We start from the raw sequence: 72,089 nt of genomic DNA, 5'->3' as shown, positions 1-72,089 counted from the left end.
TGACTTTCCTTGTGTGTGCTACGAGGTTCCGCGTTCGACGGCGCGGCGTAGACGGAGACCCAGATGACAGCGGCATCATCAATTACCCAGCCATGCTCTTTGAGAGTGACGACCAGAACGAAGGGGTTTCAGCCCAACCGGACCCAACCGGACCCAACCGGACCCGCCGCCGCCGGCGCGGGGAAACGGGCTTTATCCTCCCCAATTGCCGTGGCGGTTCCAGGAGAGGCCTTCCGAGCACATCCCAGGACAAGGGACCACTTTCCCGGCCGGTGACCCGCGGGAACTGTCAGCGAACCAGAGCGCGCCTTACCTTGAGGAGCGAATGTCAGTTGATGGATGGAGAGCGGAGGCCGGTGACCCGCGGGAACTGTCAGCGGGCCAGAGCGCGCCTTACCACAGCCGACGCTATGCGCTACCTCGAAGACAACCTTCTTTCCCTCGGACTCAACACGTGAGGGGGGCGAGACCATAAGTGCGGTGGTATGTTTGTGCGCCCAAGTGAAAGCCCTAGCCCCCCCTCCTTCCCCTCCGGCGTGGGCGTCCTCACCCTAGGGAGTGTGGAGAAGAGGATATAAAAATCGACAAGCAGTACGGAAGAAGGACGCTCAGGACGACATCTTTCGCCAAGAGGGCCTTCAGCGCCGAAGCCCGAAGGCGTGCAGCTTCTGCCAGCAACCGCTCGAGCCCAACTCTGGAGCCACTCCATCGCCCCCACGAAGTCGTCGGCACGTAAGCTCGGACGCCCCAGCCTCTGAATCTTAATCATGTATAACTATTGAATATATCTGTTTGTTTAAACTGAGCCATACGGTGTCTCTTTGCCTCTCCGTCCCGTGTGGACGTGCGCATTATGGGGGTCAGTGTACGTGCGCCGTGGGGAGCCACAAAGAGAAGCAGGCGAGACACGCCCTAAGCAAGCCTACAGCAGGGCTCCAGATACCGAGTCAAAAAACTAGATAGTCCTGCCCAGCCTGAGGAGCGTGGGGAGGGAGCAGTGGATGATGAGGTGGTGGTAGTTTGTGTGGCCGGCGAGGCATGCCCTGTTGTGCGGTACAAGTTAAATGGTTGTTGCATGGAATTGTTGATAGATACGGGGTCAAAGGTGACATTGCTTAAGGAGAGCAGTTTTAACACGCTTCGAAGGAAGGGGGACCGCGAGGTGTTGGAAGCGTCTGGTGGTATGGCAACCAAATTTGTAGGCATAACGGGGGATCCTCTTGGCATAAGTGGACTCTACCGGTTACACTTCTCTCTCGGCGGAATTGCATTGAGCACCCCTGCTACGTATGCCCGGACACGGTGTCTCTGCCAAACGGAGTGTCAGGTATTTAGGGCCGGATTTTTTGAGAAAAGGGAAGGTAGTAGTCTCATTCTCTGAGGAAGAGGTTAATGCGGGCGGATCAAAAGTTCCGTTTTTGAACAGGAGAGGGGCTGAGATTCGATTTACCGATATTGACACCCGTCAAACAGTGGGATCATTGGAGAAGGTATATTCGCGGGTTGCCGTCAGGCTGGTCGATGAGGCGGTCGTCCTTCCTTGGTCGGAGCACATTTTGTACGCGTTTGTGCCTTCAGATGTAGAGAGCGGCGCCGTGGGAGTGCTTGAGCCGGTCGACTCTCTCAGCAATGGCCTGAAGGCAGCCGCGTGCCTCGTGACAGTTAATGACGCCCACAGAGTGCCCCTACGGGTGGTTAACTGTAGCCAGCAGCCACTGAACCTTTCCAAGAACAAAACATTGGCTTTCTTCACCTCTGCGATAGAGAAACGTGAGCCCACCGATACGGTACTCGCAACTGTAGAGCATGCTAGTCCTTCGGCTGCTCCAAAGGTGTCGTTCGATCTTTCTCACGTAAAATCCAGGGAGAGGGAGGCTCTGGCTGGTTTGCTGAACGACTACTCGGAGGTATTCGCCGCGTCCAACCTGGATTTGGGCTGCTGTGGCGTTATAAAGCACAGGATAAAAACCGGCACTTCATCGCCCGTTTACCAGCGTGCGTACAGGATTCCTTACTCCCAACGTGAGGAGATGGAGCGGCAGGTGCAGGACTTGATTGATCGCGGCATTGTCGAACACTCAAAGTCACCCTGGGGAGCACCAGCACTATTGGTGGAAAAGCCAGATGGCTCGTATCGATTGGTAGTGGACTACCGCAAACTAAATGCCGTAACTCGCATCGATCCATACCCCACTTCTGACACCAGTGTGATGACCCCCATAATGCGCAGGTCCACATGGGACGAAGAGGCAAAGAGACATCCCGTTGCTTTTGCTAGCCGACAGCTGAGCCCCACAGAGCAAAAGTACGGAGCTACGGAAAGGGAGTGCCTCGCCGTTGTCTGGGCAGTAAAGCACTTCAGATGCTACCTTTACGGCCGCAAATTCAAGCTAGTCACAGACTGCCATCCTCTGAAATGGGTGATGAGTGTCAGGGACCCTAGCTCGCGACTCGCTAGATGGAATCTACACCTGCAGGAATACTGCTTTGAAGTTGAGCACAAGTCAGGAAAGACGCATCTGAATGCTGATGCACTCAGCCGCACAGCTGCCGTGGCAGCTATAGATGAGTTTGTCCCCGTAGTCGACCCCGCCGAATTACGCACAGAGCAGTGCAAAGATCCTGACCTGAAGCGAATAATCGAAAGCTTAGAGGGCGCACCGTCTCACCCCGAACAGCTAGGTTATTTCATTGGCAAAGACGGCACCCTGTGTCGGCGCACGAGGCCAACCAGGAAAGGGAGACCAGAGAAAACCGCTTGGGAGAGAGTCGTCATACCTCGGTCGTGGACAGAAAAGGTTCTTCGCGCGTTTCACGATGCGCCATGCGCCGGTCATTTTGGCGTAGCGAAGACACGCAGGCGTGTGGAGCGTTTGTACTTTTGGAGTGGCATGCGACAGGATGTTAGAGACTACTGTGCGAAGTGTCATTCCTGTCTCGAAAGAAAAACACCCATGGGACGAAGACCAGCTCCAATTCAGCCGTTCCCTGAGGTTTCGGCTCCCTTCGAACGGACAGGTATGGACATAATGGGCCCATTGCCCACGACCACTTCCGGAAACAAGTACATTTTAGTATTTGTGGATCACCTTTCAAAATACGCGGAAGCGGTAGCACTCAGAGATCAGAAGGCAGACACGGTTGCAAGAGCATTTGTCGAACAGAGCGTGCTCCGACATGGACCCCCGAGGCAACTCTTGACAGATCGGGGAACGAACTTCGTGTCACAGCTAATGAGGAGAGTTTGCGAGCTGCTTAAGATCGCTAAGAAGCAGACAACACCGTACCATCCGGCTTGCAACGGCGCGGTGGAGCGACTGAACCAAACCGTGGCCGGGTTTCTGTCGCATTTTGTTTCGCGCGACCAGCGGGACTGGGACTTGTGGCTCCCGTATGCAATGTTTGCCTACAATTCCGCAGCACACGAGAGCACGGGCGAATCGCCATTCTTTCTTCTCTACGGCCGAGACCCGGACCAGCCTAGTGAAGTGCCAGAGGGCCCCCGTCGTGTCCCATACGCTTCACTGGACGACTATAAGGTGGAGCTAGAATCGCGCTTGCAAGTGGCGAGGGACATCGCAAAGGAGGCCTTAAAGAAAGCGGCGAAGCGCAGGAAGGAGGTGCACGATCGCAGTGCTAGAGACGCGCCGTTTAATGTGGGGGACAGCGTGTACATTGAAAACTGCCAAAGGCAGATTGGGCTAGCTCGTAAGTTCCAGACGAAGTGGAGAGGACCGTGCGAGGTTGTCGAGAAGCTTTCTCCGGTAAACTTCAGAGTCCGAGACGTGAACCGGCGCTTGATAAGGATACACGCAAATCGCCTCAAGTCGGCACCGGTTCAGTATTCACGAAATGAGGAAAGGGAAAGCGCGGATTTTGATGGGGACAGAAGTGAAGCGGAGCGCGCAGATAGTTCGCAAGAAACGCCCTCTCCTGCATTTGTTCGGCAGGCGCCAGAGGGGACGGCCGGAATGACACCGGATTTACTTCATGCATTGCTAGAAGAAGAAGCGCGCGAGGTTGCCGCGCAGATAACGCCAGGAGAGGCTCCTGCCACGAGCCCTCGCGAGTCCCAAAGCAGACAAAGGGTCACAGACTTACTTAGTATGACTCATGAAGGCCGATATCCGCTGCGAAATCGGAAAGCTAAGTCGGACTAATGGCGTGAACAGAGCGGAGTTGTGAACTGGTTAGAATTGTGTATTGCCACAGCTCATAACATTGCTATGTGCTTATGTGTTAAGTTATCGGAGTTGGTAGTTAAACCTTTCTGTCATTAAGTAACACCTTCACAGGAGAGCATGCGGAGCGCATGCAGAACCTGCCCTACTTCCTTTCGTTATCTATATTTTTGTCTGTGCCGTGATCGTGCTAGAAGTGGGAGCTCCTTTGTAACTGTGGTAAATTTATCTGCATGGACTCAAATGTTCGGAGAACATTCTTCTGGAGGGTGAGCGAGTGTGACGTTCCTTGTGGAGTGTGACTTTCCTCGTGTGTGCTACGAGGTTCCGCGTTCGACGGCGCGGCGTAGACGGAGACCCAGATGACAGCGGCATCATCAATTACCCAGCCATGCTCTTTGAGAGTGACGACCAGAACGAAGGGGTTTAAGCCCAACCGGACCCAACCGGACCCGCCGCCGCCGGCGCGGGGAAACGGGCTTTATCCTCCCCAATTGCCGTGGCGGTTCCAGGAGAGGCCTTCCGAGCACATCCCAGGACAAGGGACCACTTTCCCGGCCGGTGACCCGCGGGAACTGTCAGCGATCCAGAGCGCGCCTTACCTTGAGGAGCCAATGTCAGTTGATGGATGGAGAGCGGAGGCCGGTGACCCGCGGGAACTGTCAGCGGGCCAGAGCGCGCCTTACCACAGCCGACGCTATGCGTTACCTCGAAGACAACCTTCTTTCCCTCGGACTCAACACGTGAGGGGGGCGAGACCATAAGTGCGGTGGTATGTTTGTGCGCCCAAGTGAAAGCCCTAGCCCCCCCTCCTTCCCCTCCGGCGTGGGCGTCCTCACCCTAGGGAGTGTGGAGAAGAGGATATAAAAATCGACAAGCAGTACGGAAGAAGGACGCTCAGGACGGCATCGTTCGCCAAGAGGGCCTTCAGCGCCGAAGCCCGAAGGCGTGCAGCTTCTGCCAGCAACCGCTCGAGCCCAACTCCGGAGCCACTCCATCGCCCCCTATGAAGTCGTCGACACGTAGGCTCGGACGCCCCAGCCTCTGAATCTTAATCATGTATAATTATTGAATATATCTGTTTGTTTAAACTGAGCCATACGGTGTCTCTTTGCCTCTCCGTCCCGTGTGGACCTGCGCAATATGGGGGTCATCACAATATATTAAGGAAGCCGTCACCGAAATCAAGGTGCATAGGGGAATGTTTCTTTTTTTTAATAGCTAGTGCAAATCAATTAGTTTTTTTTAAAGAATATGACTTATAAAGCAGCAGAAAAAACAACCATGCCGCCGGTGGGATCCGAACCCACGACCTCCGAATATCGCGTCCGGTGCTCTTACCAACTCAGCTACGGCGACGGCTGTCCAATCTGCTGCTTTCGTGGGTATTTATGTTTTGCGTGTAAGCGAACCTTGAGAGTATTCACCAGCGCCACCCTCGTCCATAGCGGTGGACGTAGCACGTCCTGTAATACCGCAAGTGTGACGTAGAACGTCATATAACGGCGAGGGCGGAAACTGTGCAAGAGCCCTCTTATGCTACCTATGGCATCAAGACTGCCAGAACCGAGACCCCCGTTAAGCTATTAGCAGACAAGGCAAATGAAGTGAGGGGCTCGTTTGACAAACATATTAAGGAAGCCAACAGTCACCGAAATCAAGGTGCATAGGGGCGTTTCTTTTTTTTTAATAGCTAGTGCCAATCAATTAGTTTTTTAAAGAAAATGACTTATAAAGCAGCAGAAAAAACAACCATGCCTCGGTTCTGGCAGCCTTGATGCCATAGGTAGCATAAGAGGGCTCTCGCACAGTTTCCGCCCTCGCCGTTATATGACGTTCTACGTCACACTTGCGGTATTACAGGACGTGCTACGTCCACCGCTATGGACGAGGGTGGCGCTGGTGAACACTCTCAAGGTTCGCTTACAGGCAAAACATAAATACCCACGAAAGCAGCAGATTAGACAGTCGTCGCCGTAGCTCAGTTGGTAAGAGCACCGGACGCGATATTCGGATGTCGTGTTTTCGGATCCCGCCTGCGGCATGGTTGTTTTTCCTGCTGCTTTATAAGTCATTTTCTTTAAAAAAACTAATTGATTGGTACTAGCTATTAAAAAAAAGAAACATTCCCCTAGGCACCTTGATTTCGGTGACTGTTGGCTTCCTTAATATGTTTGTCAAACGAGCCCCTCACTTCATTTGCCTTGTCTGCTAATAGCTTAACAGGAGTCTCGGTTTTGGCAGTCTTGATGTCATAGGTGGCATAAGAGGGCTCTCGCACAGTTTCCGCCCTCACCGTTATATGACCTTCTACGTCACAATTGCGGTATTACAGGACGTGCTACGTCCACCGCTATGAACGAGGTTGGCGCTGGTGAACACTCTCAAGGTGCGCTTACACGCAATACATAAATACCCACGAAAGCAGCAGATTGGACAGCCGTCGCCGTAGCTCAGTTGGTAAGAGCACCGGACGCGATATTCGGAGGTCGTGGGTTCGGATCCCACCGGCGGCATGGTTATTTATCTGCTGCTTTATAAGTCATTTTCTTTAAAAAAACTAATTGAATGGAACTAGCTATTAAAAAAAAAGAAACATTCCCCTATGCACCTTGATTTCGGTGACTGTTGGCTACCTTAATATGTTTGTCAAACGAGCCCCTCACTTCATGTGCCTTGTCTGCTAATAGCTTAACGGGGGTCTCGGATCTCGCAGTCTTGATGCCATAGGTAGCATAAGAGGGCTCTCGCACAGTTTCCGCCCTCGCCGTTATATGACGTTCTACGTCACACTTGCGGTATTACAGGACGTTCTACATCCACCGCTATAGACGAGGGTGGCGCTGGTGAACACTCTCAAGGTTCGCTTAAGCGCAAAACATAAATACCCACGAAAGCAGCAGATTGGACAGCCGTCGCCGTAGCTGAGTTGGTAAGAGCACCGGACGCGATATTTGGAGGTCGTGGGTTCGGATCCCACCGGCGGCATGTTTCTTTCTTCTGCTGCTTCATTAGTCATTTTCTTAAAAAATATAAAAAACTAATTGATTGGCACTGGCTATTTAAAAAAAAGAAACATTCTCCTATGCACCTTAATTTCGGTGACTGTTGGCTTCCTTAATATGTTTTGTCAAACAAGCCCTTCACTTCTTTGCCTTGTCTGCTAATAGCTTAACGGGGGTCTCGTATCCGGCAGTCTTGATGCCATAGGTAGCATAAGAGGGCTCTCGCACAGTTTCCGCCCTCACCGTTGTTCTACGTCACACTTGCGGTATTACAAGACGTGCTACGTCCACCGCTATGGACGAGGGTGGCGCTGGTGAACACTCTCAAGGTTCGCTTACACGCAAAACATAAATACCCACGAAAGCAGCAGATTGGACAGCCGTCGCCATACCTCAGTTGGTAAGAGCACCGGACGCGATATTCGGAGGTCGTGGGTTCGGATCCCAACGGCGGCATGGTTGTTTTTTCTGCTGCTTTATAAGTCATTTTCTTTAAAAAAACTAATTTAATGGAACTAGCTATTAAAAAAAAAGAAACATTCCCCTATGCACCTTGATTTCGGTGACTGTTGGCTTCCTTAATATGTTTCTCAAACCAGCCCCTCACCTCATTTGCCTTGTCTGCTAATAGCTTAACGGGGGTCTCGGTTCTGTCAGTCTTGATGCCATAGGTAGCATAAGAGGGCTCTCGCACAGTTTCCGCCCTCACCGTTGTTCTACGTCACACTTGCGGTATTACAAGACGTGCTACGTCCACCACTATGGACGAGGGTGGCGCTGGTGAACACTCTCAAGGTTCGCTTACACGCAAAACATAAATACCCACGAAAGCACCAGATTGGACAGCCGTCGCCGTAGCTCAGTTGGTAAGAGCACCGGACGCGATATTCGGAGGTCGTGTGTTCGGATCCCACCTGCGGCATGGTTGTTTTTTCTGCTGCTTTAAAGTCATTTTCTTTAACAAAACTAATTGATTGGCACTAGCTATTAAAAAAAAGAAATATTCCCCTACGCACCTTGATTTCGGTGACTGTTGGCTTCCTTAATATGTTTGTCAAACGAGCCCCTCACTTTTTTTGCCTTGTCTGCTAAAAGCTTAACGGGGTTCTCGGTTCTGGCAGCCTTGATGCCATAGGTAGCATAAGAGGGCTCTCGCACAGTTTCCGCCCTCGCCGTTATATGACGTTCTACGTCACACTTGCGGTATTACAAGACGTGCTACGTCCACCACTATGGACGAGGGTGGCGCTGGTGAACACTCTCAAGGTTCGCTTACACGCAAAACATAAATACCCACGAAAGCACCAGATTGGACAGCCGTCGCCGTAGCTCAGTTGGTAAGAGCACCGGACGCGATATTCGGAGGTCGTGTGTTCGGATCCCACCTGCGGCATGGTTGTTTTTTCTGCTGCTTTAAAGTCATTTTCTTTAACAAAACTAATTGATTGGCACTAGCTATTAAAAAAAAGAAATATTCCCCTACGCACCTTGATTTCGGTGACTGTTGGCTTCCTTAATATGTTTGTCAAACGAGCCCCTCACTTTTTTTGCCTTGTCTGCTAAAAGCTTAACGGGGTTCTCGGTTCTGGCAGCCTTGATGCCATAGGTAGCATAAGAGGGCTCTCGCACAGTTTCCGCCCTCGCCGTTATATGACGTTCTACGTCACACTTGCGGTATTACAGGACAGCTACGTCCACCGCTATGGACGAGGGTGGCGCTGGTGAACACTCTCAAGGTTCGCTTACAAGGAAAACATAAATACCCACGTAAGCAGCAGATTGGACAGCCGTCGCCGTAGCTCAGTTGGTAAGAGCACCGGACGCGATATTCGGAGGTCATGGGTTCGGATCCCACAGGCGGCATGGTTGTTTTTTCTGCTGCTTTATAAGTCATTTCTTTAACAAAACTAATTGATTGGCACTAGCTATTAAAAAAAAGAAACATGCCCCTATGCACCTTGATTTCGGTGACTGTTGGCTTCCTTAATATGTTTGTCAAACGAGCCCCTCACTTCATTTGCCTTGTCTGCTAATAGCTAATAACACAGGTTTGTAGGAGGCCAACGTTTGCACCACTCTGGGCTGCCTTCAATAAAGCATCAGCTGATTCATTGAAATGAAGGCCCCTGTGTCCAGGAAACCAAACAAACCGAGTTCATTGGACTGGAGGAGGGATCGTAAACCTGAGTATGCGAAATGATAGTGATTCGGCAGACGCGGATAGGGAAGTGCATAAGAATAACGAGTCCCTAATTATTACTACCGTGGAAAAAATGTTAGGTATCTTGCGCACAGCAAGAACCACCGCTAGAAACTTAGCCAAATAAATGGGGGTAAAATCTGGAAGACGGAGAGTAAAAGACAAGGTTATCCAAAATGTTAGTATTCGGAAGTGGTTGTGCTTTTACTTCTTTTTTGTTCATTGTTGTTTCTTTTGGCATTGTGAACAGACCACACAGCGAAGGTATGTGAAGGTATATCCACCGTGAAAATGACAACTATAAATATACCGTAGTCAATGCATTATTTGCGATCAGTAATGCAACGTGTAAGGAGTAAAAATCCTTTTATAACTAGCGATGCTCACTACGTTTAGGGCATTCAACATATGATATCCTTTGCAGCTATCTGCGAGTTTACACAAAAGGCAGGGCATGAAAGTAATTTGTTATGTTTTGCATGTTCCGAGGTGCATAAGAGGTAGAACCGCTTCAGAGCGTTTGCAACATCGACAACCCGAGTTCAATTTACAGAGCTGAATACGCAGTTTTGGCATGTAGCACTGCCAAAATCTCACCTTATTTTCCCTGTCTCCCACCCATAAACTGGAGCCGCTGGCTGCACTCGGCGGAGCTGGACATCCAGCGACATCTGGGTGAACATGCTGCCTATCTTCTGGGGCCCTAATATGAGTCCACAATAATTTTTTTTTTAAAGAAGGACGGGGTCGCTGACTGAAACGATAGCAAAGGTCGCTTCCAGCCACGCCACAGCGCTGGATTCTTCAAAGACGTTCAAAAATATCGAGGGTTCATCGAAAGAGCGTGCCTTTGCACTTACCTCGCAAAACTGTGAATATACAGGGTGTTTTACTTCAGACTTTACATAATTTTTAAAAATAGGGGTTTCGAGGGTTGAAGACCGCTTCTTTCGGCATAGAATTGTCAGTGGTGTATTAAATCAGAATACACCTAATATGTACTAATTAGCAGGTCGATTAACTAATGTTGAACTATTCACTTTTTAACTATTACCCTTAGGCTCCTTAATTACTGAGAGGAATGTTTTTAGAATTTTGAAAACGCGGTTACCCTCGGTGCTGTGATCCAGTAAATTTCGCCTACATCGTGCCAATATAAATGCGCTTTTGAGAAGCCTGCAGACCCGCCGCGGTGGCTCGGTGGTTAGGGCGCTCGGCTACTGACCCGGAGTTCCCGGGTTCGAACCCGACCGCGGCGGCTGCGTTTTCATGGAGGCAGAACGCTAAGGCGCCCGTGTGCTGTGCGATGTCAGTGCACATTAAGGATCCCTAGGTGGCCGAAATTATTCTCGAGCAGGGAGGACTGGGAGGTCATGCTCATGTCTGCAGACCCGACATGAGTCGGGCTGCCGACGTCATGTCCCGGCATGACCTACTTGATGCAGTGCGGGACCGCGCAGTGGCCCAGGGACCCAGCTGCGCCTAAACTCACTTGTACAATAAAGTTTTTCTGTCCGTCTGTCCGGAGCCCTCCACTACGGCACCCCTTTATTCCTTTCTTCTTTCACTCCCTCCTTTATCCCTTCCCTTACGGCGCGCTTCAGGTGTAAAACGATATATGCTACAGATATGGCGCTATTTCCTTTCCCCCCCCAAAAAAATTAATATTATTATTAGAAGCCCACAGGCAAAGCAAGCTTTCCAGTGCTCGTAACTCGTCGAATTAGTCAAAATTTGTTGGGCCACAGCGCAGAGAGTAACCGCGTTTTTGAAATTGTAAAAACATGCCTCTCAGTAATTAAGGAGCATAACAGTAATAGTTAAAAAGTTAACTGTACAGTATTAGTCAATAAGCCCGCTAGTTAGCATGTCGTGTACTTATATTCGGATGTACAACACCGCTGGAAACGCAATGCAGAAAAAAGCGCTATTCTAACAAAAAAACCGTAGTATTAAAAATTGTGTGAAGTCTTCGGTGAAACACACTATATACTTTCAAGGAAGCTTGCGTGCATGCTTCCTTCAAAGCCACGCCAAAAATCGAGTCGACGTTATGTTCCAGTTGTTCTAAAAAGAGCAGATTTATGGGCAGTCATCGCAGTTTGCTGTTGGCCTCGCAAATCTAGTGGCTCATACCTTCTACCGACGAAATGGCCCAAAATATTGCGGCAGCCAATTACATAAAAAATTGTAGGGCGCTTGAGCTTTAAAAGTGGGACGCCACAGCGTGTTGTAGAGTTGCCAAGGGGTCCACGGAACGCCATCGCCCGTTCGGCGCGATGCCTTGCCCGTTGGAAAATTTAAGGAAAGGAAATGGCGCCCCTCTCACATATCTCGGTGGGCAATAACCGCGCCGTAAGGGAAGGAAAATGAAATGAAAATTTATTTTAAGGAAAGGAAATAACGCATATATATAACTCGCATATCTCGGTTGATACCCGAACCGTGGCGTAAGGAATGGAATATTTACCACGCGCGGTGCCGACAATTACGACTACTACTACTATACTACTACTACGCCAACGGCTTTTCGACCGAACGAGCTTTACACGCTGTCGCGTAAAAAGAAAATCTTAGAAAAGTACACAAAGTAAAAGTAATTCTGTGAGAGAACGTTGCGAATATGCGCTCAAGCTTTGTCTTCATCGTCTTTAAGCTCATACATACTTTATGAAAGAAGCATTTATACCTTTCTTTTCTTATTCACTGATGGATTATGCTATTCCTAGCGCACTTATCAATACTGCGAGAGAAAAGGCGCTGATAGGTGGCTTGCGGAGATTGTCTTACTGTTAAGCGCAAGACGTAGCACCCAACTCCAGTCAGCTTTAATCAAATATACACAACGTCTACGTCATGTCAATGGCTGACAGTAGGCCACACAGTAGCCACTCTCAAGTATCTGCCAATAAAATGCATAAAAAAGAGCAGCTACGCGCTTAGAGGGAAGAGGCGGTCACAACAATTACAACCTCGCCTGTGCAACAGATAACTGCTTTTCCTTGGACTATCTTTTATTCCCTCCCATCTCGCCTGCACGAAAGGGCTTGTCCGAGGCGTTGGTTCTTGCTTAACTCCAGCACAGACCCTTGAACGTCAACGTCTCTCCTCTGCAGGTGTTGCTGTTAAGCATCTTTACAGCCGGGATGTTAACGACGTGCGGATGCCAAGCGAGTCTGTAATAGCCACTTATCCGGGTGCTTTCTGCCCGTCAGAAATCAAGGCACGGTCTTTAACCTTTCAGGCGCGCCCGTTAACGTCTAGTCATCTGCAGTACAACAGCTGTTGATGCTATGGCCATAGTGCAGGAGCTTACAAGTCCAGCTTCCGGTGTTTAAACTGTGGGGACGCTTGTGCAAAGAAACCTGCAAAGACCAGAGCGAGAAGTGCTGTTTTTACTGTGGGGTCAACGACGCACACCGCTCATATTGCCGCTCCTTCATCCTTGAGATAACTGAGCGGAAATGCTGCTCATGCCGAAAGGCATTAGCAGACGTTACATAGATGGCCTACGGTTAGCAGGTATCACAACTTGTCAGGAAGTCACGTTAGATTCGACGGTCTCTCAGGCGATTGCGGCTGCACTGAAAGCTTTATGTCTAAGATTGTTGAGCGGATAGTGTCTATACTAAACAAAGCGCCCATTTTGTCTTCTTTTTTGAGTGTAGTCTTGGCGCTAAGATATGTGTATAATATTGACACAGGTGATAGAAGAGGAGGACGAAGGAAACTCAGGCGATAGAAGGAGAGGACGAAGAAAATCTTCTTCCTGCTCGTGCTCGCTCTACCGGCTGTGTAGCTCCTCGGTCCCCGAGTGCTTTTGGTGTACTATTCGTTACAAATCTGGTGGAGGCAGTGCTGGGTACGCTTCCAGACCCCCGCAGCCCACCTGTGATCACGGATCTCACCCCGGTCCACCAGCGCCACGGCCGCCGCCTGCGAGGAGAGTCCCCAGAGTTCGGACCCCTTCCGGCAGCCACCAGGACGACACAGCCTCGGACGTCGGAGGAGCCAGCTGCCATGTCAACTGAGAGTAGGCTCCCAGCTCACATCCTGTGCCAGCAGCCACGAACACCCCCGTCTTTTCATGGGGACGTGTTCGAGGACGCCGAGGACTGGCTCGAGACATTCGAGCGTGTCGGGTGGAGCGATGAGCGGAAGCTCCACAACGTGTATTTCGCTCTCGAAGAGTCGGCGCGGACATGGTTCGAAAACCATGAGGCTTCGTTTCCATCCTGGGAGGCCTTCTGCCGCAACCTGCTCGCCACTTTTCCAAACGCCGACCGCCGGGAGCGAGCTGAAGCTGCGCTACACTCGCGCAACCAGCGCCCGAACGAGAGTGTCCGCATGTTCTTTGAGGACATGACCCGCCTTTTCAAGCGCGCGGACCCCTCTATGTCGGAAGACAAGAAGCTTCGCCATTTAATGCGTGGTGTCAAGCAGGAGCTATTCGCGGGACTCGTGCGCAGCCCACCGCGCACTGTGGCCGAGTTTCTCAGCGAGGCGGCCACCATGGAGAAGACTCTACAGCAACGAGCCCGCCAATACAATCGTGACGTCAACGCCTTCGGGCCAGACACCTGTTCTATGCATCTCGGAAGCGCCCCGGACGACTTACACGAACTCATTCGTTCCGTCGTCCGGGAGGAACTCCAAGCCCTTCGGACGCCTTCTAACATGCCATCCTTCGCGTCGCTGACTGACGTCGTCCGCGACGAGGTGCGCCTCGCAGCCCAACAACAAGCATCTGAGGTACCCCTCCAGCTTGACGCAAGACCCACGTACGCGTCTGTACTCCGTCAAGCTCCGACGTCGGGCTACACCATCAATGCCGCGGCTCCATCAGTGCGGCCACCGGGTCCCGCTCGTGACCCCGCTCTGCCAGCCTACGAGCGGACGCGTAAGAGTCAAGAGTGGCGGGCCCCAGACCGTCGGCCCCTCTGTTATCATTGTGGCGAGGCGGGTCACCTCTATAGGGCGTGCCCGTACCGCCGCGTGGGCCTGCGGGGTTTCGCCCCGGACGACCCCTGCCCTCGCAATGGCGAAAGGCCACTTGAGATAGCCTCTCACCTATTGGAGCGGCAGAATCTCATCACATCCGGTCGCCGCGGGTCTCGATCACCGTCCCCATTGCGCTACCGTTCTCCAAGTCTCCGCGGAGCGCAAAGCTATTCCGGACGCCGTTTGCCCAGCCCACGCCGGGAAAACTAATGCCGGCGGCCTCCGGAGGCAAGGCCGCTGCTGTAGGGAAATTTGAAGATCCTCCGCCACCATAACGCCGATACGCCATTTCGCTGGGGCCAGGTAGCGACAGCATCCGACACGCTACCTCCGATTTGTACGTAACAATTGATGGAGTCGACGTCTCCTCCTTACTTGACACCGGTGCCGATTACTCCGTAATGAGCGGTGCCCTCGCCCAAGAATTAAAGTTTTGACGCGATGGTCTGGGCCGAGCATTCGTACTGCTGGGAGTCACCTGATTACCCCTGCTGGCAAGTGTACTGCAAGGGTCGGCATCCGTGGTTTTCAGTACGTCTGTGAATTCGTGGTACTGTCCGAGTGTTCGGGGGACTTGATCCTGGGCCTCGACTTTCTGCAGACGAACGGCGCTGTCATTGATCTGAACGAAGCCCATATCACGTTCTCGACGAAACAGGCCGTGGCGCATACCGACAGAGATCCGGGAATCAACGCTCTGCGTATAGTCGACGATGACGTGATGGTGCCACCATGGTCTAGCGTCCTGGTTCTCGTGAGACATGACTTGTTCCACGATTACGAGGGTATCGCGGATAGCCACCTCCCGCTGCTGCTCGCGAAGGGAATAGCCGTCGCTCGAGGCCTCGTCCAGTTGCATAACGGTTGTACTAGTGTCCTACTCACGAACTTCGCCAACGAGGTTCAGCACCTCGCCAGGGACACGGCTGTTGCCTTACTTCACGAAGTTACTGTGTTGCCTGATTTATGCGCCGTCGGGGCCAGCCCTCAAGACGAGGCCGCACAATGCCACGCCCTGCAGACCGTGAAAATCAACCCGGACTTGGCACCTGAGCAGAAGAATCTTCTGTCTGCTCTTCTAGCAGATTTTGCAGATTGCTTCGCCACCAGCTCCAGGGTCGGTCATACACCTGTCGCCAAGCATCGCATCATCACAAATGAGGCCACGCCGCCTGTATGCCAGCGCCCATACCGTGTTTCTCCTAAGGAACGCGAAGCCATTAAAACGCAAGTCGATGAAATGCTTGCAGACGATGTTATTCAGCCGTCAACAAGCCCATGGGCGTCGCCCGTGGTCCTCGTCAAAAAGATAGACGGCACCTTGAGATTCTGTGTTGATTACCGGAAACTAAACAACGTGACCAAAAAGGACGTTTATCCGCTTCCCAGGATTGACGATGCCCTCGACCGATTACGTGACGCCAGGTTCTTCTCCTCATTAGATCTCAAAAGCGGATACTGGCAGATAGAGGTGGACCAGAGAGACCGAGAGAAGACGGCTTTCGTGACTCCAGACGGTTTATACGAGTTCAAGGTGCTCCCGTTTGGTCTTTGCTCGGCGCCGGCCACGTTCCAGCGTATGATGGACACCGTTTTATCCGGTCCGAAGTGGCAGTCTTGCTTGGTGTACTTGGACGACGTCGTCATTTTCTCGCCTACCTTCGATCAACACTTGGACCGGCTGCGCATTGTGCTTCGAACCCTGAAATGCGCGTAACTAACGATCAAGCCCGAGAAATGTCATTTTGGTTTCAAGGAGCTTCGCTTCCTTGGCCATGTTGTCAGCGCACAAGGCGTCCTCCCGGACCCCGACAAGACTGCTGCCGTCTCCAGTTTTCCGCGCCCAACCGACAAGAAGGCACTTCGACGTTTTCTGGGCCTCTGTTCTTACTACCGACGCTTTGTGCCCGATTTCTCCAGAATAGCTGACCCGTTGACAACACTGACTAGAGACGAAATACCCTTTCTGTGGGGAAGCGACCAAGAAGAAGCTTTTCAGAAGCTCCGCAACCGTCTACACAGCCCCCCGATACTCGCCCATTTCGATGAAGACGCCGCCACCGACATGCACACCGATGCCAGCAATGTTGGCCTTGGGGCGTACTTATCCAGTGGCAGGACGGTGTGGAACGCGTTATCGCTTACGCGAGCCGAACACTTTCGCGATCGGAGGCGAACTATTCGACGACAGAGAAAGAATGCCTTGCGGTGATCTGGGCCATCAGCAAGTTTCGTCCATACCTGTACGGACGACCCTTCCGTGTTGTCAGCGACCATCACTCGTTATGCTGGCTGGCAAGCCTTAAAGATCCGTCCGGCCGGTTGGCTATTTGGAGCCTCTGTTTGCAAGAGTACGACGTGACTGTCGTTTACAAGTCGGGCCGGCAGCACCAAGATGCGGATTGCTTGTCACGCGCGCCCGTGGACCACGCTCCGCAAGAAATCACCGAAGATCTTCCTTTCATTTGTGCTCTTAGCCCATCCCATGTGGCTCAGCTTCAACGAACGGACCCGGAGCTAGCGCCGCTCATCGAGCACCTGGAAGGTCACAGTGGTCGGGTTCCGGGTGTTTTTCGTCGTGGCCTGCAATCCTTCACCGTGCGAAATGGCGTTCTCTACAAGCGCAACTTTGGAAAGTCCACCGAAACATTTTTACTCGTGGTGCCCACACAGTTACGACCTGACATCTTGAGCGCTTGTCACGACGAGCCGTCCGCCAGCACCTGGGAGTCAGTCGCACGCTGTCAAGGATTCGGGAGAAGTACTATTGGCCCAAATTACTTCCATCAGTGCAGACCTACGTGCGAACCTGCCGCGACGGCCAACGCCGGAAGTCTCCACCCATGAAACCAGCCTGATTTCTTCAGCCAATAGCGCCACCGAAGATCCCTTTTCAACAAGTTGGAATGGATCTCTTTGGCCCCTTCCCGAAGTCATCCACTGGAAAACGGTGGGTCCCTGTTGCGACGGACTACTTGACACGTTATGCTGAGACCACGTCGCTTGCGAGCGGAACTGCTGCCGAAGTAGCCGAGTTTTTTGTCCACAGCATCGTCCTGCGTCATGGCGCCCCTGCGGTCATTATTACTGACCGTGGGGCAGCTTTCACAGCCCGCCTAACCCAGGCTGTGCTGAAACTGACGCACACCAGCCATAGACGTGCGACGGCGTACCACCCGCAGACCAATGGCTTGGTGGAACGGCTCAACAGAACTCTGGCCGACATGCTTTCTATGTACGTGGATATAGAGCATAAAACCTGGGACCAAATTCTGCCATACGCTACATTCGCTTACAATACGGCACTGCAGGAGACAACGCGGCTCACTCCCTTCCAGCTTGTCTTCGGCCGTCGAGTTACTACTACGCTAGATGCTATGCTGCCTGTTGACCCCCACTGCGAGAGTGACCCTGACCTCGACATCGCCACTTTTGTGCAGCGTGCGGAAGAAGCGCGGCAACTGGCAAGGCAGCGCATACACCGTCAACAGCAACTAGACGCTGGCCGCTACAACCAGGGACGGCGCTTCGTTGCCTACGAGCCAGGCGACTATGTGTGGATTTGGACGCCCGTTCGTCACCGCGGGCTGTCTGAAAAATTTCTCCGTCGATACTTCGGCCCATACCGTGTCCTCCGCCGCATTAGCGACGTCACCTACGAAGTTCAACCCGCCACCCAAGCCAGCTCATCCCACAGACGCAAGCTTACCGACGTTGTGCACGTCGTTCGTATGAAGCCGTACCACGACCGACCACCCGATTGAACTTGAGGCTGACCGCTGTGCCCTGTTCTATGTTGTGATCCTCGTGCCTCACCCTAGCACGCTCGCTTTCTGCTCGTCACTCTAGCGCACGATGGCCGCATCGGGGCGATGCTGCAGGGGAGGGAGCAATGACACAGGTGATAGAAGAGGAGGACGAAGGGAACTCAGGCGATAGAAGCAGAGGACGAAGAAAATCTTCCTGCTCGTGCTCGCTCTACCGGCTGTGTAGCTCCTTGGTCCCCGAGTGCTTTTGGTGTACTATTCGTTACAATATATCGTAATGGTTAACTGACGTTCTGGCAGCTCAGCATACACATGCGTGTCATGCATGCTAGCATGGCCCCTTTCACGATACCTTTGTTTCTCCCAACTTACCCAGCCTTCCAAATCTGAAAGTACTCAGCCCCAGGAACGAACTATTGTCTCTTCCACTGTACTTTGTTCGCGAACTTCCAGGGATGTTGGAATTGCCTATGAATTAGAGATAGTAGAGGATGCGCGGGCTCTCAAACGTAATGGACCTGAATAAGTGAACATATCTGAAAGTACGCCAAAGTAGAAGCCTGGGCAAGTTGGTAGGTACTCATTCTGAAACAGCGCAAACAAGACCAGGACGACAGAAACGTACAACGCCGCGCTCGTGTTGTACGTGAGGACTGTTAATCCCGCCATGAATATTGTTTTAGAAAGGAGGAGGCAACAGAGTCTTTCGATTCGTCGGTTTTCTCGTGATACCCGATGACTGCTTTCCGGTCTTGACATGGTCACGCTCAATTTTTGATGACGGGGACAAAGAGCGACGTTTCTGAGTTGGACATAACATTTCTATGTCAAAGCGGCAAGCGTTGCAGGCAGTTTGTCATTGACATTCGTCAATAATGGCGTTATTGTAAGTGGGGTTGAAGGTTCGGCTGAGTCAACAGTGGCGTAGGAGGAAGGACATGTTGGCCGAGTTTGGCTGCTCAAAACAGATGTCGCAACCTGTGCTGATATCACGCGGGACAGGGCATTGCTGAAAGTGCTGATCGTATACGATCGAGGACACCAGCAAAACCCTTCTCCAGAGCAGCAACAGCTGACTTTGTCAATCCCACTTCTACATCATTACCAGCTGCGCAACAATTATTGCATATGAGGGACTTTTTTTATCCAGCAAGGCGTACGCATCTGCTCGCGATCACTTGCCCCGCCGAATAATTTCCAGGTCAGCCTCCTCATCCGCACGCTTCGGACATATGGAATCATCAGCTGGGTTAGTACAGCGTCAACCGCAACAGCCGGAAGAATCAGAAGTGCAGGTATCTTATGCAAGATTGTCTCCGCAAATGTCAGCGTGTTGCCGACTTACATGATTTGGTGCTGTGGTAAAACCGCTGGCAGTTCCCACACTAGAATGGCCGTGGTTGCAGTGAGTCTACGCTATAGACAGGGCGAAATCTTTAGTTCAAAAGGACAAAATGACCCTGATAAAGTCGCAATAACTGATTTTGTGGGCACCCGAGAACCAACAGCCTTCCCTTTACAGCGGAAGACGGACAGAATGCCAACACCGGCATTTTGAAAATCCTGAAAAACTTTTGGGGTGAAGCTCAAGGATAAACCCTTAGTGCAGGCAAGCTGTTAAGGAATAAATGGTCTCACCGGCAGTGAGGTGAAACACGCGTACTGGAGCAAGACCACCTCACAATCTAAACCCGAAGACCTGCACACTATACCCCTCCTGCCAAGCGGTCTTCCTTCTCAAATTTCCAGATGGCGGCTGGTCACAGGCTTCAGTTGCTCCTGAATGATACGAGAGTTTTTGAGTTTAATGGCTTCATCTCCAATAAGGACTAGCACCACAGGGATCGCCTTGACACCATTAATACTGAAAGACTCCAAAGGGAAGCTTTGAGACGGCACACTGGCGAACCAGGATGCTGGAGCTTCCCTTGCGGAGGTCGAAGCTATGGTCAAAAGCCTAGCAATTCAATAGCCCTAATTTCCACAGGACAAAAAACCTGGTTTAATATCTCACCCGTGGAACGGCCTCACCTGGGACCGATTACAGTCGAGACGACAGTGCAGCAAAGCTCTAGGAGACACCGGACACAGGTCGACAGGTCACGGCTAACAGGCTCCTGTTGACACACACAAGTACCAGAACCTTGTAAGTTGCAGCCGCAACTCTGATGGTGGCTGTGCTAAAGCTAGTTCATCAGCACCTGGTCTTTGTCCACTGAAGGACAAAGGCATCGTCTACGAATATCATTTCGCCCTCTCGTAGACCATTCATGTAATCCGGGCAAATTCGACTCATTTCCCCACTTGCTGCTGCTTTCCGTCACGCCTTCCTTCTCTTTGAGTCCAAATGTTACCATGAGGGCCCCGTGGGGTATGAATTTTCTATTGTTAGATATCCCGAACAAAATTAGATTCCTCCCCCTGATCTCAGCTAGGACATTAACTCTTGCCATTATTCTGTGATCCTCGCTTCTAATTCACGTGACTATTAAGTTTTCTTTAACCTCCTGCCTCAAATTGTCGCTATTTCACGATACTCGCAGCTCTAAGTATCTCGCTGTAGCAAGTTTTTAATACACAAATTGGTATTTTACAAACACAAACTGCGACCCATTCGCCAGGGTGCTTTTCAGTAGAATATTCTGCCGAACTATGACATTGTCACAGATGTTAAAGGACGCTTTAGCAGCTCAAAAAATGTTTATATGTTCGTTTGCCATCTAACTTTGATGATTCCTTTCTTACCCCCTTACCCCACCCCCGGACAGCACATGTCACAGTAGAAGCTGCGTTCACGGGAAGCCTGTGGAGACTGAAGTGTAGCGCAGAGTCACCGCACTTCCATAGAAGTGAATGCCGGTGCCACTACTATCGGCGGTAAATCCTTCTTGCTCCCAGAAAGCCGAACAGACGCCACGGCTTCCGTTGGTGGCACGACGGTGATGGTCGTCGGAGGAAGAAAGGAGAGACTGCCGCGAGGCGGCGCCACGAAAGGAGTCAGCGTGAGGCCCCCTAGCGGGCCCTCCGTCGATGGAACGGGCCTGCGGCACGAGGTCAAAACCGGCAACTCGCGGACCTCGTCCGCCAAGGGCAACGGAGGAACCGGAACAGAGGGCCTGCGCTCCTCGACCAACACCGAGACGGGAGGCCCGTAGACGTTGCGGTCCGGGTGCAGCCGCGTGGGGAAGCCGGCGCCCCCAGGGAGGTGAAAACCGGCAGGAACCAGAGGGCCTTGCGGTGGCCAAACACCTCGGCGATGTTGTCCCTGAAGCCAATGTTGAACAAGTCTCTGCGCAAAGAGCCCCGATGGCGTCCTCAGATGGTGTACGTTGTCGCCTTTCTTTTGTGTGAACGTTCAAGGCGCGTGGAGTCCCCGCTAATCAGTACTAATTGCAGTGTCTCTGGCATAACTTTTTTTCACGCGGAAGCCGTTTTTGCGCTGTTGCTCTAGTACCTCGCGACCTCTCCTCTCAGTGAGTCAAGCACACAGGATGCTCAGAATTCGACCCCACTACCAGAGCATCTCCGCATCCCTCCCTCGGTGTATTCTGATTTCACATCTTTCGCAAGGTTCAAGCCAATGTCCTCACCACTCCGACCCGTGTTTACCTCTACCACTTACCTCCCGATCCCTCTTGCCTAAGATACCTTCCTGTATGCTAACCTAGAGCACCATTTTTTTCTTTGTCCTGTCGCCATCCAAGCCCCCATTAACCCCCCCACTCCCCCTTTCTGTTGCTGTGTCTGACTGATGTCTTTTCTAGCACAGGATCACCAGGCCCTGGTCAGTCAAGCCGTTCATCTGCTCTGCGCTTAATTTGCTGCCTAAATAAAGTATATTCCTTCTACTGTACTACCCAGGTTCAATAAAAAACTAATAATATCGACTTAGTCTGCACGTAATCTTTTTGTCAGCAACGCCATCTCAAAACGTGTAATATGTACAAGCTGGGCTGACGACAGCTTGTTCGATACCTGTCATCCTTGAACAGATGGGCCGCAGGTCTTCGAGGGTAGTGACGTTGTTGCACACCATGGTGAAGTGCAGGTAGAGGAAGGAGCCAAGCACCAGAACCAGCATCACGCCGAACGCGTAGAGGAAGGTGCAGTTGAGCGTGACGTAAGTGGAGGCGTTGCTGGACCAGACGCCAGCCACGTGATGCGTGGCGCTAGCCAGTCCGAACACGCACAGGGCCACCACGTAGAAGATGGTGAGCAGAAAGAACTTGTAGGTGCTGAATTAGACGCAGTTGTTGAACCAAGGGCAGTGGTGGTCCATTTTTGGAACGCATTTGCGAACATGCTCCAGGTGAACTTTACGTCGCGCGCTTGTCCGCACAAAGTATAATGGCACCTGAGCACGTCCACACGCGTCCGATACTTATATCCGTTAATACTGCTTTACAAAAAACTCTTCGATCCTATTTGGCTCAGGGCTGCCTAGCTTGTTTTTATATTCGGTCACAGCAAAGCTACCAAGGCGGAGCACCATAACTGCGTTTCTGCGCGAGAGGTTCTGACGCGGACAGGCCGCCTAGCACGTTGCTTTCTGCACTTTGCTTGAATCAGGGACTGAACTATTTCTAAGTGGGTGGAGCAAGCCTTCCAGTTTGTATTGTAATTTGCTTCATTATTTATTCAAAGTCTTGTTTCCGTAATAAATTTTCTATTGTTTATAATTTCCTTACTTTTCATTGGTCAAAGCTGTACTCGTCAATACATAAAAAACCAATAGAAATAGGCAGCTTTATAAAGTTGTACAAACGAGGAGCGATGGGGTGCTTTAAAAAAGCTTGTGCGGTCGTCTCAATTCTGCTAATCTTGCTCATGAACAGTGGTCAGACAATCTTCTGTTGTGACGACAGGATTTTTTAGGTTACTGAAACGAAATGCTTTACGAATAGCTACGAAGCCAACTAGCTGAGCCCCACTGCGGCCCCACTGTGCTCTATATAAATAACGTCCTAGAATTTAATTGAGCCGTTTGCCAGAAATCTGACCTGAGTGCAGGCAATTGGATACTGTTGGGAGGGGGGGGGGGGGGGGCTTACCACTCTGGAGGAATGTTGGGAGGGCGACCACCCCCTTGACCACCGCCCCCCTCCCCCCTGTTACGGTGTCCTTGGCTTACATATATTATTAGTCGAAGGTTCTAGATCGGAAGGGGGTATGCTTCTCCTCGGATAGTCCAGGGCTGTAATGGGCTTGACTGAGCAGCGCGCTAGGGTAATCAGCCATTACTGGCCCTCACGACTAGCGCTGCCGCATGCTCTGAGAAATGGAAACGTTCAATCTGCGTCGCTCTCAGTGGGCAAATCAAAAGCGGTGTGAAGAAAGGGAAGGAGGGACGGCAAAAACGAAGTAGGAAAGAGGCGCCGCAGTGGGGGTCTGCCCGATTAAATTTAACCCCTTGCGTACTGCGCATTTGCTTCATTACTTTCACTCTCTTTTCTCACTCATTTCATCCTATCACAAAGAAAGGTTTCTCGACTTTTCTTTATAACGTTTTCCTTCCTGCAATGTAGCAAAAAGAAGGAAATGAAAATTAGTTTTTGGGGAAAGGAAATGGCGCAGTATCTCTCACATGTCGGGTGACACCTGAACCGTGCCGTAAGGAAAGGGATGAAGGTCGAAATGAAAGACGAAGAATAAGGTGCCGTAGTGGAGGGCTCCGGAATAATTTCGACCACGCGGGGATCTTTAACGTGCACTGATATCGCACAGCACACAGGCGCCCTAGCGTTTCCCCTCCATCGAAACGCAGCCGCCGCGGTGGGGTTCGAGCCCGCGAACTCCGGATCAGTAGCCGAGGGCCCTAACCACTGAGCCACCGCGGCGGACTAAAAAAAAGGCATAAATTGAAAACTGACAATTGGTTTTCGGGGAAAGTGAATGGCACACTATGTGTCACACATATCGGCGGACGCCTGAACCGCACCGTATGGGAAGGGCTAAAGGAGGGAGTGAAAAAAGAAATCAAGAAAGAGGTGTCGTAGGGGAGCGCTCCTGAATAATTGCGACCCCCTGGGGATCTTTAGTGCTTCGGGAAGACTAAGTAATTTTGAAAAGTAGGCTTTTTCAAAAGCAGACTCCTATAAGAGTGCGTATTTTTATGACGAAACCAGTGTGCCGGCACCCGACAAAATAGCACGCAGGGTACACTGTCGGCATTTTGACCCGATTGGCTAATTCTAGTCACATAACGGCAGACAGCTAAAGAAACGACACTCCTGGAATTCTTCTTCCAACTGTTTGCCGGCAGAATATACCCTACGAAAAAAACTGCTGGTAATCAAACCTAACCCAAAGAATCACAGAGTGCACGTTAAAGAACACCAAGTGGTCGAAATTTCCGCAGCCCTTCACTGCGGCGCCCTCATAGTCTGAGTCGCTTTTGGACGTTAAACAACCATAAACTAAACTAACTAGCTACCTAAAGGGGCACACTCCCCGGGGGGACTAATATTGATTTGTCGTTTTTTTTTTCTCTTTTATAAAAACAAAAACCCTCACAAACGAGGGGGATAGAGGGGTGCACGTCAAGTGACTACAGCGAACCAATAATAGGACACCAGAAAATTTTAAATTTGTTTTTGACGAAGTGCAGTGCCGCAGTAATCATCTCACATATATGGTGGACACCCGAACCGCGCCGGAAGGGGACATGAAAATCAATTTCGACCACCTGGGGATCTTTAACGTGCACTGACATCGCACAGCACACGGGCGCCTTAGCGTTTTGCCTCCATAAAATCGCAGCCCCGTGGTGGGGTTCGAACCCGGGAACTCCGGATCAGTGGTTAGCGCGCTCGGCTACTGATCCAGAGTTACCGCGTTTGAACCCGACCGCGCTCGGTAACTGATCCGGAGTTCCCGGGTTCGAACGCGACCGCGGCTTATGTGTTTTATGGAGGCAAAACGCTAAGGCGCCCGCGTGCTGTGCGATGTCAGTGCACGTTTAATATCCCCAGGTGTTCGAAATTATTCTGGAGCCCTCCACTACCCTTTCATCTTTCACTCCCTCCTTTATTTCTTCCCTTACGGCGCTCGTCAGGTGTCCAACGATATATGAGACAGATACTGCGCCATTTCCTTTCCCCAAAACCAGTTATTATTATTATTATTATTATTATTATTATTATTATTATTATTATTATTATTATTATTATTATTATTATTATTATTATTATTATTATTAAAATAATAACAACTGGTATTTTCCGGAAAGGAAATGGCACAGTATCTGTCTCATATATCGTTGGACACCTGAACCGCACCATAAGGGAAGGGATAAATGAGGGAGTGAAAGAAGAAAGGTGGAGAAAGGTGCCGTAGTGGAGGTCTTCGGAATAATTTCGACCACCTGGGGATCTTAACGTGCACTGATATCGCACAGCACACGGGCGCCTTAGCGTTTTTCCTCCATTAAAACGCAGCCACCGCGGTCGGGTTCAAACCCGGGAACTCCGGATCAGTAGACGAGTGCCCTAACCACTGAGCCACCATGGCGGGTTTATATTCAAATGATAATTGGTTGTTGGAGAAAGGAAATGACGCAATATCTGTCACATCTCGGCCGACACCTGAACCGTGCCGTAAGGAAAGGAATAAAGGAGTTACTGAGAGAAGACAGGAAGAAAGCCTGCTGTGTATTTTTCTGGCGAATCTGCCGGCTGCCGGCAATATAGCCACTTCCTTTATACAAAGGCTGTACATAGCAGGGCCATAGCGAACCCTCACCTACTGCACTGGGAGCAGTGGTGCGCTCGGTCGGGCTTCACCTGCTGACAGCGTTCGCAGAAGCGCACGCCCCCGCTGGGACCCCGCGTCAGCACTCCACGGTTCTCCGCCGGGATGTCGAGGAACTCTCCGCGGGCCTCGTCGTCGGCGCATTGCTCCAGCAGACGCTGGTCGCTATCGCTGAGGCCGAAGTAGCCTGGGATGGGCGGCACTGAGGTCACGGTGGTCTGCACGAACGACCGGAGGCACAGCAGTAGCAGGTGGAACACGGTGCTGAAGGCAAAGCGCTGGGCGCCGTCCTTGACCAGGGAGCCGCCATATTGACGAAGGCGATCATACGCTTAGAAGAGATTGGGTACAGGGTCGTAGCCGTTGTTTGTGACAATAACTCTCTAAACAGAAAGGTAATGAAGATGTTTGTCAAATCCAATGCTTCGTCATGTTTATTCACATCCGGCAGATCCAGATCGGCCATTATTTTATGTGATAGAAGCTGCACATCTTTTGAAGTGTATCAGAAACAATTGGCTGAATCAGAAAAATGGGGGACTTGCTTTTTCTACCCACGCTTTCAGCTTTCAAACAATGATGTTCCTCCTGAATGCAAAATAACTGCCTCATTTAAGAATTTGAGAGATTTACATAAAGAGGAGTCATCTCTACTGATAAAGTCTGGGTATGGCTTGACATCCAAGGCACTTAATCCGAGCAACTTGGAACGGCAAAATGGGAAGCTGGTACTGCAGGCTTTTAATCCGCACGTAGCCACAGCCATGGCAGCTCGCAGTGGTGAAGCTGATTTTCAACATGCGGCAGCAACAGCAGATTTCATCGAAATCATTCTTCGCTGGTGGAGTATTGTAAACATAAAAACGCTAAATAAATGCTTCCATCATTGTACTGTTTACGAAAAACCCATGTCTTGCAGTACAGAGGACCCAAAAGTAGCTTCTCTGAATGGTTTTATTACCTGGCTTGATGTCTGGGAATTTTATTGGCATGGCACTGGAGTCCTTACCCAGGACTCATTGAGTGCCCTAAGGCTATCTGCTCAATCCTTACTGGCATTGGAAAATTACTGCAAAAGTGAACTTCATTTTAAGTACGTCCTACTAGGGAAAGTTCAAACGGATCCTCTCGAGAGTCGTTTTGGACAGTACCGGCAAATGGCTCGTGGGCAGTACCACATATCTGTTCGACAGCTTTCTGAGACAGAGGGAAGGATTCGCTTTCAAAATGCCCTGCCAAAGATGATCACTGATGACTTCAGAAACATCGAAGAGACAAACAGTGTCAGAGATGTAGGAACCTCCTTTAGTGTTCTAACTGTAGACGCTTACCTTGATGCACTCAGAGAGCGAATGCCAGTTATTGGTTATGTTGGCGGGTATTGTGCGCATGCTACAATGAAAGCTTTAAAGTGTGAAAGTTACCGAGGACACTTGGTCGTTACCGGAAGTGAGACGGAAATGAAAGAAGACCCCCATTCCTTAATCGCACATCTGGACCGGGGAGGACTCAAGTTTCCCTCTGCCCTTGTGATTACAGTAGTCATGTACACGGAGGTTGTAGTTACAAAGCTTGTGACACAAAGTGCCTGCACACAATTTCTCCATGGGCCCAACCAAAGGAATGTCATTCGGCAGCTGACGCTCAACTCTCTACCGAGGCTTGAGGACATAGATGCATGTGAAAATGGGCATGCCTGCGAGCCCCTTGTCACACTTGTTGCAAACTTTGCAGCATACATAATGCTTAACAACTTATGCAAACAAAGGAAAGATCAACTTCATATTATAAAAGAACAAAAGGCAAGAAACAGAAAAGCCCAAATCTTTCTTGAAAAGTAATTTTTCATAACTTTAACTGCCACCGCACATTTAATTACTTTAAATTGCACTGCAGGTATTTTAATGCAGTTTGCGGATGTGATTTCTTTGGCGAACTTCTGCCTGTTGTAGTGCAATGAATCTTCTTTTGTTTCTAGCATGCATGCTTTCTAGCCCAGAGTTTAAATGACAGTTCTCTGTTTTTAATCTGAAATTTTAAAGTATTTTGACAATTAAGTGCAATGTTGTTGTTTTTTACTGAGCTGAACCTCAGACAGTGTTTGCTGTGGTAGGTGAATGACTTATTTGTCACACCTTTTCTCTGTATGTGCTCTTCTTGTGCAGTGTCTATTATTGTACTATTGTTGCAGTGTCTATTATGTATTATTGTATTAGTGTCTATACTATTGTGCAATGCAGTTTGTGCCGTGAATTCCTTGTGCATTCCTGTACCTGCAGCAGTGAAATAAGTGGTTCTTTGCGTCACCTATTTATCGTAACCTAGTCCACAGTTTAGTCACAAGTGTGTTTAATGTACTGTGGTTTCTTTGCATGTCTTCGACTCTACAAAGTAATATGTTGTGTTTTATGCCATTGAAGGGCGGCCACCTACTCTGAAAAATGGATGAAATATAATTTTCTTCTAACCTACAGTTAAGATGCAAGTATGGTTTTCGTTTTCTACCTCCACGCCCAGCTTTCTGGGACATCTACTACTTGCACCATCTACCGGCAGTGGCGGCGACAGGGAGCGTAACTGAATGGGAAGGGGTACCAACAAATCGTAAAACATGAACAAAAGCACCTACAAGAAATGCTTCGGGGATTTTCGTAATATACACTAAGCTGAGGAATGTGCCGAAGTTTCAGTCCTGTGCTATTAATACACGAGCTTTCCAGCGCGTTTGAATATTATACGATGCTGCCTACGGGAGGGGGCCAAAGTTTTGGCATTTATCCAAACTTGAAACTGTATAGCACCGTAACACGGATAGATATCGAAAATGCTTCCCGGTTTTAGGTACCCGAATATATGGTGTTTAAAATGGTGTGCAATGATCTGGCATAGCTTTGGTCAAGAAACTTCCTGAGGCCTTTTAATTGAAACCTGATATTGCCTAAAATATGAAAGATGGTGCCCGGTAGCGAGCTACGCTGCAGAAATGGTTCGGACTGCTGAAGTTACGTCTATTTCGACGCTTACCTTTTTATCGGGTGACTTTTGCCTTGCAGACAAGAACACATGTCAGAGCTCGAATCCCGTGTCTCGACCGGAGCTTTAAATATAGAAGGTTGTTACGATGACCATGCATTAACGCAGCTACATAAAGTATTCGCGGCCGTTCATATATGCTTGTCGTGGGGCAACTTTGCAAATTGTCAGCCTTTTGATATTATCTAAAAAGTTTATTGGGGCATGTGATCATGATATATTAGGGTATGAGAGCTAGCTCGCCTGAATTTTAGCTATTCTTGTTACTTTTAAAGAGCGGAGCGGCATTCAAACGGCCGACATCAAAAAGTATTCGCGGATATAAATGTTTAAGTTTATTCTTTTAACACATATTTAAGAAAATTTGATATAGCTTTACCCAGAAACATTCAGAAGCTGTTCAGCTGTTGTCGGGCAGAACACAGAATTTGGAGTCTAGAAGCATATAGCGTCTAAATAGACGTTCAGGTTGTTACTGTCACGATCACCTGTAATGCTTTCAAATTAGTGACTCTAGCGTTGTCCGAATATGGTGACTCAAGTTTGCACTTAGAGTTCTAACCTTGGTTCAGAACCTTTTGTTTTCGTCAGCTAATTTTAATAAATGTGCTAGTTTCTGTAGAAAATATATTAGTATGAATGTATGAATGAAAAATTTCACGCATGATCACTATTCATACTTTTATTGCTCCAGCTATTGGCGACTTTTTTTGCTGTTCTTTCATTCTGACTTCTGTAATATGCATGCATGATGTATTGCCGGGATCCATCCTGTGTAACACAACTGAAAAAATGAGGCTTTGCTTTTGAGGTACGAAACTTCGCTTTTAAAGATACCGCAAGATACCGCCAACTTTTTTCCATGTTTGCAAACAAATTGGTGAATTTTTTTGTGTGCACTTCTGTGCTACGAAAAAGCGCTTTTACATGGATGTCATCAAGGAAGCAGTTCATAACGGTATATATAAATAGTAAATATGGCGGCTGTCGCAATTTTCGACGCTGCCAGCCGCTGCGCTGCTTCGTCGGCCGATTGTCATGATATCGCAGTTAATTCTCCCGCATCTTCCAGAGTGACATCGCAAGGGGCCGCCAGGTGCAAGAGGTTTAACCACGGATTAACAGGGTTAGTCGCGATGTCATATCAATCGTCTGAAGCGACTGTCTTGAGAGCCTCCTTTGAAGAACGTTTGCATCTGTGCTTTGAGGCTGGGCTGTAATCATTTTAAGCAATAAATTTTTCTATTTCACCAGTATAATAGATGAGTTGCGTTATCGCAAGCAGCTTGCTTTTAAGATTTATCTTCTTCAAAATGCTATGAAAACGTGTAAAAAATTGACCGCCAATAGCGAGATCAAAGGATGTCAAGGGGTATAAATTAGAGGGGTAAGAAAAATAAAAAACTAAGTGTCCTGCCCACGCCAGTACAAATACTACATTGAGACTGTTAAAAGAATGAAAACTATAAGTGCCCCCCGTTATGACGGCCAATAAAAATCAAGAGAAACAACCCCACAAATACAATCAAAGAGAGAGAGAGCGAGGCGGTTGGGGGGAGTGTGGCAAAGTCTTGCACAGGGTGCCGGGTGATGTAAGGCCGGCTCAGGACCCAGCCGCTATGCCCACATTTCAGTGTACGCGAAATGCAACAACGCTCCGGCTGTTTACCCCCGGGGGGTCGAATTAGTTCGAAGCGCTCCAGTGCGCTGTCCCTCATAGCCCGTAATGGAACGAATTTGTATTATTTCATTGTAGCTTTTCCCAGTTCCCAGGTTACTCTGCCTGCAGCAGCTTTGATTTCTGTGGTCACGTGAAAAACTAATTATACTGCACTGAACAATGCTATCGCTTAATTTCGAAGGAGCAGCGTTTGGTAAATCCAAAAAAAATACAATTATAATAGAGAGGTAGAGCGCAACAAAAATAACCAGACGCTAAAAAGAAATGTATACCAATAAAATAAGTCACGAATTGCATTCTATGTTACAAAGTTAATGAGAATATCAAATATGCGGGGATGTCATTATAGCACGTAGCGGAAAGCACAATGTCAGCAAATTACCATGAATGAAGGGGAAGCCTTCGTAACGATTACACTCATGGGAAGTGATCTGTTACGTTTACAGTAATATTCGAAGCACTGGAGGTTATATTTCTTTTCTCCTATGCACCTTTGGGGAGGGATTCGAGCAAATGTAATAGGTCTATTTTCATGGCGTCGCTGTCAATAAACTTGCACTTGTCACACTATCTGACAGCTGATGCGGAAGGGGTTATAACTTCCCCGCAAAAAGGCAAGGACACGCGCTATAGTGCCGACATAAAATATTTTATTAAACACTTTTTATACAACACTTGGAAACAAAATGTGCACAGTCAGAATCACATAGTGTCATTACCTTGTGTTCATGTTACATGTACAATCAGAACAATGCACTCTAAACGTAACGAATATGAATATAACTAAACACACTTCACAGCAACATGGCATACAAAAGAAGCAATACTTTGCGAAAAGAATGAAGAACAAGGCAAACTTTTAATCGGTTGCTAAACAAAATGAGTCAGCAAAGAAGGACATACAAATGAACATAAATGATGGCATTGAATGTGCGTAGTACTGCTGTCGTCACTTTTCTCGAGCCTGTTTGTGCGCATTGTGCACTTGATGCCAGTATCATATGATCTACGCCCGATACGCCAAATCAGTTTTCTTAAATTCGCTGCAAAATATTTTCCTGCTGCCCCGCAGAACCTAAAGGCGTGTGTGCATGTTCATTTTCAAAGCACCCCCCCCCCCCCTCAAGTACTTTTTCTAGCTGTACAGATTGCGTTATAAATCGGTTTTCCATGGTTTGTTTGCATAAAAGAATTTTCTTACGCAAAAGACAAGCCAAAAGATCGTTTTAAAAGTGACAGCGGCAATACTTACAAAACACACATATCACATTTATATTACACCAAAAAATTGCTCAGGGCATATATGGCAGGTAAACAGTCACATAATACAAATACACTATTTTTAGTACACACCGAAAACTCTTTTAGGGGCAGGTTACATAAGGAATCAGGAACAGTATTCTTCATCTTCAAGCAGTGATGCACTTTCTAAACTATAGGTACAGCACAGCACTATAAATATAGGAGGAAACACGCAAAACTAAAAGGCACATCTCACCACATAACTATTATCTCCCCCCTATGGCTACAATCATTGTTTTTCTCTTTCTTTCCTTACAAGGTTGCGAAGTTTTTCTATTGATTTGACTTTCGTCGACATTCCCATAGCCCGAAGCTCCGTGCGCAATTCCCCTGCATCCATGTCGTCCACATTTTGTAAACAGTTTCCTTCGCTCACTTTATCTTCTGCACAGCGTAGCCTCTTCGCCCGTGTCTCTTGAATAAGTCCCTCAAACCAATTGTCTTGGTCCCGCTTTTTATACGCACGGCTTAGTCTGATATTCTCACTCACTTAAGTCTTTTCGCCAGCTTGAGAGTGTCAGCGGCTGCATTCCACTTGTTTGACTTCCCATGGTGCAGATGCTTTAGCACGTCGTTTTTTTTCTCTAACCCTTGGCTTGAAAACGAACCAAGGCACTTGAACCTTTCGTGCTTTGCGGAAGCGTGGTGCGCGGCAATATGAATGTACGGCGTAACTCTATCGCCACCATAGCCTTTGCAACCTTGGGCTCCTAATTCTAAGAACGTGTGAAAGAATTCTGAGGTTTCTCTTTCTATGCTGTGACCTTCAACATCATTTTCCAGGTGGTACAAAATTTTCCGCATAAGCTTCCAAAGGAGCAAAGTTTTTTCCTCTGTTCGAGGGTGCAATTTCCCGGCCAGTTTTTCAGGCAAAGCCTTCAGCAGGCGCTCACAATCGCCCCCCGATACCGACGTGAATGTTTTTCCCTTGTTTCCTTCATTGGCCATTGGCTTCCCAGATGTGAAATTTAATCCCACAGTTATTTATGGCGTCAACGATGTCCTGAACATGTATGGTCATACAACGTGGGTTGCGGACTTTTTCACGGTAATCTCTGTCTTCTGCTTCTGAAAGCAATCCATCTACAAGGCGGATAACTATTCTTAACTTCATCAGGAATTATTAAATCAGAGTCGAAGTTAAACAATGGCACGTTTTTCGTCCCGTTCGCCTCTGCGCAGCAATCAGCTTTCATGTTCTCAAGAGTGCGGATCAACGGAGGCTCATTAAAGCTCCTGTTACTTGTCAGAACTGAGCACCTTGTCTGTGGGTTTGCTCGACAAAATGGACAAGGATAGTGTGATGCAGCAGACTGCAGACCCTGAACAACAAGCAAAAATTTCAAATCTGACCCTAGACAGATGCGAATCGGAATCTCGTGGTCCCCTACAGATATGCTACCCCTTCGTGCGACAAAATTAATTTCTTTTATCAAATCCTGAAAAGCCTCTCTAATTTCAAAATAACCCTCCGAGATCTCCGCCACACCGAGAAGGCGATGAAGGTTATGGCTTTGTAGCTGCCGCGTTTTGCAAATGATGACGAATGATAATGTTGTCCAGGTCGTGCGTCTACTCACAACGTAGCCATCACCCTCTATTTTTACAAGGAGTGCCTCGGTGGAGATCTCTGTCACACTTATGCCTACATCTTTAGCTAGCTCTTGTGCAGCTAACGCCAAGTCTTCCTCAAATGAAACCTGAGCGCCAGGTGAGGTACCTGGTGTCTTGAAGACAGTTATCCTGCTATCTAGGTGCTCTCTGTAAGAATTTATTAGCCTTATGGTAGGCAGATTAGGGACGCTCGCGGAGAGGTGCTCCCAGAAAACGTTACTGACAAAATGTACGTCCTAGAGGGCTGCAACTTCTCGCAAGCTTTGTTTGTTTGGAGAAAAAATGGCATTATAGTTAACTTGACCATTGCTGCAGAAACCTCTTTTTACACCGCAATTACAAATAATTTCTCCATTTTCCGTGAATGTTACTTTACGCAGCAGGCCTTTTAGGTCAGTTACGAGAAGCTGGCCTACATCAAACCAGTAGCTCTCCAGTACAGCGTCAAGTGCTTGCGCGATGGAATATCCAGCGGCATTAAGCTTCCTTCGGTCTGTTTTTTTGAACCCTCGCCGACCATTATTCTTTTGTTCAGTAGCATTGTAGTTTTTTCGGATTTCAGCTTTTCATTCTCCTGCTCTAGGTTACGAAGCTTAGCCTTATAAGCAGAGACGGTGTCTCTTAGCTCATTTATGGCCTTTTCTGAAACTGTTCCTACTCTTTCGTGTTCTTTTTGCAGAGCAGAAATTATGATGTTCTCTATGGATTCTCCCGTATTCGTTTCAGGTGGGCTAGATTGAGACTCGAAGTGAATATTTATGAACCTTGTATTTTTTAAGAAGGACGCTTTCGCACGGCCTGTCAAATTCCTGTAGCGCCTATCCGCAATATTGCAGAGTGACGTAAACCGGTCTTCAAAATATTTACCAATAATGGGAAGCCTTACATTCGGGGGCAAAAATGATTGCACAGTCTCAAAGTATGTCTTTCGAAGAAGGTCTTTCTCGTGTCTTGTCTTTATAGCAGTCTCATTGGTCAGCGTGAATGTGACACTGCAACTGTCAAAGGTAGCAGACAAGATTATATGGTTATCTGGCGTGGCCATTTCGTGGAGCTATAAACAAAAAACTAAATAAAAACTAGAAAATTTGACGAACAAAAAGTCATAGCAGCGGAGTAGAGACAGTAACACTCAGTGAGCTAAACAGGTGACACGTTGTACAAAACAAGCCAAAATAACGCGAAAACAAAACAAATAGAACAAAAGTAGAACTCCATGGGAATAAAAACTTATCACTGTATTACGATGCGCCAGCAATGATCTTTGTCACGATAAAAACCTGCAAGGTCTCCCGAGGAAATCCGCAAGGAAACCTTTTGCAGGACTTCTGAAGTGTCACCCCACCCTTAATTCTGATTGGAAACTCAATCGCCACCGTGTTCCCAAGTTTCGTTTCCCGTATCGACCATGCAGACGGAAGTTGAAGCCTGGAGAAGTCTTGTTCCTCACAGAGTAGTCATTTTTTTTTCTAATGGTTAGCCTTTCTCGTGAAAAGCCCCTCGATAAATGTCCTGGTCAAGTTTCACCTTCAGGAGACCGCTTGATCGACGGCAGTTGGACAGCTTTTTTTGAATTTCGTACACGATCTCTTCAGGGGCAGACCGGAGGCGTCGATTCGATGGTTTCCTTGGAAATGTGAACTCGCGCAGACAGTTCTCGTTGAGATTCCTCTTAGGCTCCAGGGTACAATGCCATTCGGAGTACCCTTTCCAATGGATCAGGCATCCTTTGCGCTAATTGAAAGACAAATTGGGACATTTTGTCAATACTTTAGGAAACGATTTCATTTATCTGAAAATAGCGGGAGGTTGGGGGGGGGGGGGGTGAAACCAAAAGTAGGGAAACTGAAACTGAGTCTCAGGATTTTATTTTTTGTGGTACTTATTAGGTTTATAAGACCCGAAAGCGCACGTGCACCTTATTACGATTAAAACTGGCATGTTATCTCTATGAAACAAAAAAATGCTGCTGCTAATATGAAGGCGGCAGAGCGTAACCACGACAAACGCTAATAGGAATCGTCCTTGGCAATCGCGAGAAAGGCTAATACCTGTGCTACACGGGCACGTTCGAATGACACCTGAGTCGAATGACAGTCGCAACTTTGAATGGCATTCGGACTCGACGGACATCCGCGGCGCTACACGACACTTTCCAAACACATTTCAAATTTCCTCAGCTCGTTTTCAGTGTACGACGACGACGGAGGCGGTGGTCACACTAGTGCGACAACGACACTATCCCGGTCAACAGCAGCATATATGACTGTAGTGGGACAAGTTTTTGAGGCCAACGACACCGACGAATCCGACCGGCGGACTGTCAGTCTTCATGTCCTCGGCAGGCCGGCGGCTGAGCGAAAACACGCTGATGAGGCGACGGTGTGAATATATTCGCCCTTCTACATTATCCATATTGTTAATAAACGAAAGGAACGGGTATATTTCACATGTGCACACTCGAACACTCACCAGCTATAAGCGCTTGCCAAATTAATTTTAATCGACAGCGACTCCCTTTCCTTCCGCGACTACTAGGCCTAGCGAGTCCGCAGGGTTACGTCTTCGAATTCGGCGGTTGTGAAGAGCGAATTCACAAGTTTGAGCGAACGTAAATGATCGACCAGTGTAGTTTTGACAACAGTGACCTCAAATCAACTATTGCTCACATCGCAGGGCGCGCATACGATGAACGGGAAGCGCCGGTGTGACGCAAACCGCCGAGCACTGCTTTACGACCACCAGCAGTCATCGCCGTTGCCATTTTGTGGATAACAAGTTATGCCTTTTAAATTACCGCGAACGGTCCCCAATCATACTTCTGAATAAAGCAGTTTAAAATAAACTACTCATCGCGTCACACGAAGTCGGGACAATTAGCGACAAGCGCCGATCGTACACGATGTCAGTAGCCCCGCTGTCAAGTGTTTCTCAGGCGAGCGATCGTATCGGCGCTTCCTCCCACAGATTGTCGCACTGCCTTAACAAGCCACGGGTACAACCAGTACAAAAAATATGAGATTATTTAATAGAACTAAAGCGCACAATGTGTTTAAGTCATGCAAACGAGCGCTAGCTGTTCGTACGCAGCGATGTAAACAGTAGTATATGCGCGAAGGCGTCCTCATCGGCACACTGCTGGGGAAATTTCATGCTCACGCGGTAAATGTTCTTTGGTGCACTGTTATCTTCAAGCACATACGTAGACATAACGTGAGCTATTTGCTAAGCAAAGAGCAGGAAAAAGCGAGCAGCAGGTATCAAAATGAGCAGCCACAGAGCCGAAAGCACTCGCGCGGCTGTGGGCGGGGCGAAGCGATGGCGGCGGCAACGCCTATTGGTCGGTTCGGGCTGCGTTCGCGTTTCGACGGCATTCCAAAATCTGGAATGTCTCCGCCGAGCTCCGTCGACTCGAATGTCATCCGAACCGAATGCCGTTGAGAAACTTCATGTAGCAGCGTAAGTTCGGCAGTCGAGTCGAATGACATTAGGTTGTAAGGCATTCGAAGCGCCCGTGTAGCAGGGGTATAATACTAAATTCGGTATACTATGGTCGGTGCGACTTACTAATATCAAATACTAAATTGAGCAACTATTTGCCGGCACGCAATACTACGCAAAAATGTTGTGACCCATAACAGAAGCGCAACAAGCATTTTTATAACAACATTACAGAAAACGATATGTACATGAACTTGTACATTTTTTTGAATGATACGATGTTGTCTTGCTCGGGACTAGTCCGGTGCAAAGTGGAGCAAGTGCATTTGAATATGGGAATGCAGTTTGCACCTCGTTCCTAAACCGGGTGAAAACAGTCACAACTATTAGACTAAATGATGCGTGAGCGGAGTAAATATAAGTGACCCTCAATGTTGTTTTATTCCCTACCATATGCATACTGTCCTTAACAAGTCTGTGTGTTTGGTGATAGATGAATCATCCACAATTAAAGCAGATAATCTAATACAATGCGTAATTATTTTTTGTTCTTGCGTTGTCGTTATTTTAAATGGAGCGAGTTTTCCAGAGTACCTTTTTAACAATCTCTCAAAGACCACTACTTAGGTTTCAAACTTAGTGCTGCAGATGGAATAAATGCACTTTATTTTTCTGATGAAGTATATGGCTGCACATACCAAAATCAAACCACAGGTAATGACTAAATGTACCCAGCAGTGCGTTACAAATATAAAAAAAGGTTTTAATGTTACAATATTCAAACAAAAAAGTTTAAAACTTACCGTTTTCGCGATGACTCTCTCGACGGAGTGGTACATCAGTTGCTTCTGGCAGAAAGGTGAGGCTGCAGTTGCTGGGTGTGGACGAATGGTGTTCAGCATCTCGATGGTACTGTATTTATAGTACGCCAGCGAACAACCTATCATAAAAACAGCGTCAAGGATTCGGGATCACGTGCAAGGCTCACGCGCTTTCCCTTTTGTCCCAAGACGCCTCCCGGAAACTAAACATCGCGAAAGAATGGACCATTTGCGGAAAAGCGAGCGCCTCCTGTCGTGAAAACGGGGAAGCTCCACCGGCACTTTTGGTTGGAAAGGGGTTCATTGAGCGAGCATGTTAGAGGCAGCGTTCGGCAGTTGGCGTGCACTTGTTTTGTTGTTTTAGTGCAGTTTATTTGCCGGAAACGTGCGTTTGCCAGCCAAAGACGATGATAGAGGAGGAAAACATCCCATTTCCGTTTCAAGAAACGGGGTGGACCCGCCGCGGTGGCTCAGTGGTTAAGGCGCTCGGCTACTGATCCGGAGTTCCCGGGTTCGAATCCGACCGCGACGGCTGCGTTTTTATGGAGGAAAAACGCTAAGCGCCCGTGTGCTGTGCGATGTCAGTGCACGTTAAAGATCCCCAGGTGGTCGAAATTATTCCGGAGCCCTCGACTACGGCACCTATTTATTCCTTTCTTCTTTCACTCCCTCCTTTATCCCTTCCCTTACGGCGCGGTCCAGGTGTCCAACGATATATGAGACAGATACTACGCCATTTCGTTTCCCCAAAAACCAACTTATTATTATTAATAAACGGGGTGGAGCGAAGATTTTTCGCGTTGTAGCGTGAGAAACGAGCACGTGTGGCAGTACCTGCACTCCGCTACCTCAACTGTTCGCCAGGCTCATCGCGGCTGGTCCTTCAAGGAGGAAGGTTACGTAAAAAACTTTAAGGTGAACCTTGAAACAGCTGACGATGAACTAGGTCTGATGAGAGCGGCGTGCGCACCGTCTATGAAGACCGGTGTTTACGTGACAACGGCATGCTTCGTCGTTGGTACGGGCCACATCGTTGGAGCGCACTGCGATTGCGTTGCTGGGTGAGATATTTTATTTATAAACGTGTGTCTCTCTAGTGCGGAACGCCGAATGACTAAATGAAAATGTGCATGAATGTGCGTCTATGCGCGAGCGAGTTGAACAGTATAATGATGTACAGTTCTAACGCGCACAGATGTTTATGTTTACGCTTTCTTTATCAGGCAGGAGTTTTGGCTAAATTCGTACAGCACCTTTTGCCGCTGGGCACACTTTACTGATTAGTAAACGACCCGTTGTACTATGGCGACTATGGCATATACTGCTCGTGCTGATACTGCCCGTTGCGCGCTAACGGGCCGCAGGAGAGAATGCGCGGATGTACGCGAGGTTGCGCCGTTGCGCTCTCCCATGCTCCCGCTGTTCAGGTAGCAGAGTTTGACATTGTAGCATCTATGGTCAGTGTTTATACTAGTATATCTCATGCGGTGTTTACCCAATACGCGCGTGCGTTGATGGCAAATCTCTTCTGGAACGACGGCGCTGTGTGCACTTGGAAGCAAGCACGAAATATAGCAGGAGCACCACTTTCGAAACGTGCTGGATGCGCGCATTACTGGCCTCATCAACGGCTTCGTCTTTTGCGCCTTGTATCTTGTCGCGGCCTTTATTACGTGCAAGTCTCGCTGCTGCAAAACGCGTGCTTAATTTAGATAGAAACGCGTAGCAGTTACATGGCTGGCCTGAGATTTTGTGCACAACAGTGAATATTGCGTTTCTTTGCTCTTGTAGACTCAACGAAACCTGCCAACATGTGGCAGGGCTGCTGTTCAGTGCTGCTGCGAGGGCAGAAGATGCACCGTCTTGCACGGATGTACTTTGCAAGTGGATAGTCCCTGCTGAAGGTATAGCACACATTCCACCTACTCACATATCCAATAATGCTACGTTGCCGTTCTTGCTGTACACTAAGAGCCTTGTGTTTCAACTAGGTTCGTAGCTATAAAATTCTTAGTGCATGCATATTATGATCACGATAAATATTTATGGCACAAGGGCAACTTGGCTAAACTGTGCGCATAAATTGGTTAACTCAATGTAGGGTCAAAGACCAGTTTTAGATGCATTTCACCTCGAAGAAACTAAGCACCAGAAAAGGGGGGGGGGTAACTTGGTCTCATTCATGCACGAATGGCAACATCGGAGATTGAACCCCAAGGTGTTCCGTATATAAGGTGGATGCTGATACCAATAGACCACTGCTACAAAGCACATTGTTTCATGAGTTCACATGTCATTGTTTCCTTCACAAAATGTACAACTGCACAGTTGCATGATTATTTATACAGTCATGGCAATTTATTCAACAGTGTTACATTGTTTACTCAATAAAAAACATAGCGGACACAATAAACTCAAGTTTCTCATGTATTGAACAGCCATGTTTATAATTAATTTTGTTGCACAACTGAAGCAGCCTATTTTTCCTTCACTTGCAGCAAAAAGGGCCGCTCCAAGGAAGTCCTTGGTCGAAATCAAATTCCAAAAGTACTGTGTCAACAAGCCTCCACGAGGGAAGCGGAAGCGCGATTATGACCCCTGCCCCATTACACCACTCCCTACTCCCCACGACATTGAGTAATTCAGAAAAAAACTAGCATCCACCGGTACAGACCTGCAAGCACTCCGGTACTTGTGTCCCACCGACCAAGCCAAGACAAGGCCACCATGCAACAAAAAGGCTATAGAAGACAGCGACGACCTCTGGAGCGAGCCTTCAGCGACTGAGGTGCAGTCATATATGCAGACACTCAAGCCACTAAGCCGAGAAGAGAGGCATGATATATGCAAAGAAACGGTCGCCAGGCAGCCAACAAGAAGTGGCATGCAGCTCGGGTTGTCCGGCTAACAGCATCACTCTTTAAGAGGATCCGCCGTTGTACCAAGCCAGATGGTTTACTAAAGGGTCTACTGTACCCTTGTAATAGAGCCACGTCTGAAGCGATTGCATATGGCAAAGAGCACGAGGCAGATGCTGTAGAAGCCTATGTAAAGCTGCAGCACGCTAAAGATTTGAGTGTAGCAGTGCAGGAAACTGGCCTTCATGTCCATAACCAGTATCCCTTCATAGCTGCCTCGCCAGACAGGATTGTTGTTTTAGATGGAGAAGAAAGCCTACTTGAGGTTAAATGCCGCTTCTCCAAAAAAGGTGTGGCATGCGAAGAAGCCTGCCTAGACAAAAACTTCTGCTGCAGGCTAAGTGAAGACGGTGTGGAGCTGAACCGGGACCAAGCCTACTTTTACCAAATTCAAGGCCAGATGGCAGTTACGGGCCATAACTGGTGCGACCTTGTCATCTGGACCGAGGGAGACACGCCAGAAGACCCGCCATACCTCTATGTAGAGAGAATAAAGTTCAATGAAGAATTCTGGAATCGGGAGCTACTGCCAAGACTCCTGCACTTCAGCAAGCATGCACTGATACCAGAGATTCTGACAAGGAGAGTCAAAAGGCTTGGACGGCTGTACACGTCCGGCACGTATGTGTCGCACAGCAAATTCATAGAGGGGCATTACGTGTGCATACCTCTTGGAGGTCTGCGTATAAAAATAAAGAAATTAAAGTAGCACACCAGACTACCTATCATCATTCTCATCTAGGGCACAAGAATTTCATCTTGTGTTTTTTATTTTTCAGTCTCAAGAGTTGCAATATAGAACTGTCAAAATGTCTCCTCACAATCGTGGCACAAGCATATGTCCAAGCATACTTTTCGAACTCGAGCCTTCACTCCAGCCTTCATTTTCAACTGTTCTGACCTTTTACGTTTTCTGCTAATCTGGAAACTTCTAGCTGTAAAATATTGGGTAGTTCACTTTATCTCAATGTTTGTGACGCATCTAATTATTCTGAACTTCCTACTGTACTGACTGACTCCCCACATGCTTTGGACTAATTGGAGACCAGCAGGTTTGTAAATAAATAACAAATCTTAATGTTTTGAGCACTTTATATGCGTTTTTTGATGAAAGAAGCTGGCAGGTTAATGCGGCAGTGTTAAGGAGCTCGTGTCGCAGAACAGCCGGTGTCAGCTTTGCAACACGATAACTTCCAAATAAAAAAAAAATTGTGGAGATACGAGGAATCGAATCCAGGTCCTTCATATTGTGAGGCGAGCACGCACAGAACACTACGTAGGCTCTTTTTTTTTTATTGCATGGAAGAACTTCTGTAGAAAGGAGGAAACTTCAATCAGACTAGTTCGCGTCTCAAGTTACCGGGCTGCTTAATATGAGCCCCCATAGCCCAAACTCACCACTGCATCCCCATCAAAACATCAAAGTTCAGGGAGGCACACACAAGCATCTAGGCACGGCAGCCAGCTTGGAGGTTCGTCGCGAGCAGCATATACACTCCTCACCAACGCACACTGTTCCCGAAACACAGATTTGGACGATCTTGGTGGCTCGGCATGTCTGTCCATCATACGGCTTTTCCAAAGACTGAATAGTCCCATCAACACAAACACGTCATAAGGCACAACAGAGTTTTTGTCAACAGGCAGAAATCTAATAGTGTATGGTGTAATTTCAATGTCCTTCTTAAGAGTTCGTTGTAGTATGTCCCAAAAGAACATGGCATCACGGCACAGGATGAAGCAATGATCAATTGTCTCAGGCACGTTACACAGACGACAATTCACATTCCAGGGTACAAACATCCCCTTGTCATTAAGAAATGTCTTGACAGGCAGCGTCGCTGTGTGTAGTTTGAAAAAGAACGTTTTAGCGGCTGCCTGAATGCACATCCGCCTAACACGCTTTAAAACACTGATGTCCAAAGACCCCAAATAAGGCTGCCGATACAATGGTGTAGGGAACAAAGACTCAGTGAGAGCCTGGGTCATCTGCTTTCTCGAGAGGCTATACAGGTAATCTAAAGAGAAGAGCACAGTGAGAAAATTGAATGTGACAGCAACCTTCTTAAGAAATCCCCATAAAGTCCCCTCACGAGCCTGCACAGTCGGTGCGAATAAGTAAGGCAAATGAAAACTAAGCCGCCTAATGAGCACAGCTACCAGAAACGGGTCGTTTGCCGATTTGAAAAAGAAAAAACGGGAAACGAGTTGATGCACGAACAGGTGAACAAGGCCCACTCCACCACCCTCTAAGGGAAGGAACAAGTTGTCACGCCTCATCGGCTCCCATTGAGAGCGCCAAACGAATGCTGCAAATATTCTATGTATTGCTTGCACCTTCCTCCTCGCACAACGCAGGACTTGAAGGACATACGCGAGCTTTGCAAACAAAAAAATGTTACAGACCTGTGCCCTCGCAAACACTGAGAGTTCCCTACCCATCCAAGCCTGTGTTTGCCGCCGTAGAGTTACAGTTTGTGAATCCCAGTAGGCTGTACTGTTGCGAACTTGGTGCAGTGGAACGCCTAGGTACTCAAGAGGGCTACAGTTCCAGCATATACCACCGAACTGGCTTGGCCTAGTTCCCCAATGACCCAACCAAAAGCCTTTGGATTTCTCTAAATTAAGAGCCGCGCCTGATACATCGCAGAACTGTTTAGTCAAGTTTAGAGCCTCGAGTACACTCTTTTTGTCAGAACAAAAGAGGGCGACATCATCAGCGTAAGCTAAAACTTTAACTTCACATTGAGCCAGAGAGAAAACGCGGATAGCTGCGCTGTTAATTATACTGAGACAGAGGGGTTCCAGATATAGGGCAAACAACAATGGAGACAGTGGACATCCTTGACGAACAGATGCTTCTAGTGGTACTGGTTTCGTTAGCTCCTGATTAACAATAACCCTTGTATAGGAGTTCTTATAGCACAGCCTTATGCCTTTGAGCAAGACGTCACCAATATTTGCATACTCCAAGACCGCGAACAAGAAATCGTGCCGAACTTTATCAAACGCCTTAGCCAAGTCAATTTGAATCAGAGCTACTTGGCCTATCTCATCTGATACTGTCTCTAATACTGAACGTGCAATATGGATATGTGTTTGAATACTGCGGCCTCTAATACCACAGACCTGATGCGGACCTATCAAGTCCATAATGACGAGCTGCAGACGACTGCTAAGAACCTTGGCAAAAATTTTGTAATCAACATTGCAAAGGGAAATTGGACGATATCCGTCAACAGTTTTCAACCGATTAGTATCTTTGCTTTTGGGAATTAATATTGTGTGCCCAGAATAAAAAGTGGGAGGCAGGACACCCACATCATAAGATGCTTTGAAAACTTCCATCAAAACAGGCACTAGGCAAGGCGAAAATGTTTTATAGAATTCGCTAGTAATACCATCTGGCCCAGGAGATTTCTGGCTCTGCAGGGCAGAAATGGCTGATTGAATTTCATCCAAAGTGATAGGTCCCTTCACTATAGCACACTTCTCATCATCATGTCGAGGGAAGTTTCTGAGCAAGGAACTGTAATCGAAACCCTGACTTGGATCTTCGCAACTGCCAAACAGCTTCCGATAATAGTCGAAGAAAGCAGCAAGAATACCAGGCGCATCACTGTATGTGCAATCACCATACTGAATTTCCAATATTTCCTTCGCAAGAGCATTCTCTCTTTCATCACTCAGGGCCCGACGAGAAGCTTGCTCATCAAGAAACCTTCGGGACCTAGATCGTATCAAGGCCCCCTTATATCTGTCTGTCGCAAATTGTTGAAGCTGTGCTTTTACGTTATTAATCTCTTCGAGATAGGCACCCGGGCTTACCCTCTCTAGCTCATGTAGCTCCGTTAGGGTGCGCCCAAGCTCACGAAGGTGGTGTCTCTTCAGGAAAGCGATTCTTGCTGAGGCCTCAATTGCCAAGTTTTTGATCTCCTGTTTAAACAAGTCCCACTTTTGAAAAATGGAAAGATCACGGCGTGACCATACGTCCTTCAAACAAGTAGGTACAGCATGCTGAAAGATTTCGTCTGAGAGCAGACAGTTATTCATCTTCCACAACTCCCATCGAGGGTGAAGTACATGCCGAGTGTACTTTCCTATCTGAAGAGACACCATACAGTGGTCACTGAAGAAAATGGGCCGCACCCAGTAGCCAAACACACTTGCTAATGCGTCAACAGAAACATAAATTCTGTCAAGGCGAGCATTAGAGGAAAACTGAAAATGAGTGAAATGTATACTGTCGCCTTTTTCCTGCCCCACATCCACAAGACTATATTAAGAAACCAAATCGGTAAGTAATGCAGCACTATGGTCGTATCTCTTACATACCACTGAACGGTCCTCATCCCTACAAACGCAATTAAAATCTCCCAACAATATAATTTTGCGGTCCGTGCACAAATGTTCAACTAATGACAGAAAAAAAGCCTTCTATCGCGCTGCTTTGTGGGGGCATAAACACAAATAATCCGCCACTGTACACCTGAAATTGTGAGATCACAGCATATAAGTCGCCCCTCGTCATCTATGCAATAAGACATGGCTGTCATCTCTAGCGTGTTCGCCAGGAATAGCATACAATCTCCGGATAAGCCTCTCGCGTGGCTAACAATAATGCTGTATTCCGACAAAAAAGGCTCAAGAGCAGCTGCTGTCTCTTCATCAGAGGACAGCTTTGTTTCCTGGATAGCGGCTACACACACATTCCATTTCTTTAAGAGATGCCGTACCTGCTGTTGCCTCCTACGATTACGCATACCCCTAACGTTAAGGGTAGCGACTTGATATGCTGCGACGCTCGCCATTTTGGTGCCAGTCTTAACAAACGCCATCCCCTGGAATGTGGTGGCCCGCCGCCAAATTGGCGGCCTCTCGGGCAGACATCGCCCTCCTCTTTAACATCACCCTTCCTGTGGCCTCTACACATTGTGCCTTCTGGTCAGCGCCATCGATACACACCTCGTCAGCATCTGCAGGACGTTTCAAAGGTGCGGTGCTGTCCATGTCTTCCTCTGAGACAGCCAAGGCCTCGGCCCACGAACCCGAGGGGAGCACATCACTCGCTGCCACACTGACAGCCGACCGAGAACCTGACACGCCAGAGATCGACACCACACACGGCTCACCGTTACCCTCCAACGACGAAGCAGAATCAGCATCAGAGGATGATCGGTGAGCATTCACTGGCTGTATCGCCTCGACTGACTCCACAGGAGGCATATCCGGACGTTGACCTGTGGCAACGAGGTGTTCCTGTGCAGCAAGCACAGCAGTCTCTGTAACACTCACGGGGGGGCCCGGGTCCGGCGGTTTTCGTCCTGGAGGCGTGGATGCTAGATGGCCAGTCGCTTCATATTCCGTGTTGTTTTGAGGTGTTGAAGTCTTCTGTTCCCCATCTATTCGATGCTCATGACTTAGTTCTCCGGTCGCGTCCACAACTTCAGACACATCCATAATGTGTTCTGATGCCATGTCATCTTCCCGCGACCACTGGCCTTGACGCAGCCTGTCAGCGTAACTCAAGACACAGTTCTCCGCAGTATGGCCAAAGCGTCGGCACTGAGTGCATCGAGGCGTGCGACACTGATGCCGGACATGTCCAACCCGGCTACATCGGAGGCACAGTGGAGGTCTCCCTGGGATAAGGACTAATGCCTGCACTCCATAAACATTAAGTGTGTGTGGAATGGTGCTAGCTGACACTCCATCCTTGAGTGTGAGGGAGAGTTCACGGTTAGCCGTTTCCATATGCTCCATCCCTGGGCACCGCCACTTTTCACGCTCCACAGACTGGACCGTGCCATAAGGCTCTAATGCTTCCACAATCCTCCGGTGTTCCATATAGCGGGGAAGCCAAAGGAGCTTAACCTTGACGTTCTTAGTATCCGGGTCAAACACCATGCACCGCAGTCCTTTGACAGGAAACTCCGCTTTGTTAACAAGCTTCTGTTTGGAAGAACTACTCTCGCAGGTAACCATCCACACGTGGCTCATTTGGTATTGACCAATGCACAAAATTTCCCGGAGATCCAATATCTGTGCGAGTGCGTCATGGAAGTCAGGTGCTCGGTACGGGCGACTCTTAAGGTCAGCATGCAGGAAAACGGTATTAAGTACAACATTACCGGTTGGCAATCGGGGAAGGACAACTTTGTACGAGTCCGTAGTGTCCTGAGACGTCGGTAGACCTCGGCCAACGGCCGATGCGCTGTTTCCAGCATGGAGCATGTTGAAGCACAGCCGCTCAGAACGGCTTCTTCCTACGTAGGCTCATTGGTTCGAACTGAATAAAAGGGGACGTAGTGAATGCGTTGTTGTCTGTGACTTCGTGAAAAGTCTTTGTGTACTGGTGCATACATAAGTAATTCCCTGGCAGCGCTGCAACATGCTGTCGCATTCCACAATTAAAGGCTAAGCTTAGGCGTCCTACCATTTTTTGTTCCCAAATATAGTCGGGAACAGTGCAGCAAAGGTAGACTGCTTGTTACATTACATTTTAAGACTGAAGGTATGGTATGCGGGGTTTGAAGTGGCGTATAGCTGAGAGATGTATTGAAAAGCATGAGATTAATTTCAACAGCATCAGGATTCTCGAACGTAACGTCATGCAGCACAACGGTGATTACAGTATGCGTATAAATGCAAGGTAGATTGAAAAAAATTTAACCGTAATGGTTTCCCCGGTTATATCAATTTCAGCAAAACTGGCAGAAATCATACTGCATTCCAACAGCAGACAAATTTCTATTGTTGCATCACCGCAGCTACCAAAGCATTGTTCCCTAACTTTGTCAGATCAGTGGTAGAGAGAGGGCAGACAGAAAGCTTCTTGACACTCGCAAAGTCAACAACCGAGGGGAAAACTTCAGGGTGCTTGCCAACGTTTCGACAAGAGGAGGCAAGTCGTCATGTCGAAACTTTGGTAAGCAGCCCGAGACTTCCACCTCCCTTGTTCTTTTGTCAGCTCTAGCCGATTATATCCTTAATATTTCAAAATGCCCTCCTTCAGCAAACAGAAAACTCGTGCCCATATCAATCTGTCTCTCTTATCAATGGTAGCCTGAAATTGCTTAAGAGGCAGCAAACTTCAAAAACCTGCTCAGCGATATCATTCATTGAGATTGGAAAGGGCCTGTCTAATATATGAAATCCTTTGACTCTTGAAATGGCTCTTTCAACGTGCACTCTTGCAGAAGCAATGCGCCTAGTTTCATCTACTGCTTTTGCACGCATCTGTTTTTGGTGCGACTAGCGAAATAGAGGCCGATAAACATTTATACCTGGTGGCAAGCATGGGAACGTAAAGCCTTTGTCCACCATTATAGCGTCACCTGCATCCAGCTTGTCAAGAAGGACACTGGCTTCCAGAATAGCTTTATCGGAGCTAGAACCCCCCCATAGACGCGACACATGTGAGATGTACCCATCTGGTGTACAGCCAATAAGCACCTTATAGGTGTTGTAGTGTTTGTAGGGAGAGAAAGTTCGGCGTTGTGCATTCATTGCTGAGGGCCGCTGCATTCTCACCTCCGTGGCATCAAGGACAAGACGAGTGTCGGGAAAATCGTGGAAGGAGTTAGGTAGGCGGGGTCCTATATCTTCTCGAGTTGGGAAGGTTGTCAGGTGCCTAAGCTCTCGTTGTAAAAAGTTGATCCACGTGGTGAAAGTGCGGCTAACTTGGCTTTCAGATATCAGGAAATTCCGAGCCAGCTCTTAGCCTTGCATACCTGTCCTGAGCCGTACTAACACCATCAAAAACTCTTGGCCCAAATAACCTTGTTTTCGATTGCCCCAGGGGTCATCCTTCTGCTTCTTATCAGAGCCCCAGTACATCATTTCCCTAGCACGCGGTGCAAAGTATTCTAGTAAAGTGTGAAAAACTTCGACATTTGGCAGCCCATTATAATACATGCACTTCTTCGGAGTGGCAAGCATACTCAAGGAGAGAAAACTTGACATGGCTGCATCCAGCCGCATCTCGAGCTTCGCATTTTCATTCTGCAATCGGAGAATCAGCTTCTGTGACTCTCCTATTGTCTGCTCCAAGTCTTTCACCCTGTTAAGTGCGCAGACTTTACAACAGCAATCTGGCCAGGTGTGCTCCTTGATACCTGCAAGCAGCACAGAAAAAAAAGCGCACGTAAAGCACTTTAGGGCTTCCTCTGCAAGCACACTAGAACACACTCTCTAACAAAAGAGCTCTATAATTAATCTCTAGTTGATGAGTTGCTCGCAGCAGAAGCAGGCCATCTGCAACAAGCAGCCGCAGCGTTCGCACCATGGTGTGAGCAAAAGCTCAGAAAAGCATTTCAATCTGCAAAGAGCGTGCAAACACCATTTTCAGGCTGCTGCAACTCTACTGTGTCCTCCTGAGCCGTTGTGACGTCCCGAGGAAAACTTCTGGCCACGTCAGGATTTTTTGCGAGCAAGACAATGGCTAGCACTCAGAACCTGGAAAAACCTTGGTGGCTTTTCGGTCCAGCACAGACCCCCAAGAACAGCAACGGCTGATCAAACATGTGCAAACTCACGATTTGCAGGCAACTGTAGTGCCACTGAGTCCTCATCTACTCTGTTATCCTGTGCCGCATTTGTGTTCATGTCAAGATTCCCTGCAAGCAACAACAACTGGCACTCAGAAGCTGGAGAAACCCTTCGTGCATAACATTGACTGTGCAATGTGAGTATACTGCAGCAGAAGCAAGGCCAGGTGCAACAAGCAGCTACAGTGTTCACAAAACAATATGGGCAAAAGCTTAGAGCATTACAGTCTGCAAAGCAATGCAAGCTCACCATTAGCAGGCAGCTGAAACTCTGCCATATCATCAGGAGCAGCTACACATCTTTTTGCTGCACGCGCTGGCGTTTCAAGTTCCCCTACAACCATGAAACAGCGGTTATGCAGTAAACATACTGCTCAATACAAGCAATGAGGGTGAGACATTTACAGCAGCCACATATTGTAGGTCAGAGAAATACAGTGAAAATATTTTCAATGAAGGTATTGCATTGGTGTTCACAATTTTGAAAATGTCCAACTTTGTAATCTAAAAGCACTTCATAAACGCGGGTATCATTGGCAATATTTATCGACTGGGTAATAAATCTACACGCGGTATTTGCGCGGCTTTCGCCGTGCGGGTTCTCTAAACCACGCAACAGGTGACGGCCGCACTACGCTAGCCACTGCATATCACAACGACAAGCGTTTACAGGCTCCTCCCACTGACGATGAAAGCGACCACAAAAATAAGAGACGCGAACATTGCATTACATGTGCTCCCCAGTTCTGCGTTGGTGCGTCTAGACCCCGCGAGAAATCAACAGAAAAAGTAGCGCTTACCTTTATATCGTTTCAGCCATCGGCTATGACGAAGCACAGCAGCATCACCGGGACTCCTAACGTAGTTGAAGTTGAACACACTTGGAACGAAGTCAGGATGGTTCTCGAATTTTGACGGCCGTCCTGCATTGAACGTTGTTTCTATTCGTACAAACCTACACATAAACGCTTAAACGTGCCGTACCTGTTATAAAATGCGAGCTGCAGATCCGAGAATGTTCGTTCGGCTCCCATGGCGAGCCATCTGCATTCTTTCTTCTCACAGCCGTTATCCACGCCGCTCTCTTTAAGGCTCGGTGCCTCACGCACGGGAACCTGTAGAACTTCGTGCTTCCTTTCTCAATGAAGTAATTTGTGCAACCGTAGGCCACGCAGTGGGCCGGCATTTTTATACACGCGGCAAAAGCGAGGCAAGGAGCTCACATTAGTCGCCGCACTACAGCGTAGGACTGCACGGCCGGCTCGTGTTTTCCAACCAAAACCAAATCGTCTATAGAGGGCGCTGGCTGCGCCGTCGCCGCGCATGCGCATAAAGTTTTTCCGCAAATGGTCCACTCCTTTTTTTTGGAATTTTGCTTTACCTTCCGACGAAACCGGTTGTGTAAACCTAAGCATTGTCACTTTCATTACAGCGGAGAGAGACCTATCCCTGGGGGTAAACAGCGTGACATCAAAGGGGAAAGGCCCGATGAGCAGAATCGTAAAGTTTTTCTTCTAAACTGGCTTTGCACGTGACGAGCACCTGCTACCCATAAATGTCAAAACGCGCATTCCAGCCGCCTGAGACGAAGCGACAAAGGCGGCAACGGGAAAAGCCAAATACCTATGTGTCCCCCTCATTCCCAGCCCATGTTCCTTCAGCTGGTTGCCGACGCTATTTATTACTCGCCATTTTTTTTCTACTTTATTGCCGTGCTCCCAGTTTTCCTCTTTTTTTATTTTGGTGCGTCTCTGTCAGGAACTCTGTCAGGCGCGGCAGTCCTATACTAGTACTGTCGAATGTGGGCGAGTAATTCTCACTATGCAAGCGGCTTTGCCTCCCCAAATCTCTCGCGGCGCACAGAAGGCAACTGGTCAGCCCGACGATTAAGTACCGCTGTTAAGTTATTGCGGCGATAAATTCATCCCCATGGCATAAAGTGGAGATGTGCTAATACCGGCGCATTTTGCGAGTGACTTTGGGAATTAGATTCTTTTAAAGACTTTGTATCTATTAAAGAATTTTGAAGACTTGGTTAACTTTCGATGTTTACAGCCTTCAATTTATAGTTCATTAATAGTCTTTTAAATGAACTTTATCACGGACATAATGTCCGCCTTGGCGCACAATCCACCTGCACGGAGTTCATTAATAGTCTTTTAAATGAACTTTATCACGGACATAATGTCCGCCTTGGCGCACAATCCACCTGCACGGACCACGACGATGCACCTTTTACGGCTTTTAAAAGAAAAATCTGTATACATTAGAAAAAAAAGCACGCGCTATTTGCTGCAGCTAACACGATATTAATGAACGTCCGTCACGTCTGGAGCTTGGCAGCGTTCATAACAAGGCACAAAACAAAGAAAAAATTCAATATACACGCTAAAAATTTTGAAAAGAGTATGATACAAGCAAGAACGCGAATTCAGCTTCTCATAACGAGATGAAGGGTAAATGCTTACCCATGTATTCTCTCTAGTGAGGCTATCTGTTTAGTTATTTTTTTTAAAGATTTCAAGAGCGAGTTAAGAACGAATTCTTCTCACAAGCGAGACACTATCCTAAAATCGGGTCGCAAACACTCACTGATAGCAGTGCATTGACAAGGAATCACCGTTCGAAGTCTTTACTTTATTGTTATGGTGTCGCCGCCGGCAACTAATACAGCAAACTGTTTTATCACTTTTGCAGGAACATAATAGTATGAATGCAAGCATGCAAATACTCAGAGAGTAGTTCTACCATCCTTCCGTTCCGCAACCAAGCGTGCTAACGACTACGCTACTTCCTGCCAACGCATCTGTAGTTCTGCTTGTCTAGGACGCTGGAGAGTGTTTGCAGAAGGGCGTCGAATCAGATGGATGCCTCCCAAATGCTCTGCAGTGTCTCCAGCCTTTAAGATTCACAAGCAATTGTGTACTTAATTAACATCTTTACCCCACATCAGTGACACAAGCAGAAACGCCGCGCTAAAGGCTTTCGCCTCACCACACTTTAGTTCGACAAAGTGCCCCCTGAATTTTTTTTTTTTCTGGTTCTAACGTAATAATTGTTTGCAGCCTGAGACTGCGATGCAAATGTTACATTTGCGCAGGTAAGAAGCGTATTACATTCCGCGTATTCTGTATAGCAACGCTGTGTCCATTTTCGGGAGGTTACGTTGCTGCATGTCCCAATTTTATCCACAGATTCCCTTCTGAAACTATGCTGCAAATGCACAAACTGCCTGCAGTGGGAGACCGAGACAGGCAACCATAGAGGGATATAAAGTCGGAACCCGACGCATGGCGTTGCAGCGCTTCTAATATTGTCGCAACACTGAAGTCGGTGTTCTGAATAACTGTCCGGCCCGATTACGATGTACAAGAGCTGTAGTACACAAAACATGGTGAGGACGGTTAGTTTTTTTCTTTTCCTTCGGGCTAGTCTGATTTGGTTTATTGGGTTTAAACGTCCGAAAGCGACTCAGGCTATGAGGGACGCCGTAGTGAAGGACTCCGGAAATTTCGACCACCTGGGGTTCTTGAACGTGCACTGACATCGCACAGCACACGGACCTCTAGAATTTCCCCTCCATCAAAGTTCGACCGCCGCGGCCGGGATCGGAACCGCGTCTTTCGGGACAGCAGCCGAGCGCCATAACCACTTAGCCACCGCGGCGACTCTTCGGGCTAGGATAATTTAACAAACAAGTGCAATCAATGGTACGTGGATTTGTTTGATAACTACGTAACAGAACCAAGAAACAATCCTACTCATGCTCTGTGCAGCTTGTTGGGAGAGCAGTGGTAGTGGTTTCAATGTACATGCGGGATTACCCTTACTGTGGTCTTGTCGGCAATTGCTCCATCTGAGCCCTTAATTTAAACAATGTGTTTCTACCACTGTCCCGCAAAGCCATTGTTGGCCGCTCAGTTCATGAACGCTGAGAGTACACGATGAGAGAGACGGTGTCCAAGAGAACGTTCAGTCTCCTCAGATTGCACAGGAGTGTCTCACTACCGTCACAAAAAAAAAACCTGGAGTGCGCCGCTATTCGTGGTTTCACCAGTTGATGTTAGATACGCTAAGTTCTGGACACGAAGTCCTGTATTTATTTATGTATTTACTTATTTACCCAATACTGCAGACCTCTTGCTTGGGTGCAAGCAGGAAGGGCACAAAGATATAACATACAAGGGCAATAAGTCAGTAATAAAAGCATGCGCGACAAATAAAACTGAAGAATATCTCTATACAGTAACTAAAATACATCATCAAAGGCCTTCAGAAAGTCAACAGCGGATATCACTCTCTCAGGGAGAGCATTGCAGTCAGTAACCATCCTCGGAAAAAAAAAGAAAGAAAATTTATAACCGTTACTTTTCGCGAAATATAGCGCTGAACTATAGTCATGCTGATGAGGAGTTCGACGTGTTTCTGAAAACTGTACATGGCATTACGCCGATAAAAGAGCTGGTTCACTGATCCGCCACAAAGATAGGCGAAAGCAATTACACAACCAAGACGGCATCTTGCAACTAACTCCCCAAATGATTGTTGAGATTGGCCTTTTGGACGCTTCCATTCCGTTCGCCCAAAAAATTCTTCTACAAGCATCTGACATCCCTGCATTCGGCGTCCTTGATTTTTTTTTATTTTTATACATATTAATTTGGCTTCTAATCACGAGTCTAAATCCAGGAGTTCACTAAGGTGGCACTTAGGGCTAATTGTAATGCAGCGAGAAGATACGGCGCCGGTGAGACATGACACACTGTATCACTGCGTCCTGCTTCTGCTGGGTCCTGCTTCTCTTCTCTACCTTACAACTCGTCAAAAAGAACCACGCGTTTTCACTCCACACAGCGTCCCTATCGAACGGCCTCAACAAGCCCTTCAGCCATCTTGCTTTTTCCGTCCCCTCTTCCTCTTCTAACTGGGCGCCTTTCTCAATATCCTGCTACTGAACATGCGTTCCTCAGGCGCAGCGAAGGCTTCACGCCGCATTGATAGTTTTTTTTTCGCCCACAAAGCCCTACTTGCTCCTTCCTCCTCCTACAGTGTGGAATCCGAACAATGGTTAACCGCTCAACCCAACCCCGCAGCTGAGCGCCCTCCCGTCTGCCTGTGTGCGGCTATGCGAGGCAGGAAAGGGGAAAAAAAAGAGAAAGAAGGATTTCAGGGTGAAGCGGCCCGTGGTGGCAGTTTGCCGAACTAAACGGCCATGTCCCTGAAAGCTGGGCTTGTTGGCATTGCAATGTGCTATGTTCTGCTTCCTCTCATTCATCTGAAACTTGTACCGTGCCACAGGGCCTACTTTAATATACAGATTAGTATTGTAACTGTGTGTATCTCTTATCGGTGCAACAACTTGTTCCAGCTGTCAGTTGTTTAAAATTTTATAGCACGCAGCATAAAAGGCAGCATCCGTCTACATTACAGCGCAATATCGTTTTCTGTCTGTCACGTATTTTGGCCGCGAACGATGTGTAGTCGTAAATATGCATTGAGTCAGAGTGCGCTGTGATAAATAAATATGAATAATTCTGTCCGTAATCTTAATTATTTGTCTTTGCCCTGATAAATCGCGCGGACCTGGCGGTCGACGAGCCTGTCTGTGGCATCAGTTCCCGCGAGGCGAGCGCGCGGCAATCGCTCGCGGCCCTCAGCCGGCGCGCAGTGACGTCGTTGACGTCGCGTCACGTGACGCGCAGGCCTGAAAGCTGCTCAAGGGGTAATGTTGGGCACACAAGGTTAACCCTCGCCGTCAGGAAAAAAGGAAAAACGAAGAAGTGAGTGGGAGACAGGATAGTTGTGAGAAATGGGGTGGTGGTGGTGAAAAACTTATAAAGTAGAGCAAGCCTTAATTGTTACATCCTAGTGATGGGATTGCTATTGGATGCATATCGTGGCCGGACGGTGATGCTTCTCAGCGCCTTCCAATGCCCAGTCCACTAGCTGCCGTTGGGCAGCCGGGTCAGAACTGGACACCGCAGCCTCCCATCGCTCGAGGCTCCCATACGCTTTCTGAGCGCCGCAGAGGGTGCATACTGTCGTGAACTGTCCCGGGTGAACCAGGGCTAAGTGGGCAGGGGAGAGGAAGGTGCGGGATTGTAGTTGTCGCCACGTCACCTGCTGCAATTTAGTGAGAGACTTGTGCGGAGGGGGATACGTTAGCCGTTGCTCACGGTAGTGTGGAGTGATCTCGTGATACGCGACCATTCGATTTCGAGCGTCGCGTTTCACGAGATCACTCTACACTCCCATGAGCAACGGCTAACGTAGCAATGGAGTAGCAAAATGAAAGACGGAGGGGAGGATAGCAACAGGCCACTGCCGATATCCCCAGGTCGGGTCAGGCCGGAGGTGCCGTGGGGCCAAAGTGGTGTGTTGCCTCCGCTGAGGGGCCTTAAAGGTCCACACGCTCAGCCTCCGCTCCGCCACCAGGATCCCTTTTCCCCGGACACGGCGATGCCGGGGATGATGGTGAACAGTGCATCACCACGGACCCGAGCACCCGCGCTTCGCCGTGCGCGGCATCGCCGTGTCCGGGGAAAAGGGGATCCTGGTGGTTGAGCGGAGGCTGAGCGTTTGGACCTTTAAGGCCCCTCAGTGGAGGCAACACACCACTTTGAACCCAGTTTCCTGTAGACAGCACCTCCGGCCTGACCCGACCGGGGGAAATCGGCAGTCCCCTTTTCCTATCCTCCCCTCTGTCTTTAAATTTGCTACCCCTTTCTCACAACTATCCTGTCTCCTACTCACTTCTGCGTTTTTCCTTTTTTCTTGGCTTCGAGGGTTAACCTTGTTTGGCCAACATTACCCCCTGAGCAGCTTTCAGGCCTGCGCGTCACGTGACGCGACGTCAACGACATCACTGCGCGCCGGATGAGGACCGCCAGCGATTGCCTCGCGCTCGCCTCGCGGGAACTGGTGCCGCAGACAGGCTCGTCGACCGCCAGGTCCGCGCGATTTATAAGGGCAAATACAAATAACTAAGATTGCGGACAGAATTATTCATATTAATTTATCACAGCAGACTCTGTCTGTATGCATATTTACGGATATTTACGACATGAACACTGAACATTGAACAGTGGTGAACACATCCCTGCGGATGCTCGGGAACCCGTGGTGTCGCCACTCACCAACGCCACCTGCAAGCTGCAGACGCCCCCCTGCGGGGAAATTACACACGAGTACAGACATCAAATTCTAGTTGTGTTCTATATTTGGAACGATGCGCAGCACATTAGAAAACATGGATAGCCACACGGATTCCTCCAACAAGCGGCAGATAAGTTATAGTTGAATTTTTTTCTCTCATTCAGCTTCGGTTTCAACGACCGACAGTCGGTTGTGACAACAGATGAGCTCAGGTCACGTGAAGTATACAGAAAGATTGCCGCTGCTTTGTTCGCCTTACTGCATACCAACTCTTATGCAAGCCTGCACAAGAGCCGGAATGACAAAGAGAATGATCAAGCAGCGATTATGTAGCAGTTTTTAGATGACTCACGTGGCCTAGTTCAAACCGTATGAGATGACACAGCTGTCGCTCGGCTATTGAAGCCGAAACGCCACGAGAAAAATTGGAGGGGACACTTCAGATCCGCATAATGGTATAATGCGATAGCGTATAGAGTTAATTCCCGTAAATGCAAATGGTAACTATCTACATTCATAGATCCCTGGGAGTCCTCATACCCCTCCTGGCATAGTGGTGCAGCGGATAAGCGATGCGCCACTCCCTTGCGATGGCAGGTTCTGCAAGCGGTGGGCCTTGTTGGCTCAGGTTGCTGTTTCCGAGAGACTGATCAATAATTTGAACTGCCACCGGCCACGGTGGGCAGGATGTGATGACGGCGCAAAGTCACGTGACCTAGGTGGCCCACCTACCTCCTAGGTTGCGCTCTGGGCACCGCCTGCTAGAGTCATGCTCGTGATTTTTTGCTCAAAACACCGACGCCAGATTTTCTGGGTAACGGTGTCTTTAACGCAATCGTGTTAAAATTCATTTGTGAATTATTCAGCTGGCGCAAGTGAATTCACTTTGTGAATTGCCCTATTGTCTTAAGCACCATACCAAAGAAAAAAGCACGCACACAAATATTTGCTGCCACTACGTCTTCAAGCATTTCAGTTTGTAGTTGATGTGAGTGGTCTGCTGCCGGAACAAAGGAAAACCAAGTGCATGCTAAACACGAATCTTTTAGCTTTATTCAAAGATTCTTCCCATCACTTCTGGTTCGCCAAGTAATCAGCAAGGAGCATGTTCACTACAGGAACACGCAATACTACTTACAGCATCGTGGAGCATCGCGCATAACAGAAAAACCACCACCCATAAGCTTCTATAACGAAGCAATGAGCAATCCCGACATACAACAGAAAAAGCAGCCTCATCTTTTTCTTCGACTGTTGCCAGATGATGCGCCGTAGGCCTACCATGCCGTTTTTATCATTACATGCTAGGCAGTGGCGGTCTAGGCGCAGCCAGACAAGGAGAGGCGGCAGACAAAGACGACAAGGTTCGCCATGCATGTAGTGCCCAGCTTACTAACCTGTGCAATAACAGCTGTGGCCAAAGGGAGCAAAACAGCGTTCTCGTGAACGACGGTGCAAAAACACAGGACACCTAATTCCATTGTGTATTGGCATAGCAATGCGATAGCACACGAAGCTGTTGATTCCTTTGCTGGAAGTGACATCATCATCAGACCAGCTATGCCTACTGCAGGGCAAAGGCTTCCCCCATATCTCTCGAATTAACCCCGCTCTGTGCCAGTCACAGCCACCCCATCCCTATAGACTACTTAATCTCATCCACCCACCTAAAATTCTGCCAACCCACCGTGTCATCCAAGCGCGGTATATGGGAAAGGGGCGCTGGTGCATCGTCACACTACAAGGCCCACCAACTTTTCCAGAACGAATTTAATACTATGGCTGTATTCTGCGGCCTCACCCTTACAAACCGAGTGCCGTTTATTGCTACAGCTGTTTCAGACCTGGCCACATGCGCCGATCATGGCCTTTTGCAACGCAATATGAGGCTCGACCACAAGACAAAACGTCTTACAGGTGCGGACTTTGCAATACTGACGACCACGAGATCAACTCTCCAACTTGCCCAACAAAACCGAAAGTAACTGAGACGGTTCGGCGTGGGATCTGTAAGCAAATGCCTCCTAATGAAAACAGAGCCCAGATACAGACATCCAGCAGGTTTGCGGCTCTCCAGTGGGATGATGGCGACTAGCCGGAGCTTTCTGAGCCCAATCCACCTGCAGCTTCTGCCCAACAGTCGTACAGTGATAAAGTGCTCAAGGATCGCCGCCGCTTTCAAGCTACGCAAAAGCACAGCATACTGGAATCTCTGCGTGAGGACATGACAGCAGTTGATGACCAAATTGCACGCCTTTTGGCCGAGGTCTCTAAGCTATGGCAATGCCGTGAACTGCTTGCTCGCCGTAGACATCCAGCGGAATCCCACTCCACGCCAATCAACGCTGCAGCGCCTTCGACTACGTCCAGCTCTCATGCGTTTTTCGCAGACTCTACCAGGTCATCTGCAGCACTGCTGGATAGCTCAACGACATCCCTCCTCCGATTTATGGCAAACCAGTGATCTAACCTGACATCAGTTCAATTACAACGCTTAGAAGCCTAATCGAAAAGGGCGAGTACACGTTGTTGTGGTATGCTCCAATCGAACTGCAGAGGCCTCTCCACAAAGCTGGGAGAGCTCAAACCGCGACTTCGCATGAACAACCTCAAGGTGTGGGCCCTGCTACTGCAGGAGACAAATGCCTTGACATCCATTCCGGGCTTTAATGGATACCTCTCCTTCAATGAACGACCGTCGTGTGCACGCTGCTGCCCCTCCGGGAAAGGCGGCGGTGTACGTTGATGCGCGTTTTCCTCAAGTTCGCCTCTCTCTAGAAAACTGGTGCACCTCATATCAAGAGTTAGTCGCAGTGGCTGTGAAGCTTCCCAAGGCAACTGTGGTGGTCGTGTCATACTATGTAAGACCGGCCGGTGGAGCTCCCTCCCGCTTTAATCTGGGGGGGGGGGGGGGTTATAACTCTACGACGATAACACCCAGGGTGGCCTTTTTTATTCGGTAGTGACTTTAAGCCCCTTATCCGGACTGGTGGTACCCCACTTCAAACCCCCTGGTAGGCGTGTGCGGGACGCATTCGCGGATGCGCTGTTTGTTTCACTCAACCATCCAGAATCAGCAACGCGGACTGTGCGCCATGCTCACAGTCCGACATATGCTCCGGACTTTACGTGGTGGTCAGGACCCTGGACTCCCTCGTGGCACCTCGAGCCAGACTGCTGGGGTAGTGACCACCATCCTATCATCATCGGTCTCCATCCATCAAGGGCCCGCGGACTACGCCGTAGGTGTTCTGTGGTTAATTGGGACACGTTTCGCATCACCGTCGAAGATCTCTTTCTGCAATCATCTACACTACTTGTGGACTGCGTACAAACTGCGCTGCATAAGGCTACTACTGTCACTTGGACGGACGTGAATTGCCCGGCGCCGGATGTGGGTATGCTTATAGTTATAGGAAAGTGATCACTAGACGTACCCGAATCCTCTGTCGACCAATCAGTCACATCTAGCCTACCTGCTGATAATGTTAAGTCAATGGCTGGGCGAGCAACCCCTCGCATAAAGGTTATTTCTCTAGAATTGCAGCAGTGTACAGCATTTGCAGACAGCCACGACCAGAGAAGCTGGTCGCAGGAATCAGTACGACTTCCCCAGTCACTATGGTGAGAATTAAAATCTCCTGCGATGACTGCACTGTTTGTGCCAGTCACCAAGCTGTCTAAACAGTCTGTCCTGTGTACACCTAAAGGAAAATAGACATTAGCAATTGTAATATCAGCACAATGCGGAAATGAAATTTTGATCGCAAAAAGCTCACAGTCAGGGAGAACAATTTTCTTAGAAATAGATGCATGATGCAGCGATGGCGTAGAGGTAGAACATCCGCCTCGCGTGCAAGAGGACCAGGGTTCAAATCCTGGTGCCGCGCAACTCTCCACCGGGTTAAAAAAAAAATCCGCGTGTCGATGGAATTGCATAACCAGGCCTGGAGTGCGGCCTTATCTCGGTGACCAGAACCGACAACGCACTCTCTCACCAGAGCAGGATTTGGCCACCCTGGTGTAGTACTTGGCCACAACCTTCTATGATCAAACCAATTAACCCTCGGCCCTCAGTCCCCAGCGGCTGCAGAGCAACTGACCACGGCGGCGGTCAGACCTGTGACGCAGCGGAGGGTGCTAAGAATCTCTGGCTCCGGACAGGCCGCCATTGGAATCTGAACCTGGCAACGTTTAACGCTAGAAGTTTAGCTAGTGAGGCTAGCCTAGCAGTGCTGTTTGAGGAACTAGCGGGAATTAAATGGGATGTGATAGGGCTTAGCGAAGTTAGGAGGACAGGTGAGGCGTATACAGTACTAAAGGACGGACACATACTGTGCTATCGCGGGTTAGAGGATAGACGAGAACTAGGTGTGGGTTTCCTCATTAATAAGGATATAGCTGGCAACGTAGAGGAGTTCTACAGTATTAACGAGAGGGTAGCAGCTATAGTAATTAGGCTGAAGGGGAGGTACAAGCTGAAAGTGGTGCAGGCCTACGCACCCACATCCAGCCATGATGACCAGACCGTTGAAAGCTTCTATGAGGACGTAGAATCAGCAATGAATAAAACAAAATCGCAGTACACTGTACTGATGGGCGACTTCAATGCGAAGGTGGGCAAGAAGCAGGCTGACGACCACGCGGTAGGTGACTATGGGATAGGCTCTAGAAATAGCAGGGGAGAGTTATTAGTCGAATTCGCGGATAGAAATAATTTACGGATCATGAATACCTTCTTCCGCAAACGAGAAAACAGGAAGTGGACCTGGAAGAGCCCCAATGGTGAGATTAAAAATGAAATCGACTTCATACTATGCGCTAAACCTGGCATCATTCAGGATGTGGCCGTCCTCGGAAGGGTGCGTTGCAGCGACCATAGAATGGTAAGGTCTAGAATTAGCTTAGACTTGAAGAGGGAACGGAAGAAGCTAGCGAAGAAGAAGACCATTAACGAGTTAGCCGTAAGAGGGAAAGCACAGGAGTTTAGGATAGCGCTGCAAAACAGATATTCGGCTTTAACTGAGGAAGATGATCTTGATGTTCATTCAATGCACGATAACCTGACATCAATAATTACGGAGTGCGCAGTAGAAGTAGGCGGTAGGACAGTTCGAAAAGATACCGGGAAGCTATCTCAGGTGACGAAAGATCTGATTAAGAAGCGCCAAAACATGAAGGCATCTAACACTACCGATAGAATAGAACTAACGGAGCTATCAAAGTTAATAAATAAGCGCAAGGTAGCCGACATAAGGAAGTTTAATATGGAGAGAATCGAGCATGCTATAAAGAACGGAGGTAGCCTAAAAACAGTGAAGAGGAAACTAGGCATAGGTAAAAACCAGATGTATGCATTAAGAGACAAGCAGGGCAATGTCATTAGCAATATGGATAAGATAGTTAACGTAGCCGAAGAGTTCTACACAGACCTGTACAGTAGCCAACGTAATCAGAGCGCTAATGAGAAAGACAGCAGTGCACAGCAATGCGTCATCCCCCCAGTAACGAAAGATGAAGTAAAGAAAGCCTTAGAAGCAATGAAAAGGGGAAAAGCAGCTGGGGAGGATCAGGTAACAGCAGATCTGTTGAAGGATGGAGGGGACATCGTGCTAGAAAAACTAGCCACCCTGTATACGCAATGCCTTATGACCTCAACTGTACCAGAAGCTTGGAAGAATGCAAACATTATCTTAATTCATAAGAAGGGAGACGCCAAGGACTTGAAAAATTACAGGCCGATCAGCTTACTATCCGTTGCCTACAAAGTATTTACTAAGGTAATCGCTAATAGAGTCAGGGCAACGTTAGACTTTAATCAACCAAATGATCAGGCAGGCTTTCGTAAAGGATATTCCACAATAGATCATATTCACACTATCAATCAGGTGATAGAGAAATGCGCAGAATATAACCAACCTCTATATATAGCTTTCATTGATTACGAGAAAGCATTCGACTCAGTGGAAACCTCAGCAGTCATACAGGCATTGCGTAATCAGGGGGTAGAAGAGCCTTATGTCAAAATACTGGAAGATATATATAGCAACTGCACAGCTACTATAGTCCTCCATGAAGTCAGCAATAAAATTCCAATAAGGAAGGGCGTCAGGCAAGGAGACACGATCTCGCCAATGCTGTTCACCGCATGTTTGCAGGAGGTATTTAGAAGCCTGAATTGGGAACAGTTGGGAATAAGAATAAATGGAGAATACCTAAATAATCTGCGATTTGCTGATGACATTGCCTTGCTGAGTCACTCAGGAGGTGAACTGCAAATCATGATCAACGAGTTAGACAGGCAGAGCAGATCGATGGTCTAAAAATTAACATGCAGAAAACCAAGGTAATGTTCAACAGCCTAGCAAGGGAACAACAGTTCACAATTGGCAGCGAGAGCCTAGAAATTGTGCCGGAATACGTCTACTTAGGGCAGGTAGTGACAGCTGATCCAGATCATGAGAGGGAGATAACTAGAAGGATAAGAATGGGCTGGAGCGCATATGGCAAATTCTCGCAGATCGTGAGTGGCAGTTTACCAATTTCCCTCAAGAGGAAAGTGTACAACAGCATAATCTTACCGGTACTCACCTACGGGGCAGAAACGTGGAGGCTAACGAAAAGAGTTCAGCTTAGGTTAAGGACAACGCAGCGAGCCATGGAAAGAAAAATGATAGGTGTAACGTTAAGAAATCGGAAGCGGGCAGAGTGGGTGAGGGAACAAACACGGGTTAATGACATCCTAGTCGAAATCAAGGGAAAGAAATGGGCTTGGGCAGGGCATGTAATGCGAAGGCAAGATAACCGCTGGTCCTTAAGGGTAACGGAGTGGGTTCCAAGAGAAAGTAAGCGTAGCAGGGGGCGGCAGAAGGTTAGGTGGGCGGATGAGATCAAGAAGTTCGCAGACAAAGGGTGGATGCAGCTGGCAAAGGACAGGGTTAATTGGAGAGACATGGGAGAGGCCATTGCCCTGCAGTGGGTGTAGTAAGGCTGATGATGATGATGATGATGCCTGATGACATAAATTTTGAGATAGCATGGTTACCAAGCCACCTACCCTGCCAACATTTCGATCTGACCAGAAAATTCAAAAGTTTCTCATTGAAAATGATTTATACGGTGATAACCACGTTTGGTGTAAAAGTACAATATCAGGCTTATGCTTGTGAATAAGTATGTCTAGATCTGGAAGAGAAGACCAGACGGAACGGCAATTCCATTGTAACACTTTGATACCTGCCATGGTTATTGACCAATTGAAGAGGCCTAAACCGCCTCTTTAAGAATATCCACATGGGGATGAAGTTTGGGGGGTCCCTTTTTAGCTTTCATCTGTGGGTAACTAGAATTAGATGGTGATGAGGAAGCACGGCGCTTCTGCGTAGAGCACGACATTTCGACATCTGTTGTGCAGATGTCCCTGCGACATTCACTGCTAGGAACAGAGATGTTAGGTGGTACCTGGGGAGCATCAGAAGGTGATGTAGAGCGCCTAGCACTAGCTGCAGAAGCTGAAACAGATGCAGACATTGCTGCCAGGACGGGTGTTGATGGTGACGCAGACTGAACTGCAACAAACTGAGCCAACGCCTCAGAGAAAGTGTTTAGCATTCGCTCAACCACATTTTTAAAAGCTTTTTCGACTGTGGTCACAATTGAGGCAGTCAAGTTGGACTCAATGTCCCCAACAGAAGCGCGCACATGACTAGAATATGAATCTTTTTTCCTGTTAAGAACAGCGTAAGCATCGGCTCTTGAGCACCGCTTCTCTTTGATAATGTCCAACAAGCTACGCTCTTCACTACGTTTTGCGCAGTTGGCATCATCAGCTGAGTGACTGTTGCTGCAGAGGCAACAATGAGGCTGCTCTGAGGTGCAGTGATCAGCAGAATGACCTTGTCCACATTAACGGCAGCGGGTCTCCGACTTGCATGCTTTGCCACTATGCCCGAACCGCCCACAGTTGGTGCATTGAAGAGGGCGGGGTTCTAGAGGGTTCACACGGTATACAATTGGCCAGATTTTTAGTTCAGCAGGGCAGGAAGAGCCAGCAAAAGTTGTTATTACAGACTCTGTAGCAACACGCGAGCCGTTTACCTCTCTACTGCAGCGGTAGACCGAAAGGACCCCAACGCGTGCATCCTGATATTCCTGTAGAATTTCTTGCGGGATGATGCGGGGTCGACACCTCTTACGATACCCTTGACACATGCAAGCTGTTCGGGAATGAATGCTTTCACCGGCAGCGAGCTGAAATTTTTGCACTTAAGCAAGTCTGCAACACAAGCGATGTCCGAGGACTTGCACACAATTCCTCGACGGCCAAATGGACGCACCTCAGAGATCTGCAGGTATTGGGCAGTCAATGATCTTAGCTCCTGTTGAATTAGTTTGGGGTTTTTCATTTTGATCACACCCTCACCGATTGGGACGATAGCCACGGGAATTGCATCAATGCCATTTTTGTGAAAGGACTCAAGTGGCAGGCTTTGGGCTGGCATGCTGGCAAACCAAGCTGCCGACCCTCCACCTGGGGAGGTCAACGACATCTCTCAGCAAAACGCACTCTCAGGTTCACATGAACTGCGTCTTAAACTACACCTTGGCCAAAACACCCCAACGTAGAACGGGCTCACCAAGGATGAACAAGCCGGAACCACCAGAAGATGCAGAAAACAGCAGCGGCCAGCAAAAACACGTCAGCACGTCCGTCTTCTTCGGATGCTACGATATTATTATTATTATTATTATTATTATTATTATTATTATTATTATTATTATTATTATTATTATTATTATTATTATTATTATTTTTATTATTATTATTATTATTATTATTATTATTATTATTATTATTATTATTATTATTATTATTATTATTATTATTATTATTATTATTATTATTATTATTATTATTATTATTATTATTATTATTATTATTCGAATGCATAGATATTACGTCGACTTTTGCTTCTTCAATTGGTCTGCAGCTTTCAGTGAGCAAAACCACGTACGTGTCAGTCGCCAACCGCTGGGGGTGCCGTAAACTCGCTGCAACCCCAATTCGTCTCCATCTCTCCGGAACTCCAATTCAAGAAAGTTCGACCGTAAAAATCTTGGGCTTGACAATACACGAGTCAGGAACAGGTACAGCTTGGTTTCCCGGGCTGAAAAGCAAGCAATTTAGGCGTTGGATTTGATTAGACGCATTGTTCCTAAGACAGGCGGAGCCCGCTCCCATGTTGTACGACAGTTGGTGAGGGCGGTTGTGCAACCGCGCCTCGTTTACCAATCCCAATTCCAGCATCTGACGAGGGCTCAATGGGATCGTCTAGCTCTTAATCGAGAGGCAATGAGGGTCGTCACTTGCCTTCCCCGCATTACCCCGATCGTGGCGTTCCAAGAACACGCGAAACTGAATACACTAGAATAGCTGGTGCAGCAACGACGCGATGCTCGCCGCCTGGTCAAACCTTACACACACAACGTGTGCACTCAGGGCATATGCTTCGTCGCACTCCATTCTACAGCCGCCCCCGCAAGTTCTTCCTCCCTGGCGTTTTGTGCAGCTAAGCGACAACAAACCAACTGACCTACGTCGGCCATCATCTACCCGCGCGGCATCGTCGTTTCGCGACCGAATTACAGAGCAAGATGCCAATCTGCCGCATAGCTCCTTTGTTATGTACGTTGACGCAAGCATCCAGGCCTGCGAAACAACAACAGCAGTTTACTGTCCTTGCAAGCCTGCCCTGAACAAAACGTCAAGGTTTCTCCTCTCAGAGCCTCCTTCCTCCTCCTGTGCGGAGATGCTTGCGGTTCAAGAGGCACTTTGCTCTGTGGCCGCCGTTCCCATGCTACCTACGGCCCGCATTGTCATTCGCACCGACACCTTCACGTCGCAAGCCTACTACGACGAGTCAGTCGCACCCCAGAAATCTGCCAAGACATCCATCCTCTAGCGGCACGCCTCCCGCAGCAAAGCCGTAATGAGTGGGTTCCGCATGACCTGAGCGCACAATGCCGCGCAGATTCTGCGACCCGCCTTTCGGCCCCAACCTCGTCTTTGCCTCGAGTCCTCACTCTGGATGGCACCACCCTCCTTTTAACAAGAAAAGAACACCTCCGGCGCTGCACATGTGCTCTAATCCCTCCCTGTGCGGTAACCCTTCCACGTGGTCTTACCCGTGCAGAGGAGGTTGCGCTTCGGAGGATACGGGTCGGGGTTGCCCTAACTCCAGCTGTGACACGCAAGTGGCAGCATTTCAAAGATTTATATCCCCCCCCCCCCGGGTGCCCACTCTGCAAGATCAGAGACTGTGAGCTGGATATCCTCCACCTGTTGTGGATTTGCTCGTCGCTGAAGCCGACGAGACTTCGGCACCTTGCGGTGGTGGGTCTCTCACCGGCCAATCAGGATTCCTATATTTCCCGGACACAGGGTCCATATCATCGTCCACTACTTGATTTCGTTACTTCAGCCAACCTTTTTTCATTTATTTAAGCATCTTACTCATCTCTCATTTCATAGCATTTATGCCCTGAGGAAATAAACATCGCTTGAAAAAAAAAGAGCCCCGCGCTCCCACACGGATATGCCTCACCTCTGCGGACACCCTACAAATACGGAGAGAAACGCCGTGATGCGGCAATAGCAGCTATCGCTTTAAAAATAAATTTATGCTTAGCATGCTGCGATGATTAAGCACGTGTCCTATCGCCGCATCTTACAACGAGAAGTCGGATGCTTCCGTCATATATTTGTGAGCCTGTCGGCTTCTGTGAGTCCTCATCAGGCAAAGAGCACCTGCCTGTTCCTCCATTATCCAAGACCACCCGGCGCGTGACATTCAGTTGCTTTGGCGTTCGACTGCTGACCCCAAGGTGGTGGTTGTGATCCCGGCCTCCACGGTCACATTTCGAGAGAAGCGACATGGAACATAATAGTGTCCTGTGCGATGTTCGCGCACGTTAATTAACTTCAGGCAGTTTAAATTAATCCGGAGCACTCCACTAAGCTTTGTTTTATAGGCCACGTGTCGCGGTTAGTTTTATGACGTGCCCAAAATATCAAGAAACAACCAAGCCAAAGTAAACTTTTGTTGCAGCTGGCCTTTAAAGGGGCTGTGAAGGGGCTCTAATAAAGTTGCGGCATACCTGGGATATTGAAGCACGCCGCTTCACGAATAGTGTCCAGCAAATATTTTTTAAATGCGCTTTGTAGAAGCTGAGTTATCTCTAGCTAAAATTTGAATTTCAGTGTCTTCGCGCCTTTCCCTCTCCTCTCGTCACTTTTTGCACGCTGGAAGGTAGGCGTTTCTTCGCCGACCCCCTTCTGGGAGCGGAGCTTCCCGACCCGCCGGAGATAAGCGGCTTATCGGCCGCGGACACGGTTGCTGCCTGAAGTCTGAAAGAATGTAACCAATGGCCACCTCTCACCTTGTCTACGCAGATGCGGGGGACGGAGGAGGGTGCGAGCATGAAAAAGTCGCCGGGAATGGCTCGCCAACTTTGACGCGTGATTGTGAGTCGTCTGCTGCGTGTAGAAGAGTATTATTTGGCTCTAGTTTTCATGGCAACACAGTGCACTGATTAAGTGAGTTAATGTGGTCTCCTCGGAAAGCGTTTCAGAGCCCCCTTAAACTTTACATAGCAAACTATATTATCCAAGGCGCTTTCGTATCTGAATGAATGCTTTGGAAATAATTAAATATATTGCAAGGTACCACTTACACATGGAACTTAAAGGTCGGTAGAACGCGTAAGAAGTGTGTGGTATGACAGCCTGAGCACAGCTGATATCGTTTTGCGACATCACAGCCCGAAAACCAAACGGCGTACAGTTTGAACAACTGGTCAGATAATTCCTTCCCGATAAAGGCCATCTAATAACTAGTAGCTTCGATTGGGGTTTACATTTTCAGAACATTGGCGCAAAGGAAGGACAAAAGCAACTCTTGGTACTTGAAGGTAGACAAGGTGCAAGAGTAGACAGGACGAACACGCACAAGGCGCTTCTTGGTTCGTCCTGTCTACTCTTGCGCCTTGCATCTTCGAGTCATGCCCCAACTCGCCCAACAGGCGATTCTCCTGATCTTGGTACTCACCCAGCTTTGTGTACTCACTGTCAGCACAGTCCAGTGCTTCGTAAGCCTATGTGTTAGGCAGGGAAGAAAAGGAACGCTACAATTACTGTTCCAGCGACAAGCTTTTATTTAACACGTTTCTTTTTCTTCCTTGCAGACGTGCATGACGTGTTCCACTGGGAGCTTCAAGGTCGCGAACACCTCTTTCGCCTGCTTCCACTGAGTGAAGAGCCTTTCGGTGTCGGTGGTCCCGCGCCTTGACAAAGCTAGCGACCGGAGCGGACCCGGACGGCGAGGAAAAGTCGCGGCTTGCGACGCGGCTGAGCTGCGAGGCTTCCACCATGCTCCGTCTCCTGGCGGTTTTCTCCTCCACGGCGTCCGAGCCTGACAGCCAGAACTCTGACTGGAATCGAAAGGCGGCGAAGTGGCCGCTCGGCGACCGGCAAATCACCCCAGGGCGGTCGTCCAAGCGCAACCAGGCGTGCTGAAGCCAAAATTTTCCAAGCTGCATGGCGGCCACAGGGTGGCGCAGAGGATGCCGTGGCCTGATCACTTGTAGCAGGGTTCTGTGGTCGTACCGGTTGGTCATCGTCAGGGGCCAGTGACGGCGCAACGGGCATTGACGTAATGCCGGGAGGCGGCTGACGAACCTCGAGCGTCTTTGCTGAAGGATGTCCCTGGCCCTCTCTAGGCGCCTTCTGATCCTGCTCGGAGGTACAGCCCTCGTCCATGGCGCTCGAGAACGTTGTCGGCGCTACCGGGCAGCTAGGATGGCCAGGCTGGGACTTGCGGCCGGCCTCGCGTGCTGCCACGAGCCTGCAGCGCACTTCTTTCACTCAAACGGATGCACCCACGATTGCGAAACTGAAGCATTCAAGCGCACTGATTAGGAATGCCACAGCTACGATGTCAAAAGTAATAAAATTCAAGAATTGTAATTCCAGACCGGCCCATATTGACAGAAAATTAAGATGGCTTGGATATAAAATGAAGAAACAGAGTCTGTCAGGTACAGAAGTAGAAGATGCAACATATTCTTCTCGATAGTCCAGCTCGGTAATGTTATGCTTCGAATACTTCTAATGTAGCTTTCCGAGGTAACAAAGAGCCAAATGCGGAGCCAAATCCCGCGGCTTTGCTGCGGGATGCGTGCCGCTAGACGATGGATGTCTTGCAAGATTTCTGGGGTGCGACTGACTCGTCGTAGTAGGCGTGCGACGGGAAGGGCGTCGGTGCGAATGACATTGCGGGCCGTGGTAGCATGGGAACGGCGGCCACAGAGCAAAGTGCCTCTTGAACCGCAAGCATCTCCGCACAAGAGGAGGAAGGAGGCTCTGAGAGGAGAAACCTTGATGTTTTGTTCAGGGCAGGCTTGCAAGGACAGTAAACTGCCGTTGTTGTTTCGCAGGCCTGGTTGCTTGCGCCAACGTACATAACAATGGAGCTATGCGGCAGATTGGCGTCTTGATCTGTAATTCGGTCGCGAAACGACGATGCCGCGCGGGTAGATGATGGCCGACGTAGATCAGTTGGTTTGGTGTCGCTTAGCTGCACAAAACGCCAGGGAGGAAGAACTTGCAGGGGCGGCTGTAGAATGGAGTGCGACGAAGCATATGCCCTGAGTGCACACGTTGTGTGTGTAAGGTTTGACTTCACGCGGCGAGCATCGCGTCGTTGCTGCACCAGCTCTTCTAGTGTATTCAGGTACGCGTGTTCTTGGAGCGCCACGATCGGGGTAATGCGGGGAAGGCAAGTGACGACCCTCATTGCCTCTCGATTAAGAGCTTCTAGACGATCCCATTGAGCCCTCGTCAAATGCTGGAATTGGGCTCGGTAAACGAGGCGCGGTTGCACAACTGACGTCACCAACGTTCGTGCAACATGGGAACGGGCTCCGCCTCTTTTAGGAACAATGCGTCTAATCAAACTCAACGCCTAAATTGCTTGCTTTTTAGCCCGGGAATGCCAAGCAGTACCTGTTCCTGACTCGTGTATTGTCAAGCCCAAGATTTTTACGGTCGAACTTTCTTGAATTGGAGTTCCGGAGAGATGGAGACGAATTGGTGTTGCAGCGAGTCTACGGCGCCCCCAGCGGTTGGCGACTGACACGTACGTGGTTTTGCTCACTGAAAGCTGCAGACCAATTGAAGAAGCAAGAGTCGACGTAATATCTATGGCTGATTGTAGGCCTGCTGCTTGAGTCATCAGATCGTTGTGAGTGCTCCATACCGTTATTTCACCAGCGTACAATAAGAACTTAATTTCAGAGTCATCATGTAAGCGCCAAGCAAGGGGGATAAATCAATATTAAATAATGTTGGCGATAACACCGATCCCTTGGGAACGCCGCGAACAGGCACAAATGATCCGACGGCCTCAGCACTAAGGCGTATGGCAAAGTGTCGGCCTTCAAGGAAGGATTTAACAAAATTGCGCACTCTAACGGGGAAATGCAGCATGTGAAGCGATTCCATGATGGCAGCATGACTGATATTATCGTACGCCTTTTCAACGTCCATGACCAGTACAGTACGTACATTGTGGCTGCGAGTTGAGGCCAGAACTGCTGACGCCAAGACAGCCAGTTCATCTTAATTCTGTACCTATGTACGTACGAAAGTCAATTTAATTGGGCGGGATGGTAGAAACCATGGTGCTCAAGCCACCACGACCGTCGTGTGGCAAGCATTTTTTCGGTAAGCTTGCATAATGTTGACGTAAGCGATATAGGCCGGAAATTTCCGAGGTCGGTCGGCGGCTTCCCCGGATTTGGTAAGAGGATCACAATAGCCGATTTCCAGGTTTCTGGCACGACGCCTTCTATCCATACCTTCTTAATGGTGGCGAGGAGTTGAGGCAGTACAGCGGAACTTAAGTTCTTGTAAACCTCGTACGGAATGCAGTCCATACAGGGCGCAGTCTTCCGACGGGTCTCGTCTATTGCTGCAAGTAACTCAGGCATTGAAAATGGGCTTGCAATTTCCTCGGCGTCAGCTGTGGATGGGAGCTTATCGACATATGCTGGAATGGCAGCCAAGGCGGCTTCTATGACCTTGGAGGCAACACGTCATACTTGGGGAAATACTTCCGCGCTTCCTCTCTGGCGAAATCATCCAGAGCCAATTTAGCTCCGAAACATTCTGTGACCGCTGCGGCAGGATGAAGGGAACCATGTTCCATTGCACGGAAAGTTCGCCAGAGAGCAGCATTCGATGACTGTCGAGAACTGCTCACACCACGCATACCACTGCTGTCGCGAGAGATCGCGTTCATATCTGCGATCCTTGGCAGTAAGGTAATCCAGCCTTGTCCGTGCTTGCGCAGAAGTCGGGTATTGGGAAGCTGCCATCTCCGCTTGCGGCGAGCAGCCCACAGGTTAAGCAGACCCACATCCGGCACCGGGCGATTCACGTCCGTCCAGGTGACAGTAGTAGCCTTATGCAGCGCAGTTTGTATGCAGTCCACAAGTAGTGTAAATGATTGCAGAAAGAGATCTTCGACGGTGATGCGAAACGTGTCCCAATTAACCACAGAACACCTACGGCGTAGTCCGCGAGCCCTTGATGGATGGAGACCGATGATGATA

The 72,089-nt window shown here is 48.6% G+C and overlaps 3 pseudogenes; 1 reads left to right on the top strand and 2 right to left on the bottom strand.

Moving 5' to 3' along the window:
* Positions 1–20,984: 20,984 nt before the first annotated feature.
* On the bottom strand, positions 20,985–26,895 carry LOC144097840 (palmitoyltransferase ZDHHC20-B-like; annotated as a pseudogene).
* Positions 26,896–38,202: 11,307 nt separating this feature from the next.
* LOC144097257 (uncharacterized) lies at positions 38,203–41,595 on the top strand (annotated as a pseudogene).
* A 6,156-nt stretch (positions 41,596–47,751) lies between these two features.
* LOC144097839 (uncharacterized) lies at positions 47,752–69,234 on the bottom strand (annotated as a pseudogene).
* Positions 69,235–72,089: the final 2,855 nt, after the last annotated feature.

This window comes from Amblyomma americanum, chromosome 7 (assembly GCF_052857255.1).
Source record: "Amblyomma americanum isolate KBUSLIRL-KWMA chromosome 7, ASM5285725v1, whole genome shotgun sequence".
NCBI classification, from domain to species: domain Eukaryota; kingdom Metazoa; phylum Arthropoda; class Arachnida; order Ixodida; family Ixodidae; genus Amblyomma; species Amblyomma americanum.
Note: the sequence above shows the minus strand (reverse complement) of the source record. Positions and strands in the feature narration are given on the sequence as shown.